The sequence below is a fragment of the Chondrus crispus genome, genomic scaffold (genome assembly GCF_000350225.1).
Source record: "Chondrus crispus Stackhouse genomic scaffold, scaffold_83, whole genome shotgun sequence".
Classification (NCBI taxonomy): domain Eukaryota; phylum Rhodophyta; class Florideophyceae; order Gigartinales; family Gigartinaceae; genus Chondrus; species Chondrus crispus.
In genome coordinates, this window is record NW_005178753.1 from 130,242 (window position 1) to 199,215 (window position 68,974).

Below are 68,974 nucleotides of genomic sequence, written 5' to 3' on the forward strand. Positions count from 1 at the left end.
ACTCTTGCACCATATTTAGTGCTTGTAACTTAGTGGCTAGGAACTTCAAAATGTGCTCCGGAGCTTGTTGAAAGTAAGGACATCCTCTCGGAGGCTTCCAATCTGAGCCCTTCTCAGCGGCCCTTGTAAATGCCGGATTATGAGCCAACAATAGCTCTGCTGCGGATTCCAACTGTGGTATGTTGATGTCAGAAGATGGGTTCAGAACACTCTGAGCAAAGACCAGCTCCAAGTTTTCTGTCGCAGCAAGCCAGGCAACCGGGTCCCGTTCACACCCCACAAATCTCCGATGCTTTTTGAGCGAAAGACAAGCCACTCCAGTTGAAAAGGTTCCACTGAACATATCAACAACGTAATCACCCGGTTGAGTCAAGCGAGAAATGATTTCCATGAGAAGACGTAGAGGTTTCTGCTCCGGTCGCAACGGGACGAACTTTGACTTCGGGGCGTCGGGGTGCTTAAGCCTCTCTCCCTCTTCTAATCTCGGAACGTTGTCGATAATGTTAGTCCAAGCCGGATGGCGGGAAGAGACGAAGTTGAGGTTATCGTAGTTAACCAGGGCGAAAGCGTCCTTCGAATTGAGTCCTTTCTTAGTGACATGTACAGCCATCTCGGAAATTCGTCTGAAAGCCGTCGTCTTGATGGCAGCATTCGTGTAATAATGACCCGGCATGCTGTTCATAAGCACTGGTGAGGGATTTACACTGAAAATTCGGAGACGCTCCGCAGGGAGATTCACTTCTAGGAGGTCTTCGGTTCCTGACCGCCCTTCCTCATCGCCTTGATTTGATTCTTCCTCATCTTGTTCATCTTCATTATCAGAACTGACTGCAACTGTACACGATGCGAAGGCGTCATACCAGAGTTTGAATTGCAATGCAGAGCAGAACACAAACGCATGTCCACCCTCACGGAGCATCTGACTGATCTCACGAACACAATCAGGCATGTCACTTTTGCTGAGGTTGTCATGGGTTGAATTCGGAAGATTGTTCTCTCTTCGGTAGTTGTAAGGTGGGTCACAAAGCACCAGCTGTACTCCTTCCAATATTTGTTCGGAACATGATGAGATATCCTCCTGCGATAGCTCTGGGAATGTACAGCTATACGTCCTTGCGTACTTGTTCATTGCCCTGCAGACATTCTTTAAAGCTTCTCGACACTCACAGCCTTCACCTTTACACTCCTGCGTGACTGACAGAGTCCGTGATTGTGCAGGCCAGCGTCCTGCCCGGGACTCTGACCTGTCTGGAGCACTACTCACCGATTCACTTTCCCGCACCGCCTGTACAGAGTCGGTGTGTGAGACGGACTTAGAAGCAGTCCTGCGCCTGGCGACAACTGCGAGGCTCCTTGCAAGGATGTTTTCTTGTCGCGCCTGTTCAGTGGAGTTTACAGAAGAAACCATCTCTATGTCTTGTTGTGGGAGGGAATTCTTCACGTGATTGACCATTTCGTGATAACCATCGATGATGGGAGGGATCGTTTCCTGAACTTTCTTGAACCTGTCCAAAGCCATCCAATTCGCCATGGAAGGCATTTCATACAAGTAATCCGATGTCACGAGCAAGCGGATATTACTCAGAACAAGTTTTGCTGCCTCGCGGAGAGCATTATCCATGACTGGAACGCGGCCAAATGCTTGTGGGGAACATTCATCGGGGAAACAGAATGCCCCGGCGTTGACTGTGATTGTATCCTTCTGTTTTTTGTGGGCGAAGCCTGAACTCAACACAGTAAAGCACAACTCACGGTCGTCACTTGTCAAGGTGATGTAAGGATATATCATTTCTTCGCAGTTCTTGAATCCCATATATCTGGCCTTGCAATCCCATGCTCGAATAAATTGCTGAACAGCAAAGCCAATACGCTGTGACGTCTCCCTATTGACCTTGAAGTACTGCAATACCTTCTTTCTCTTGGCACATGGTGATCCTTGTTTCCTGGTGTGACAGTTCATAACTACTCCCACATAGATTAGGAACATCATTGCCTCGAAGGAAGTTGCGGGTGAAGTAAGGAATCGTAGCTCTTTCACAGTATTCCTTTTGGAACTCCTTTTGCTAAAAAACGTACACTGGAGACCTCTAGCATTGAAGCTGTCGCCGTTAATGTCGCTTATGATTTCGAAGATTTGCCAGGGTCTAGTATCATTGCCTCTCCCGCAACCAAGAAGCGCCTGCACGATTGCATAGACTTGTGCGACTTGACGTTGATTCATTTTTGATTTGCAAACCTCTGCCTCGGATACATTTTCGGCTCCCAAAGATTGTAAGTAGTTCTTCGCAGCATCGGTCTCAAGGTTATTCTCAACCCAATCCGCGATATCTCCAAGTTTCGGTACCACGTTCCCAGTTTGCTGGATTACGGCTGCTCGCACTACCTGTATGGCTTTGAGGCGCTTCCCGAAGGAAGACGTTTGCGCTTGAGTAGGCATGTTTATCACGTGTGATACTTAGATGGGGACAGGAATGAATAGCAGTAAGAGGAGCGGAACAAAAGTGCAGGCTTATGTGGAGAACGAAAAGACGTTGTGCGCGATAGTCGATGAGGTGTCTTAAACGGACGGCAAGAGAAGGAGTAATCCAGTAAAGCAACCGCTTAGGTCTTCTAGGTTTCCACTTGAGGTTTCCACGCAATATTTCCACTTGAAGGGTACTCCAACCCACGGTGACGCGTCCCCTACGCGCGGAGGGGGCCAATTTCAGCACTCTTCCACCACCCAGACCCTTGGGTGATGGTGACAAGATCCGTTCGGGGTACCCCTGCAGCCAACTATTGTTGACTATCGGCGCAGTCCTCCCCCTATGAGAAAATGTCAATGTTCGAGTTTAGCGGCTAAAGCAACTGAATAGAAGACGACCTAGTAGAAGTAGTGGTCGATAAGAAGGAACAGGCGCAGCGCAAAACGCAGCGCGAGCGGTCTGAAAGGTACAAGGTGACACCACGGCCAGCATGAGCCTGCAGGCACCTTGGTGGACGCGCGTCCCTGACACCTGATATGCACATCGACACTCGATGTGCAAGTAAAATCGGCCAAAAAATTGCCCAAAAAAATCATCTGATTTGCACATCGACACTCGATGTGGAAATCAAATCGTCCAAAAAATTGCGCAAAAAAAGGATTTGATTTTCACATCGACTATCGATGTGCCCATCCGGTGCCTGGGTCGAGCGTCCGAAAAAACTTGACTGTTTTTTTGGCCGCACACCATCCCAGCGCTCCACTGGGGATGTCCAGGCATGTCATCTGTCATGGGGCATCCCGGGCCATTGATTTTGGGTCTGTAGAGCGTCTCTCCATAGCTTAATCGCCCCTGTGTAGACGCATTTCTGTCCAAAAATCGTCCTGCTCCTCTTACCCCTTTGACCTCACTCGACCCTTTTCCTCTCTAGCACCTTTCTTCTTCGCACCCTACCGGCGCGCCTATACCGAGTACTTGCATTGCGTCTGCTCTCCCTTTCCGACCACAGTTACAGTCTCTCTTGCTTCCAGGTCCCGAACGCGTCGCAAACCCGTCTATCGTTTCTCGCGCTGCGTTTTGCGCTGCGCCTGTTCCTTCTTATCGACCACTACTTCTACTAGGTCGTCTTCTATTCAGTTGCTTTAGCCGCTAAACTCGAACATTGACATTTTCTCATAGGGGGAGGACTGCGCCGATAGTCAACAATAGTTGGCTGCAGGGGTACCCCGAACGGATCTTGTCACCATCACCCAAGGGTCTGGGTGGTGGAAGAGTGCTGAAATTGGCCCCCTCCGCGCGTAGGGGACGCGTCACCGTGGGTTGGAGTACCCTTCAAGTGGAAATATTGCGTGGAAACCTCAAGTGGAAACCTAGAAGACCTAAGCGGTTGCTTTACTGGATTACTCCTTCTCTTGCCGTCCGTTTAAGACACCTCATCGACTATCGCGCACAACGTCTTTTCGTTCTCTACATAAGCCTGCACTTTTGTTCCGCTCCTCTTACTGCTATTCATTCCTGTCCCCATCGAAGTATCACAAGTGATAAATCAAGGTTTTTACCATGCCTACACCCAAGCGCGGAATTAGAAAGGAACGAAGAGGTCGTGGTCGTGGGCGTGGGCGTGTGCGTGGTTCTAGCAGTTCAACTGGGAAAAAGGTTCGCTCCCTTGAAGAACTCCAGTCCAAGGGACTTGTAGCCGATGCAGAAGTGACCCTCTTTGCCCATGACTTCAAAATCAAACGAGGTCACGCAACGCCGGAGGGGCATGAAGAGTTCGGTGCTCTAGTTCGACTGGGAACTGCGCATATCACCCTCGGTGCCGAGGGCCAGATGCCGCCCCGAACTTTCGACCTTGCGGACATCGGGGACTGGGAGAAAGGTTCGCAATACCTCGTTCTGGTTTACAAAGTCCATATAGACGACAACCGTAAGGACATTCCCTATCCGTACCCTTTCCCGGCCAATGAGGAGCAACACTGTCCCAAGACACTTGGAGAGATTGTCGACATATGGGCGCGATACCCTTGGGACAGTTTCATGATGGCCAAGGGGGTTGTGTCGGAAATGGAGGGAACGGTCTCCACTCCCACTACCAAGAAAACCTCTAATGTTGAAAAGACTGCTCAGACCCCTATGTCCGTTCGAAAGAGATTAAGTTTATTCAAAGGTGAAGAGCAACAATCGGACACGGCGAAACACATCGTTTCAGCGGTCGTTTCAGATGCATGTGGAAAAATCAGAATGGAAGCAGATGCACCGAAATCACCTCGTGCGGATTCTTCTAGACGAGACTCTGACAACAGCAGTTCGCCAATGGACGTTGTTAATGTTGATGATGACATCCGGTTTGTGAAGGAAACGAGAGTTGCTACACTCGACAACGGCATCGAAATAGACGAGTCTTTTGCCCCAGATATCCCTGAAGTGGATGTGAGCAACTACGAGCAGCATCACGTCCGGGTCTTAGTCAGTAACATCAGAATCATGGAAGAAACTCCTCGGGAGGTTGATGAAAGACATGTTGAATCAATTACCGAGAGCCTTCTCAAAAACGGGCTGCTGAAAGCGGCTGGAGCAATCTCTGTGGCCATGCCAGAAGACATGGTCTTCGACCGCTCTACGATGTTGAGGCAGAGAGACGATGGGTTAGATGAGCTGATGATGGAACCCCTAATTTGCGACGGTCAGCATCGTGTCACCGGCATGAATAAGGCCAAGGCTACTGACTTGCAAAAGGAAAAGGAGTTCGAATGGATCGATGCACAGGTGTGGTACAGGAAGGATGGTAAACCCGTTTCAGACTTGGAAAAACTAGGCATCGGTGCTCTACTCAACGACACCTCGTCGAAGATCCGGTTCTCAAACTTCACAGATTCCATTCACGCAACTATAGCGGCTGTTCGAATGATGAAGAACCGGTTGGATATGCAGAATCAGCGTACTGTGATGACTGTCGCAGGTGTCACAGGCGCGCTAATGAAGCGTAAAGTACTTGGTCCGCTGGGGGCTAAGCAGTACTCTCGATATGCGCACTTGGCACTACGACTTGTGGAGTACGATATCGACTACGACACCATCAAATGCCTCTGCGATACGACCAGGACTATCGGTATCACGCACCTTAGCAACCGTTGGCTTCTCACCCTGCATAGGTCTGGAATCCTTCTTGGTATTTCATGTGTCGTTGTCTTCTTGCGCGAGGTGGAGACGGACAAACCGATGAACTTCAAGCGTCAGAAGAAAAGGAGAAAGAAGCGCGGTGCTTTCACTGAGTACGAGAATGCTTTCTTTGAAGCCTTTGCTGAAATTTATGAGGAGCTTTGCCGCATTGCCAACACGTACGGGAAGGAGTTGAAAAGCGTCTTGGAAATGGAGATTGAGGTCGGCAGAAACATCAAGATGCGGATTGATGACTTTGTGGCAAGGCAGATGAAGAGTTTCAGGAGTGGAGTTAATGAAGCTGGGCAGCGTTTTGACCAAGACAAGCGTCTCAATATGCTCCGCAAAAAGCTCGTGAAAGCTCTAGCTCCACCTAAGGAGCTTTCTAAGCGAGCTGACGCGCCTATCTCTCAAGGTACTTCACGCCAAGTACCTCAAACGACTACGTCTCAAGTTGATACGTCTCAGCCGCCTCGTCACGCGCAAGGGCCTGGGTCCTCCTCACAGGCCTCACCCGTAACAGTTCGGAGAGGGATTCGCCAAAGGATTAAAACTAATCCATTGACGATTTCCCTGCACGTACCTTTGAAGAAAACAGGAAAGAGAAAACGAGGGGAAGATGCTATCCAGTCAACCAAGAACATCCGTGCCCTCAACACTGCCTTTGAAGAGAAGGAAGAGGAATTGAGGATACCGGCTTTACCGCCCGCTGTCGAAAGTGATGTGGCAAGGGAAGATGACGTCGGGGAGTTCGACGACATTCTTCCAGATCTACTCCCGATCGGGGCACACGAATCTGCCGTATGGAATGTTTCGAAGAACCCGGATTGGGTTAACTACGCCTTACTTCCGCCGAGTCAGTGGCCGAAAGGGAATCCGATAACGCATCAAACTCCTTGGCTTCGTTCTTTGTGCATACCGGTTAGTCACCGAGCGAATTGCCTGGTCGAAAGGATGGACTTGGTGCGAATTCATCATGCCGTGTACTATCACGCCGCGGCTATGCGACACAAGGAACTCGGGTCGACGAAGTCCAACGTGTTCATGAAAGCGCTGCCGTCCACGGGTCCGAGTCCAAATACGGCCCTGAAGTACAAGGAGGAACAGGCTCTTTGGGCCGCAGCCATGGAATTAGACAACGTCGCTAATGAATACTTCCTGGCCAAGGCGACTGAGCTGCGGGAGAAGGGCTTCGTCATTCTTGAAGGTTTCGGAAGTGACAGTGGTGTGCCATCCAACCTCGCTTTCGAAGCCCCTCTCCGTGGAGGGGACGTCATCGAAGAGATGATAGAATACTACGAAGAAATATTCCCTGGCGAAGATGCGATGAAGGATGAAGCAAATCGCAAAGTGTGGAGCCCCATCTTCAACGTCGATCCCGAGACAGATAGAAAACACCGAAATAAGGGCATCGGACGCTACATCACCGCGCTAGCAGGTGTTTCGTCCGAGGTCGAACAGAATGCCGATACAGTGTGGGTGGCAAGGAAGCGCGCTATGATGGACGTCCGTCTGGCGCAAATTGCTGCTGCACTTTGACTCGTGGACCCTGAAAAGGGCACTTCGGAGATGGCTGTTCCGAAGTCTGGGGGTCGCTTCTTGCTGACGGGGAAAGGTTGTCCTCGGCAGTCCCTCCATACAGACTTTGGCGTTGGAAAATCTAAGAATGGAAACCTGGAATACGCAAGGAATCCTGGATACTTCTTTATTTGTTCTGGTGAAAATGGATTCCCCCTTTGGGTTTGTCCGTTCTCTCATCACTTCACAGTGAAGGATTCAATAGACCAGAGACACATTTCCATGGGTGTGTAGGTGAAGAAGGTCCACGTTCCACCGAACTCTGTCTTCATTGGAAGAGGAGATCTCTCACATGCTGGTGCTTCGTACGAGGATAGCATATCACCCGGTGCGACGTCTCAGATTGGACTTGGCTCTGCAAAGAAGGATGGTCACGTGGTTCGCTATCATCTATATTTCGTTCCTAGAGGACAGAAGCTGTTGGATTCAGTTCACAGGAATCCGTCCTTTACCCCTCACTTTCAAGACCGGCTCTCCGCGGAGAGCATTTCTCCGCAGACTGGCCCGCACGGTAACTCGGAGCCTCCGAAGGAGAATTCGGTCTCGAGCTCTTCTTCTGATTACCACTCAAGTGATTCTAGTGGCGACAGTGATTCGTAGGTGAAGGGTACTAAGGAGGACGACATCCAAGCATAGGTACTACGTAGTTCATACTTTCAATAGCGAGAACAGTGTCATCATCACTCTGTGGTGACACTTCTTTCTTCATTGCACAAGTGAATCATCTTGTATCCTTGATTAATCCATTCCCAATATGAGATGTTGTAGTAGACCACCTTGTACTCTAGCGTACACGTACACAGATGCCACGAAGTAAAGCTTCACTCGAACCGCTAAAGGGATTTCTGCGCTGGTTTTGCTCCCTTTTTCAATAACAATATGTCTATAGAGCATAAAGCAGCTTCAAACCCCTCTTGAAAGGGAACAACTGGCTTATTTCCCTTTAAATATTGTCCAGGGGAGATAGAAGAGGTAGGGGAATGAATACATCCACATCGTCTCAGTCACCAATCCAGAACTGCTCACTGATGTACAAAGGAGTCTCCAAGAACGACCACGTTTACTCAGATAGATAGTGACTCCTTTCTACATCAGTGAAAAGCTTAAAGTAACGGTAACACTAAGTAGCTTAAGATCAATTGGTGGGATTGCAATGCGAAACGCGGATACGGGTCCAATTAGATTGTTCATGTTGGGGTCTCCGTCCTGGGACCCACGCGTTTTCTCCTATTTCATTTATAAAGGGGGGGAGCGTTGGAGGTCATTTTACCATAGGCCTGTTGCACTTACCAGTGTGGCAACAATGATTAAAAGAACAGTCATTCAATGAGACATGAGTTACAGTCAAAGCCTTCCGGACTGTGGCAACTGTGATTAAAATAACAGTCATTCCATGACACCTGAGTTACTGTCAAAGCCTTCCGGACTGTGGCAACTATGATTAAAAGGACAGTCATTCAATGACACAAGACTGACTGGCAAAGCATTCTGGACTGGAAGATGTAGGTAGATTTGTAGCCCATGCCCTACTGGAAAAGTGCACGTGCAAGTCCCATGGGACTTAGACTCTGAGCAGAGCTGTGATCCATAAATGTGACCGTTACGAAAATGGTGATTTCACATTAATGATATATATATGTATATACTGACTACGTTCGAATGGTTACCCCAACTCTTTAGTCTTCGGTATATATTTCAAACAAATTTCTCAAGTATCACTTTCCAAGGGAAATTAACAGAGGACGATACCATCCACCAGTTGATAATGGTATCAGATCTTTTCAATGGCCTCCAATTCGGGAGTGATATAGAGGTCTACTATACCTTGGAGAATGAAGAAGAAAGTAAGGCATGGTTCCCAGCAACAGCCATTAGTCTCAACTACCTTCATGACGATCGAGGAGAGGTGCTCAAGGGGACTATTCAATACAAGGCTGCGTTTGGATTCAGGGCATGTAAAAGCAAGGTGACTTTCAACGAGGGTAACGAGTTTGTACAAGATGGACAAAAGTTTAGCTGGAGACTCAAAGATACATCCGTGCGATTGGATATCACCGCAAACTCAGGCATGGCAAGCGGAGCGATGGATGTAGATGATATCGACTATGCTCCAGGTAGTTCCATGGTAGAAAAATGCAGGAAGCTCAACCATACGACGAATGTGTCACTTGACCAGAAGAGAATCAAAGATACACGCGAGCTAAATGCCCTTTCCAGACGCCTTCAGTACCTTGAGGAAGTAGTGAAAGGACAGCAATCCTCTATTACGACTGCGCTATGGACTCAGAACCCCCTCCTCGCTTCTGCTGGGGGCTCCAATATTCCTCTTAAGTTTATTTTGTTGCGTCTAGAGCACTGGTTACTCAAGACGCCGACACGTCCTACCCCGGGTGAAATGACTCGTGGAACAAAATGGTTTGTGCAAGATTCATTAAAGGCGCGAGCAGACTGCACATTGCTCCAGTTTGATTCCATATCCGAAAGAGTCAAAGCTCAGCTACGAACAAAGGTTTCTATTCTTCCGGAAGATTATATGTGCCGGAAATCAGCTGTGAAGGAGACGAGTATATACTTTAGGAGCTTCCTAGACTTGTCAGAAGCACTCGGACCAGCATCACCGCAAGTTGTCAGAGACGTGATCATCGCAAAAAGGCTGGAAAAAGGTACCGACAATTATGTATCTGCCAGAGTGATAGGCTGTATGGCCGGTCCCAACACCGAATCTCTTTCTGACCCGTGCTATATGACAATTGGAGATTCTCTTGCTGTTATAAGGGATGACGAGGATGAACAACGGCACGTTGTATTTCGTCGGGATTGCACTTGGGATTCCATAGAGAAGACCTACTCCCATCCACTGGAAGCCATAAGACTATCTGAGCTCCACTTCCAAGAACGCATTTCCAAGGTAATGGGTGCCGAAAACGTGGTCAGCGGACCATCCGACCGGAAGCAGTCGTTCTACCTGCGATGGAATCTTCAATCCAGTCCTTGTCAATCTATATTTGCTGATGTAAATCGCAGCGACGTACTAGGAGTACTTCAAGTGCACATCCCTTTCCTCTCTATCAAAGGCTCTGCGCATGTGAAGCAATTCATCAATGTTGCCAAACTTCTGGACCTCTTTAAGTAAACTCAATTCATTCATGCTACAGTAGTCTCCCGCTTTACTCATTTACCACTTCGATGAACTAAAAAGTATCACAATCAAATGAAATACGACCCCCTATAAATCGAAGTCTTGGACTATGAATACATCGTCATCGTCTTCGACTTGATTCGTCTGGATTTCATCGTCACCGTCCACCACGCTCAGATCATCATTATCCTTGTGATGTGAACCTGATTGGACCGGGGGATCGTGTACGGAGTTGTACATATCCACGGACATCACCAGCTTCTCCTTCAAAATACTGGAGAGTTGCTGTGGAAGCTCACCCCGGCTTTCTCTCTGTCCTTCCGTCAAAAGTTCTGAATAGAGTGATCTCAGTCGCGACCGCCGTGAATCAATATGCTGATCCTGGCTATCCGCTTCATGCAACATCTGCTCGTTTCCAGAAAATGCACCCCTCGACTCAATCACCTCCATCAGCATGACCTCCCGGAACAGGACAGCAGTCATGTAAATCACACGAAAGGATTCCTTGGATATTGAATGCAGGTCTTGATCACTGCCGCACCTGGTAAAAGCAACCAAGAACTTCAAGGCGACGTGCATGGCATTGAGTCGGATAACAATTTCTCGAATCTCCTTCCTTCCATCCTTGTCTTTCGTCTCAACATCATACGTAGCGATGAATACGAAGGGTTCACTTTCAGAAAGCAGCTTCTTCCACGCTATCCCATTCATGGGGTTCACCTCAACGACCGACTTCACAGCAGTACGACAGGTTCCGTCTGGGATATCTTGGAGGTTCATGTGCGGGCGGGGTGGATTCTCATACTGGAATGAGACTCCCACTTCACTTTGGAAAACATATGAGAAGTTTTGAAAGAATGATTTCCGCCCAAGCTCCCTGGACTTGTTCAGAAACTGATTACCCATCTTGAAAACGCGGCGATCGATCTCAACCCTAATGTCTTCGTCCTTGATGAATCCAATTGGCTCATCTTCCACCATCTTATCGCTTCGACGCCGAGCCACACGCCAGGCCTTCTTGATGGCCGTTGAAGCAAATTCTTCGTTGAAGAAAGACTCGACTGTGATCATTCTTATGTAGCCCGGCCTCAGCCAAAAAGGTTTCTCAGCGGTCTTCAGCTTCCCGGGGATGTTCGGATGTACCATTTCGAGTGACTTCGTCCCAATACTCGGGTTGTTCATTGCATTTGCAATCAAGCTCTTTCCCCAAGCCTTTCGCAGGACCAGATACTGACGGGCTTGCTTCGTACCCAGCAGCTCCTCGGTTTTCTCCTCGCTTGGGTCCCTTTTCCACAAAAGGACCTCGACAAGTAAAAGCCCGAACCCCAACACTTCGGAACTATTGACGTCCAAGCGAAGCTTCTCAGATTGTGAGTCACGACTCCCACCTTCAAAAGATTCCTTCGCTTCCTTTCTCTGAGGAAGAACTCTCATGGTGCAATTTATCAGCGCTCTTGTAAAGATAATGCACATGAATTTCCCTCCAAATATGTCCTCCATAGGCCTGAGGAGGTCGATCAAAGAGGCCTTCTCGGCTGCTTTTCCCGTCTTCGGCAGTGCGGAATTCAGAAGAACGATGTTGACGGCGTCCTGGCAGCGTGATAACGTCCTCTCTAAAGTGGAGACACGAGAAGATACAGCCTTGATTGCACCAAGAATTTCCCTCTTTTCAATGGCAAGCTGCTTCTCCAAACGAGCATGCAGTTCCCGCATGACTCGAAGTACTCCGTGGTTAGAGTCTTCCTCAAATTCTCGAGAGAAATTGGAGCCCCGTGGCTGACTCGGCAAGGAACCTGCCACGGACTCACGACGCGTGGGAACGATGACGTCTTTCACAACTGGAGTTTGGGCGACTTCGTACATCTCTGCTGCACTAGCCTGCACAATGTCGTCGACGTCCTCCTCTGGCTCGCGTCCATGGAGCTCGAACAACCGACGCTTCGCCCGTTTGCGTTCTGGGTGTTCATCTTCCTCGCCTTGATCTCCATCCCCGAACAAAAGGGAAAAGTCTTCACTCGGAGACGAGCCGATGCCGCGCTTGCGCTTGCCCGAACGCGAATGTGCTGCATCGGACGGGCCGCTCCCCTGACTTCGAACGGGAAGCGAGCACGTGTCAGATGGCGGACTGCCTCGGGGCGTCCTGACCGTATTACTTGAAACCCTACGGGTTTCCTGTCTAGCTGCCGCGGGAGTAGCTTTGGCCGCAACACGAGGGGATGACCGGCGTTCCGCGGGAACCTGGGCTCCAGGCGCTCGGCTGTTAGACTTTCCAGATGAGCGGCCTCGCTGATTGCCTGACGCAGCGGGTTTCTTCCCAGACCTTCTTCGCGGGGTCATGGCGCCTCAGTAGGAACACAGGATGAGCAAAGTTGGGAAGGAAAGGGAAACGGAGGGGGAGAGAGGATTCGATGGATTGGGAAAACGTGAAAGGGTCCAAGCACGCGTCTGGTACTAGCGCAGGAAAGCATGAGCTTATTCTGGTTTGATCACGTGAAGGTTAAAGATATCACGGCCAAGCGCTGCGTTTTTAGGCAGCGAAATGGCACATCACTTTGCTACATCGACGTATCAAAAAAACATTTCCGTTACAACTCTGGCACTCCAGCAAAACATTCTGGTTCAGTCACTGCCCGGAACCAGACACGCCCCTCATCCCCGTGCTGAATGAGAACGGTTTAAAATTTGGCAAAAGATTGCTGCTCGCGAACCAATGAAGCACGGACCACCGTTCATTGCTGGCAAAAATCCAGCATTTTTTGGCCCCAAAAATAACCACATCATTGCTTTTATTAAATTTATCATAAATTTGACCTTCCTGTGCATGGTTTTTAAGAACAAGGGACGCAATTACCCGATTAAGGGTACACCTGATGATGTTGCTGGTGTTGCGTATCGCACAGGGCCGAAGGCGTGGATTGATACAACAGTGTTGCCTCAGTGGCTCCCAGAACAGAAGGTGGTGTGGCCGCTTCCACATCAGAGGCAGCGCACGGTGTTCCTGGACAATTGCAGTGGCCATAATCAGACGAACGCACAATTAGAAACTTTGAGAGAGATTAACACGGAACTGCGCTATTTCCCACCGAACGCAACGCACCTGTTGCAACCATGCGACTCGTTTATTATCCAAAAAATCAAAGTTGAATGGCAGTCGCTCTGGGAGGAGTACAAGATGAATCAAATCATGAACAACCAGTGGACGGATGCATAGGGGAGGATCAAGAACCCAGGAAAGCATTTTTTCCTGGAGCTGGCCAAGAAGGCTACGGATCGTTTCAACAGGCAACGCGATGAGAACGGGATATCGTACGCTCGAAAGGCCATGATTATGTGTGGCCTGGCCCTCAACACAAACGGACAGTGGGAAGAGAAGCAGTTAACCCCTAAACTGCAAAACATTATACGAAAACATCGTCGTTACTTCGACGGGGAGGCAGTCCACCCCGATCAGGAAGACGCTGTGACCTCCTCCAATTTTGATTAATACACGTGTACCTTTAGAATTGTGACACTAAAAGCGTGCAAAACAATAGTGTCAGTGACAGTATTTACAGTTTCCCCTAAATTAGTGCGACTACGGTTATAGTGTCACTGACAGTATTTGTTGTGCCAGCAGATTAGAATACATCACTGAATTAGTGTCAGTGACACCAATTACGGTAGCTGGGTGTACAGTAAAGAGGATCAGGTGATCGAACACTATATCTGGTAGGATCCTTGACGGTTCCCATCTAGTTCGCTAAGTCTGGTACCTGCACCCTTCGTCGTCATCCTTTTTCTTGTTTTTCCTTTACTTTTCAGCCAATTTTCTACGTTTCTACGCTACGCTTCTTCATCCTTCTTCCTTCTTTTTCCTTGTTTCGTTCTTCTTCGACGCTGTCGATAGCGGTCCGCGATACAGCTGCGACACACACACACTCCTTCTAGTTACTCGATCTCGAGTACCCCTTCACGCGCTGACCGCGACTCTACCCGCGATTCTGGCGTTTTCCCTGAGCTACCACGGACAGAGGGTCCCGAACACCGTTGTGGTGATTGGACATAACGCTTTAACTAGAGCGAGATATGCGCCCTCGTCGGCGAGTGTGTCCACTGCGCTGCAAGCGACGTAAATGGGATGCGTGATGCGGACAGAGTGAGATACGCTCGAAAGGCTATGATCCGCACCGGGATTGCTTGCAATATCAACGGGCAATGGGAGGAAGCCGAGCTGTTTCCAAAATAGTAAGGGATATTGCAGAAATATAGGAATCATTTTGATGGCGCTCCCGTTGTTGATGGTGATGATGAGTAGAAATGTGCTGATCTGGTCACATGGACGGGATCTGGTTGGGCAATAGCTTGTTTTGAAAATAGTGTAGTCTTCACTAATATGTTCATTGACAATTAGTCTGGTATATTATGGGTTATGTTGTGATGCATATAGTGCGGATAATGTATTAGTACAGTCTGCATTATTATATGTGAGGATGAAAATATATCTGAGACAATTTACAGTGAGGCCTAGACTAATTGCGATGTTTGGGTGTAGCTAGCACGCGTGTACAGTAGCGTACGTGTCTTCCGTGCGGTAGGTCGTAGCTACTACGTGTGATATATATAATATATATATATATTATATATAGTATAGTAGCGCACACGTGTAACGGCCGGGCCCGTACGGGGGTTAGTAATTGTGGCGCTAGTATTCTAATTGTGTCCAGTACCTGGCATACACTAAGCGGCAAGTACAATACTGGGACAGTTGTGCGAGGCGTATTCTCTGTGGGGTTAAGACCTGACACCCGTCCCTCACAGTAAACTGGGACAAACACGCCCCCGTCCCTTTTGCGCCTATCTACGACCGTTCGGTTAGTTCATTCGCGCGGGCTTCTAACCCGGTACCGGTTCCCTCCGTACACGCGGGATGGAGCGACTGCGCGTAACCGGCCACGTGTACCACTCTCTTTTCGCGAGCTGGTCCGTATCGGTCTATTCGCGCGACACGCGTCCGCGTCCCGTGCTCCCTCGGCGAAAACCTCCGCCTCTCACTCAAACGAGGGACGAGAGGAGTAATCGCACACCGCGCACGCCGACCTGCCCCTGTGCAAGGGCCAGTGGGTCCTCGTGCGCGCGCCGCCCCAGACCTTCCACCTCATCCCCCGATCCCTGTCTCCGGCCGGCAGCACGCACCACCTCACCGACCGTTACCCCGCTCACTCGGCCCACAAATTCCGCGTGTGGGCCAGCATCGACCGCGCCAGCCGCCTTCTTGCCAAGCCCGTCGCGCTGCACGCATCTCGCCCAGCGTTAGGTAACTAGCCGCTCGGGATCGCTTGCATGCACGTATCCGTGCTGCACGAGACCGACACCGCCTTCGTTTGCATCACCGCTATGAACGCTACGGCCAACACCTTGCTCTTCATCGTCCCGCCGTACATCAATTTCAACCTTTCAAAATATCTGAGAAGCTAGTGGGAGCCTCTCAGATATTTTGAAACAGCAAATGATGAGTTTCGACGCTCAGATTTGGCATGTACGTATTGTGTATCTGGTTGATGCCCACCAACCTGGTTCTCAAATTGAAGAGCACAATGGCAAGACGAAGAATGATCTTCCCCTCGCTACGCTCCTCGTAGAAATACCGATCCTTCAATCTCGGAAAAGAGCTTTGGAATGCTCATCCTCCACTCCGATGCTTGCCTGGCAGACGTTATTTGCCGGGCCCTCTGATGAACACTGATGACGAACACTACGGTCACCGCTCATTGGTATATCTGGTGTAGATTTAATAAAGAAAGGTTAGTCTCTCTTACTAAATCCAAAATCTCCAACACACGTAGCCCCATGATTTTGGAAAGTTTCCTCAAGTTTATGATACATGTTGCGCCACTCCGCAATTACCGAGTCATGTAGATTACCGGGAGAATTATACGCTGCCGTGATCACTACGCCAGAAAGCACAAAAACGAGTTCGTTTCCGACGCAGTGATCATGTTGCCACCTGTTGTAAAGCATGTTCTGAATAACAGCGCTCCTGTTCTCGTGCAGATAAAGCTTCAGAACATCCGCCACAGCGAAAAAATGTAATGGTAGGTTCGGAGGGGCAAGGGAAAGAAGGAAGGCAGGTTGATGTGTGTGAGTGAAGGAGTTGGTGCCGAGGTTTACTTTGAAGCCGTTTTCCTGCAATACTTATACACTTGGAGTGCTACACTATCGCTCTACTCCGACCCCCAGTAAACCATACTCTACTGTGCGCGACCAAGCGCGGTCCTCTTGTGGCCCGACCATACTGTTCGATTTCCACCTTACGAATCGATTCGTAACTATTAGCTCACAACTATTTCTACACATTCCAAATGACTGTAAACCATGGCCCTATGCATGCAACTGTTTCACACCTTACTAATCTGCATCCAGTTATGCCAGACTTCATTGTTGTGCAACGAACAACTTGGCACTTGTCTATTTCCAACAACGCAAACGTCTTTCATATCACAATCGCCATACGTATCCTTGTTTCTCACCTTACTAATTTCGCCAAGCACTGTCAGATAATTATGGCAAGTTATAACAATGTGCATCCAGACTTTCTACACAACTCACATGAGAATACATGTAAATCACACGAGTACTGTCATGAACTTGCATCCAACGGCGCACCATGACGAGAGCACAGTGCAACGGCGCGTGCTCACGCAAGACTCGCATACAGCGTGACGCGTACACGGAATAATCGCACAACTGTATTCCTCTCGCGAGAAGTACTTGTTGTACTTTTTGATTCACATGTACTGTACTCGGACACGCGCAGGATCGCAAACAGTCTGACACTGTAAAACTGTAAACCCTCATGTGCATACACCTGGATGCGTGTACATGTGTACGTACACGAATCCACCTGGCGACGTGTACATGTGTACACGGCATACATGTGTCCCGCCCGGGGGCCCCATGCAATTACCCATTACAACCATGGCAAACCACTTGGAACCCCCAAAACAACGTAATTATGGCTTATACAGGCCATTTAAAGTACATCACAAGGCCAATGACGCACACGTGGACAACGCTCGACCAATACATTTGCAGCATTAGACCTGAGGGCCAATAGAATTGCAGTATTTCCTGTGTAGTCTATAGTGCTACGGGCCAAGGTTCCACTTGGCAAAACTATGCAAATTTGCATGACCCTCCGAGAGGCCACTTTCGTCCCCGGAACCCCAAAATCTGGGATTTTACACGTGTCATGTCGTGATATGGGTAAGAGCGCCCGGACCGTGCAGTCATGTACACGTGTCACTCAATTTTGACCTTTTCAGATAACAGCATGTGGTCGCACATTTTCAATAGATATGGGGTGAGGGTCCGGACCGTCGAGTCATGTACACGTGTCGCTCGATTCTGCACTCTCCAGATAACAGCATGTGGTCGCACATTTTCAATAAAATGTTGGAGAAGAAAGTACTTTGCAGAAATGGCTCCTTTAAAATGCCGAATTTATTGGGCCGTGGGAATTATAGTGGTAGCTTTAGGATTGGAATTGAGCACGAGCCTCAAAAATCGGCAAACAAATCGTTAATATATATTGAGCAGAAAGATGCAGTTATGCATGACAGCATTGAAAAGACCATACTCGATCCCCTTGTTCTGTGCCACAAAGCGTGAAAGCTAGCCATTGTACAGCCGATGTCTAAAGTGGTCTTCATCTTCGCGTGCGCAATCGTGATATGACGCGAATAAATCCATCCGAGATGTACAGTGTGAAGCGTAGATATAGGGGTTCAAACAGGGGAAGAAGATAGCGAAAGGAAGAATGATCGAATCTGCAAAATGTGATTAGCGATTGATCACATTCTCAACCAAAAAGAACGGCAAAAAGAGATGTGGAGGGGCGTTGCAATGCACTTCTATTAATTCGCCTGTCTCGGCGTCTTCTCCCTTCGGGATTGAGTTGGACTCGAAAAGTGATGGTGCGTTGCCGTTTTGCGTGTTGGAACAGCACAATAAGGAGGAGAATTTTCATTTGGGTAGCATAGGATAGGGCGGTGAAGGACGTAATGCCATCCATCCGCCGAGGTGGTGAGACCTCACTGAGAGCATCTCCACCGCGCAGGCAAATTGTTTCTATATTCGGACACTTGTCAGGATCCTACGTGGGCATTGGTTTTTGGCAATCCGTTCGCAAAAGTTCCACAAATCGTCATGTACAAATCGCGTCGCGGTCTCCACCGCGCGCACTGCGCAACTCAACCATTTACGAATTTTAATGGAGGCTGTCAACGAGCTGGAGCCGCTCGAGCAAGTCGAGGGCGGTGATGAAGCCCATGACAATAGCATGGGTGAGCAACTTGCGGACAGCGACGACGACGAGCTGCCCTTCCTACTCCACGACGAGGATATGGACAAGGAGTGTGGCTATGGATTTGAAGACATGTTGCATGATGGATCTACTGCGGGCAAGTCCTGTAATAAAGCACGCAATTTCGATACCGCCATGACGCGAATGAGGAAATTGTACTTTGGATACGCGGTGAGGCCTCCAGTTTACAACGAGACTGATTTTTCCAGGAGATTTGGCGTTGCTCGCGTCGTTTTCAACCTCGTATACTCCGAGCTTGAGAATCGAGCGAATTATTTTCACAAGGTTGACGCGTTGGGCAGAGGCACAGTCCACCCACTGCAGCGTATTATTGGCGCATTTGGCATCCTTCGATAAGAAATTGCGTACGATGCCGTTGACGAACTCGTTGATGTTTCAGAGTAGACGATGGAGAAGACTGTGACTGACTTCTGTACAGCTATCGTAGATTTCTTTGGGACAGAATATCTACATGAACTTACGGAGGACGGTATGAGAAGAATACTTGCCGTGAATGAATCGCGGGGGTTTCCGGGATGCCTTTGCAGAATTGACTGCCAACATTGGCCTTGGAAGAGCTGACTTGTGGATGGGCTAGGCAGTTCAAGGGAAGAGAAAAGAAGCCTACGGTAGTCATGGAGGCTATTGGTGACGGGGAGCTGCGCTTCTGGCATACATCTGTTGGTCATCCAGGATGCATGAACGATCTGAACGTTGCCGACAAATCACAAACAATGCAGAGAATTCTCTCTGGGGAGTTTCCACCACGAATTCTATATATTATTACTGGAAATGTGCGGGACGCCCCACTATCTAGCGGATGGCATATATCCGCCATGGGCTCTCTTCGTAAAGAGTTCCAAAAACGCAACAGATCGTCAGGTGACAACATTTTCAAGACAGCAAGAGGCTGTCCGAAAGGATTTGGAGCGTGTGTTCGGTGTGCTTATGTCCAATTGGCATGTTCTCGAAAGACCTTGCAGAATGTGGTACAATAAGAATGCAATGACTATGTTGCAGGCTTCTATTGTTTTACATAATATGAACCGAGAAGCGCGTCTTGATGGATACGACGTACCTTTAGATGAGTGGGCTGTGTCCAGAGGGGATCTGCACAAGGCTATTCAATTCTCTCGTAACAAAAGGGGGCACTTCAAGTGCGAAACGAGCTGGACGGCAGCTCCAGGTACTTGGGCAGCTCTTGCGTCTCAACGTCAAATGGAGTCAGAAGATGGTACTAAGTATGACCAGCCTAGATAATATCTCATTCAACACATTTGGCTGTGGCGGAAGGCAAAACTTGCTGTGACATCGCTTGAATAAACGAATTTTTCTTTTTATTGCTTCCAACCTATTGTTGCTGCCATCATGATGGATGCAACCAGATCAGTACAATTCGCACTGAACTTCTTCTAGCAAGAGATATTTAACGTGTTCATCTGCAGATTGAAGGGGTGACCCCACAGCTACGAACAGCCCGCATGCAGCACTATTTCTGTCTTCACCGTTCCACTTCACGCTGCTAAGGGTTAGAAAATTGATCAGGTGCAGGACGGCCGGAGGCCAAGTTGTTGGAGTGGAAGAAAAATCTCAGGCAGTTGATCTAGGTTATAGCTTCGAACGGCGTGTCGAGCGAATGTCTAGAGGGGCCCGAATAGTCAGCCTTCGAGTGCAGGACTCCATGACGCAACAAGTGCTGCGACTAAAAGACCTATGCAGTTGCACGCGAGTGGTTCTAGTCGCCGGAACCGGGGATAAAGTGCTAGACATCATGGCACATGCATAGGCTGTGAAGAGTGGCTTGTCACAGTCAAACCATATTATTTTACCCTACATTCTGAGTCCAACAAACGCCTCGGAGGGGTGAATGAGGTCGTAGAGAATGCCACTGTATGCACAAGACGAATGGAACAAGTGGTTTGATAGCGAGCGTCATGTGGTAGGGGTCGTTTGGGGGCAACGGCGGAGGACGTGCTCGGGTTGATTGTTAGGCTTGATGACAAAGTAGGCACACGTTCTGCAGGAACACCGGCTTGGCAGAATCTAATCGTAGAGATCACGAAGATGCCCGCAAGAGACCAATACGGAAAACCGTAAGGGCCTTCTATGTTCAGATGTAAGTTACATCTGAACATAGAAGGCCCTTACGGATTTCATTGAATGTATACAAAGGGACGTATGAAGCAAAGCTGTCGTTCTTTTGCGGTTCCTTTACAAACCCATATGCAAACAAATTTAATGGAGGTGCGTATCGGAGAGAGGCTGCAAAAGAGCTGAGCTGCAGCGGGATTTAAAGTACAATGTAGGGGCGTGAAGCTGAAAGCATGGACCGCATTGCACGGTATTGGACTGATCGGTCGTCATGCCTAGGGATGCAACAAAAAAAATCATGTTTCAGGCCGTGACTTCAAGAAGGGAAAAGGGTATCCAGGAACACCACACAGAGCAGTTTAACATCATAATCTATGATTTACAGGTAGTTAATTACTTGACTTGGACCTCCGCATCGAGATGCTATTACTGTGTCCCGAATCGGAGTCTGTAAAAAGAGTACAGTGCAATTCAAGTTGTAATTATAATCATGTTTATGAAGTGAACCATTCTGTGAGGTGGTGCGAAGCATCTATTTACTTGTGTCTGCTAATCCAAACCCTCCTTACCACTAAAGTAGTAGCGGATGTCCTGTAAAATCACGCAAATTTGTTGTTATGCTCAACATTGTACGCGTTCTCCTCGTCATGCGTGCTTGAAAGGTTATGCCGTGAGCTTTCAGTCTCAGTTGCAGGAACTATTCCGGAAGTTCTCGGACAAGCAGAACCAAAATGGTCCGCGGCGTTGCGCGCAGCATCAGCAATCAGCTTGTGCTTCTGGCAAATGCGGCGAAGAAATGAATCTTCGACAATGGCGTCCTCAGCCGTATCATTTCCTAGACGCATTCCGAAGGACTTAAGCGCGTTGGACTCCTCCATTGCAGAGCTCTTCTTCATGCTCTCTCCGATGGACTGTAACGTCATTTGCCTCTTTTTCTCACGTAAGGCCCGCTCGACCCGATCTTTGGCAGCCTTCCTTCCCCTATGACCCCCCGTTGCTGCACGCAAACGGGGGGCTATACTCGGTACCGGCTCGTCTGTGATATTATCATCATTTTACAGGTCTCCTTCTAAAACTTCTGCGATGACCCGTAAATTATGACCTTTATTGATAGCCACTGATTCTGGTGCAATGCGCCGGGTAGGCAGTGGACATGGTCGAAGATTTTCACGGCCCGAAAGCAAACAACCAAACGAAACGACCAAAGCAGCCGGCGGCGCAATGCCACGGAGTGCTCGGAGCTCCCTTTCTCTTTATGCGGGCTTGCGATCCGCCGTAGCTCGAATCCCTAAAAGGGGGGGCAAAGGAAGAAAAGCCCGGCCCGCGATTATAGGTGTGGTAAAGACTTGAAAAGGCAAATGCTCGACGAGTGCGGGGGCGTCTAGGCAGACCGAACCGGCTGGGTCGTAAATCCCATGCTCGTGGAGCGCCTTGATACCTCATACCCTTGATAAGGTCTTCGACAGGGACGTCGCAACGTAGCCCGTCGGGAAAGGAGAAAATGTAGCAGCGCTACACCGTCGTACTGCCCGATGGCAAAGTACCAACAACGGATCGGTCGGAACCAGATTCCGATAGAACCAACTCTGAGGAAAGCACCACTGGTGCACCAACACAGAAGCCTGATGGCTAATGACGTCACGTTGCGGATCGCAATCGTACAAGGTGGGACCAACTCAAGATTAAGGGAAATTAGGATAGAGAAGTAAAGGATAGGGAAATAAAGGAAAAAGGAAGGGGACGCCGGAGCGCTGAAGGATGCCGTAGGGTTAGGTAAAAGGGAGCGTCCTGGTAGAGACGGACTTCGACCAAGGCGACATTGAACTCCGGCAACTCGGGTTACCTTTACTGACTTGGTGGCCAGTGGGCTAAGGTATGTATCGCCCCGCCGGAGCCACTGGTAACTCCCGGGGCTAGATCCTAGATCTAATCTAGTGTCAGCCAAATTAATACTGACTAATTTACTAAATAAAATTAATAATTAAAATATAAACTGTGAAAATATTCACACGTGTGTCCCCCAATCCCGGACTACAGGATTCACATTCCAACTTAGGTTCTTTTCCCTTCACCGCCTTGTAGAGCCCCATATTACACTACACTGATGCATGGTTGTAAATATTTAAACAAAACTTCCGCGTCTTCCTTCTGTAATGTTTTGCAGACCACAGAGTACTGGCACTTGGTTGTATCGAATTCCTTGAAGTTATGCATGTCGTTTTCGCCGAAGTCGGGAGAGGTCGGCTTGAGCTTCTTGAGACGTAGTGCCAGTGCCATGCAGAACATATTTTCCTCGTCCACACCGGTCGGACGGAATCCGTAAATTGTGTGTATGCTTTTTCCGACCTTTGGTACATCCCTCGCCATCTCATCCAAGCGCGACCTCAAGCGCTTCAGGTCGCGGTCTTCATAAAGACTGTTGAAAGCAACAAAAGACTTTTGAAGCGCAGTGCGAAAGCGCTCACTCGTCTCGTGGATTCCGGTAACGGAATTCTCAGATGTCGCCACCCACGCCTGTGCCAGATGGTCGAGTTCAGTCAGCCCCCATCCACGCCCGCGAACTACCATAACAAATGAGTACTAAATCGCGTACAATGTTTACGGATAGGTGAATGCGGGTATGTGTGGTGCGATCGTAGACTCTCCACTGCTCATTTCGGATGCTCAGACGTTTTGGCGGGCCAAGTGTACCCATAGCTTCCCACCTTCTTTCAGTTTCGGTGTCTAAAAGTAACAAAAAATCAGCCCGTTCAAGCTGAATAATGTTGCCAAAAAATGGGATTTGTGACGTGAAGCGCAACATAATCAAAAATTATGTGTGCCCTCACGACACAAATTCTATTTATCATAGGATTTGTGAAACATATTTGTGCACAGATTTGTACGGTGGAGACCAAAATCAAGCGTCGGTTGCCATATTTTAGAAATGGCCACAATTTGCCTGCGCGGTGGAGATGCTCTCAGGGTGTATAGGCATTACGCATGTCTTACACAAATATTTGAGGCACACGCATTTCCATGCCAGTTCACAAAAATATGATACACATACAGAAAGGAATTTGGTTAGCGGTGCGCAGGGTTAATAAAATGGACAGAGTGACCTACTTGTGTTGAATGGGTTTTGCAAAGCGGGTCTTAAGTTGGACACAATTGGGGTTGCAGGTTGGGTGGCTCTCATCGTTAGTGAGTGGTTGTGCCTGCCCCCTTTTGCTTTCCCCGTCCGAACTCCGCGCCTTTTATAGAAATCGTAGCTGAAACTTAGAACAATACTGTTGCGCTTCAGTACACGTGTCGGAAGCTCTCTGAAAGGGCGGCAATGCCTGCGAAAGGAAATAAGCGTGGTCACGGACGAGCACCGGCCAACGGGGGAATTGCGCCTGGAAGTAGGGAGCGGAGCCGCGGGGAGGACGCGAAGAGAAAGGGCGGGGACTGTGCGAAGGGGAAAAGGGGCGCAGGGGGGTCACGTGTGGGGCCAGGGGGTCGCGGGGGATGGGAGACGGAGCGGGGGGGACAGCGTTCCGAGCGCTTGAGGTGGCGAGAGGGCGCAGAGTTGGTAGCATAAAAGGAACCCGTGGCGGCAGGGGGGACGAGAAAAAGGAAAAGGGCATCAAGTGAATTGGAGAGGCCGAGATCAGGTGGATTCCTGAGAAGTCGAGTGGATTCTCGACGAGCGGAGGCTTGCACCGGGTGGATTCCCGCCAACGGCCTCTGGCCACCAAATAAAACTTGATTTAACGGTGCCCAAGGGACCGGGCACAAAAATACAGTACATGCTAGACTACAATAAACTATGCATTCATTCTATTACTTGTCTCCATAAAATCGCTTACGTCCTTCGCTTTCAGTCTCCCCGACCATCCTCTTTATTACTACTGGATACTGTACTCCTCCTTCGACATGTCTTTTAGGTATGGCATAGAAATTATAGAGTAGTTCTATGCCATCCTTTTAAAGAATGGAGGAGTCAGTCCATTCGGGAAGGACACGCCCAGTATGTTTAAACAAAGTAAAATTAGAAAGATATACATACTGTGCTTGTCCTTCAACCGTTACAACTCCTCCCCCCTTAAGATAGTAATTCGTCCTCGAATAAACTTGGCGGTGGATAGTATGTGATGGAGTCGAAGTAACGTTGAGTAGAAGGCTTGTGGCTTGGAAGGTCTTGTTCATCAATCAATTTGTCTTGAAGTATGTTTCCTGATTTTTCTGATACTAGGAATTCGATAGAGTCTTGAGTGCTGCGGTGGGAAATGATGTCAATTGTAGTAGGGGTATTGTCTCCGGTCTGAAATGTAGACTCGCGTCCGATGGTTCTTCTGTTTTGATTCTCGTAATATGGTTTGAGAAGAGATATGTGGAATGTAGGATGAAGATTTTGATATTTCTGTGGTAGTTTCAACTTGTATGCGTTTCCGGGCGCTAGGATGTCGATGACTTTGAATGGTCCAATGTACTTTGGTGATGACGTTTTGCTTCTTCCTGTCTTGAGTGGTAAGTTCTTCGTCGAGAGCATGACTTGGTCTCCTAGGAGAAATGAATGATATCCTCTATGTTTGTTGACTTGCTCGGCGTTTCGTTCGTTCGAAGCTGTGATGGACAGCTTTGCCAATTCATTGGCTCTTCTTATGTTCTCCAAAAACCTTTGTGTGGTCACAGTAAGAGTTTCTGACCCATCAGAGTGGAGGACGTCAGAAACAGAGAGTGGGTGCTGACCATACTCTAGGAAAAAAGGAGTTTGTTTAGTTGTGTCACTTATGTGATTGTTGTACGCAAACTCAAGTCCTGGTAGGTGCTTGCTCCAGTGTCTTTGCGTATAGCTTACAAAGCAACGTAGCATTTCTCGCAATGTTCTGAATGCCCTTTCTGATTGTCCATCAGTTTGGGGATGGAAGGCGGTTGATAAGTTTAACTTGACTCGTAGTACCTTCATGAATTCCTTCCATAAAGTACTTGTGAATCTTGTGTCACGGTCTGATATTATCTTTCTTGGAAGACCGTGATGTTTGTATATCTCGTTGTAGAACACCTCTGCTGTATCTTTGGCAGTGTGGTTTGATTCAATTGGAATAAAATGCGTGTGTTTCGAGAGTTTGTCCACAACAACAAGTATAGCAGTTTTGTTCGTATTCGTCCTCGGGAGATCGAATATGAAGTCCATAGATATCTGTTCCCATTTCTTTAGTGGTGGCGGAAATGGTCTGAATTTTCCCAGTTTATTCTGGGTTAGACTTTTGGCTTCTTGACACTTTGGGCATGTCTTGATGTATTCATGTAGTTCTTTGTTCATGCTAGGCCAATAGAAATGTCTCCTGACATATTGTAAGGTCTTTTTGAATCCTCGATGTGCACCAAAGAGAGATTCGTGAATATCGTGCAACACGATTTCTCTCATCTTTCCTTTGGGAATACAGAGCCTATTCTCAAAGTAGAGGCGGTTTTTGTTCTTACTGAACGGAGCAGTTGGGTTTTCAAACGCATTGTGGAAATCTGGGTCCTTTCTGTACTCTCGTTCAAGGCTTTTGAGAATATTTTCATCCACCTTCACAAGTGTAAATGCCATCAATGTAGTGCAATGCGCCTGTTAGGCAGAGACCAAGGTCCGACGGTCCAACACAAACAACAGCAACAAAAACAACAACTGCCAACGGCACAGCGCTACGGAGTGTTCGAAGCTCCCTGTCCTCTTTAAGCGGGTTTGCGGCCCGCAGTAGCTCGGATCCCTGATAGGGGGGGGGGCAAAGAGAAGGGCCCAGTCCGGGATCGGTAAATTGTGGTAGAGACTTGTAAAGGCAACTGCTCGACGAGTTCGGAGGGGTGTTTAGGTAAACCTGGTCCGATGGGTCGTAAATCCAATGCTCGAAGAGCTCCTTGTACACCTTATACTCTTGATAAGGTCTTCGACGGGGACGTCGCAACGTAGCCCGTCGGGAAAGAAGAAAACGTAGCAGCGCTACACCGTCGTACTGCCCGATGGCAAAGTACCAACAACGGATCGGTCGCAACCAGATTCCGATAGAACCAACACTGAGAAAAGCACCACTGGTGCACCAACACGAAAGCCCGATGGCAAATGACGTCACGTTGCGGATCGCAATCCTACAAGGTGGGACCAACTCAAGATTAAGGGAAACTAGGATAGGGAAATAAAGGAAAATTGATAAGGAAAAAGGGGACCCCCGAGCGCAAAGGATAAAGTAATCTGTGGTAAAAGGGAGCGTCTTGGGAAAGACGGACTTCAACCAAGGCGATATCAGACTCTGGCAACTCGGGTTACCTTTACTGACTTGGTCGTCAGAGGGCTAAGGTATATATCGCCCCGCCGGAGCCACTACAGTAGCTCTCGGCGCTAGATCCTAGATCTAATCTAATGTTAAATAACTAATATGCAACTAATTAAAATTAATAATTAAAATAATAAAGTGAAATGATTTCCACTTTTGCTTGTCATACCCCATCATTTTCATTTCTTTTCACCCCCCTTTTCAGGTGCGTATTGCACTACAATCAACTGTTTCACAACACTGGCCGATTTCTGATGCAACTCCTGATACTGCCTCGATAATGCCTCAGCTACGGTATTATGCTTTCCTTTGATGTAATCAATGTGGTAGTCAAACTCTTGCATGAATTCATCCCATCGGGCTTGTTTTCGAGGTAAGGTTCGTTGTGAATCCAAGTATTTTAATGGATGATGGTCAATCAGTATCTTAAATTTTGAGCCGTGTAGGTATGGTCTCCAAGTTTGTAAAGAGTACGCAATAGCAAGAAGTTCTCTTTCATGTGTACTGTATCCTTGTTCTGCAATATTCAGTTTCCGTGAAGCGTATGCAACTGGACGGCATCCAGTTTCGTCAGTTTGCGTCAAGACAGCACCAACACCTGTTTGAGATGCGCCAGAAGCTACTTCATACGGTAAACTGGGGTCTGCGTATCGAAGTACGGGAGGCTCTATTAGTTTGCTCTTCAGTTCTTCAAATGCTCCTTTTTGTGATGGCCCCCACTGAAAAGGTGTACCTTTTCTTGTTAGATTAGATAAAGGAGTTGCTATCGTCGCGAAGTCCTTTACAAATCTCGGGTAGTAGTTACAAATACCAAGAATGCTTTGAATTTGCTTTACATTGAGAGGAGCTTCACATGTTTGAACAGCTTCAATCTTCTTTGGGTTCACTTGAATACCATTCTCACTTATTATGTGGCCCAGGTACTCAAGATTATGAGAAAGGAATTTACACTTTGAAAGCTTTCCGTATAGTTGATGCTCCTTCAAAATTTGCAGTATTGTCCTAAGATGGTTCAGATGATCCTCTTTCGTTTTAATGTAGATAAGGATGTCGTCTAAGTAGACAAGGACAAACTTATCTAAGTGTGGTCTGAAGATATTGTTCATGAGGGTTTGGAAGCATCCTGGGGCCCTGTTAATCCAAAGGGCGTTACTAGGTACTCGTATTGACCATATCTAGTCCGGAATGCCGTCCTTTGAATATCAGCATCCCTCAACCTTATTTGATGATACCCAGATCTTAGATCAATGGTGGAGAAGCATTTCGATCCTCCTACCTGATCCCATACTTCATCGATTCTCGGTAAAGGTACTTGGTTCTTAATAGTCTGTTTGTTGAGTGCTCGATAATCGATACACATTCTTAGGCCATCGTCTTTCTTTGGAGTGAACAAGGCAAGGCTACCCCAAGGACTTTATACTTAGGCGTATGAATCCATTTTCAAGGGCTTCTTCTAGTTGGTTCTTCATTTCTTCAAGCTCTTTTCTTGAAAGTTTATAGATGGGACCCATTTTGGGCCTTGCTTCCTTTTCTAAGTCTATTATCATTTCAACGGATCTTTTTAGGAGCAATCCTTTAGGCAGATCTTGTGGGAATACGCATTTGTATTCTCCCAGGAGTCTGTCTAACTGTTTCATGTAGTCGTCCTTTTCACTAGTCTCTATTGTATTTTCTCCTTCCTCTTGAAAAGGTTTCAATACGACATGATATATGGTGCTTTTCTGCTTTTTCGCTAACCTCACGAACTATTTACTCGCAAGCATGTATGTCTGGCGGGCTTCCCCATGCTTATGAGCCTCTGCGTCCAGACTTATTAACCCTTCCTCCTGTTTAAGGAGTATACGGTTCATTTCCAAACTATTAGAGGGTTGGCTTCGGATAACCACGGCTTGCCTAGGATTAAGACGTAAGCAATACAGTCCACCACGTATGGCCGTACGGTAATGGTAGCGTCCCCAATCCGTATGATAAGGTTCTCGCAACACCGTTCCATAGGAAAAAGTGTTCGGTCCCATAGTTATGCACTCAGGTTAGTATTCTCCTTTCTCAACTTCAATTTCTCTGCATATCTTTTGATATTAGTATTAGTATTTCTTCGCACCCACTGTCTACCAGAATAGTGCAACGGGAATTGTCGGCTGCATCTTGCACCTCCCCGTTGAATACTAGTAGAGCTTGCCTCTTTGTATTTCTTCTCTTCTTGCATGGTGAGAATGCACATACTTTGACGGACTCTTTACCGTTGTTCTCTTTTGAACACTGCTTGTTTTTGTCTTTTTGTCTTTTATCATTTTTTGTGTTTTTGTAGTTTGTCTTCGGCTATAGTACATTTATCCGCTAATGTGCCGACTTCATTTAACCGATCAACTAGTTTTTCTTTTGGGTAAACGCGTCAGGTCTAGGCCTCTGGTTGTTGTAGTGATTTCTGGCTATGCCGTTTCGTTTACCACAGACGAAGCATAACCTATGCTCAATTCTTCGCGATTTTTCTGCTGGGGACAGTTTCGTACTTCTGCGCGGTTGCATGTTCCCAATTTGCATTGGTGTAGGCGCAGAGGAGAAACTAGGCGTTGATCTTGCGAATCCAAAGTAGTTTGACCACTATTGAAAAGACTATCAAGTCTACCGGCAATTTTCATAGCGTCTTGTAATGATTGTGGTTCCACCCGCTCGACCTCGATTCTCGCACGGGTCTTAAGCCCCTGGCTGTAGTAGAATATCTGTTCGGCAGATGTTATACCTGGGATCCGCAAGAGCAATCGTGAGAACTCTCCATTATATTCCCGGACTAGGGTTAACTCGCCCATTTGTTTTAGATCACTCAACATTTTTCTTGCGGTCACCTCTCTGTTCACAGGTTCAAAATAGTTTAATAGTTCTTTTTGAAACTCATCATATGATTTTATAGCATTGTCACTTAGGTTTGCTATCTCCCACCATTGCAGTCCCGCACCCGTCATACAGATTACGGCATAGTTGGTTTTTGTATTGTCGTCGATTGTATTGCTGTACGCTGCAGAAATATTTGCTATATTTTTCAACCAGCTTCGGGCACTTTCTCCAATGAACTTTTCAGGTTTGCCAGTTTTTAACAAAAGGCAATTGCTATTGCTGTTCGTGGTATTTACGTTACAAATAGATTGGGTGGCGATGGCAACAGCTTGATTCGCATGAGCTATTTACTCCTGTAATGACTGAATAGCTTGAGCTACTTGCTGGCGAAGAGAGCTGATCTCATTTTGCATTCGGATTATTGAATCTGGCGCCATAGTGTACAGTAAACAATTTTGAAATTTTCAAACAAGGCAATTTTTAATGCACAATTTCTACTGTAGTCGATACTTCTAAATTGAACGTTTGGAGTATTTCTTGAAGTCCCCCAAGGTCTTCGATAGAACACCGGGGTTCGTTTTCCTCGGTTTGGTAACCTTCGTCCAACGTCCAATCACGCCCTTGCTCGATGCCAAGTGTACTATTAGGTGTAGGTCCTTAACACGGCGGCGGTGCTCGTCTTCAACCTTACGCGCGTTGAACAATAAAGCGTTCCTGTAGTTCGTATGACATAAATCGCACTTTATTGTAAGGATATTAAAGTGCTCGCAATTAAGGGTTTCCACAGCACGGCCTAATCCACGGCTTAAAATGAGGTGCCTTACATGGGACTCAGACCGGTTGTGCTCCGGCCACGATTGGTTGTACGGCTTGTTAAGTTGACAGGTGGGGCACTTCTCTCCAGTGCGTCCTTGGTTAGCCGAAGGTAGCTCGAAGGCAGCCACACGGTCGACTTCAACCATTTCCAGAGCAATATTAAAACGTAACTCTTTTTCAGCCGGCAGCGGTTGAACACTCTTGTTAGCCGGGGTAGATTGGCTCTGAGGCTGAACTTCGCCTTGTTTTTCGACGATAATGGGCTCCGGCTCGCTATTGGTGCTGCTGATGCCACGTTTGGAATATGTGCTTTTGGTGTTGAATTTCGCACACTGCGAAAATTTTGCTAAAATAAAGGTTGGACCGATTTGGCGATGCTACCACTTTTAGATGTGTAAACGGTTAATAAAATGGACAGAGTGACTTACTTGTGTTGAATGGGTTTTGCAAAGCGGGTCTTAAGTTGGACACAATTGGGGTTTCAGGTTGGGTGGCTCTCATCGTTAGTGAGTGGTTGTGCCTGCCCCCTTTTGCTTTCTCCGTCCGAACTCCGCGTCTTTTGTAAAAATCGTATCTGAACCTTAGAACAATACAGTACATGCTAGACTACAATAAACTATGCATTCATTCTATTACTTGTCTCCATACAATCGCTTGCGTCCTTCGCTTTCAGTCTCCCCGACCATCCTCTTTATTACTACTGGATACTGTACTCCTCCTTCGACAAGTCTTTTAGGTATGGTATAGAAATTATAGAGTAGTTCCATGCCATCCTTTTAAAGAATGGAGGAGTCAGTCCATTCGGGAAGGACAAGCACAGTATGTTTAAACAAAGTAAAATTTGAAAGAGTGCTTGTCCTTCAACCGTTACAATTTGTGTGTACAAAATTTATGTTTTTTGGAGTCGCCCATTGTCCTCAGATGAGGACATTTATGCTCATATGAGGGCAGTATTCGACTTATTTTATTCTGGACTTCCGCTTCCTCAAAAAGAAAGAAACGGATTCCCCCGCAACCGTACTTGACTTCTGACTTGGGACCATAAAGAATTTTATGAGAATTGCATGTTCTTCATGGGCGTTTTTAGATGTGTCTGGAAAAGATGCTTTTTTAAACCACCATAAAACCGCATGTAAAATAACTTTGAAACCAAAAACGTCGTTTAAAAAGGGAATTATGTCCTCAATCTGCATTACAGTCTGAACCTTGCTGCGTATTCAAAGCTGCTATTCCGGTGTTCTGCAAGATGTTATTTGCGAAAACAAGTGCGTTAAGGAAATAGTGTCTAAGGAAGCTTTTTATCTATATTTTGCAAAAAAGGGCTGTCCTCTAGTACACTGTATGAGGACAAGGGCCGGTCGGATGGATCTATCCGACCGGCCCACCAGTGATCTGGGACTGTACCAAGGCGAGTTCGACGATTTCGAAATATTTGGTAAAAGACGTCAAATTTCAAGTCTAAATTTTTGCCCACCAATTTTTGTCACCGTACTGTGGCCCCGTACTGTAACCCTTTCCCTCACACTTCAATAATTGATGAATCACTTACAGCATCACTTACAGTATTGACGGTGAGAGAAAGAAATACCCTGCATGATAGAGTCACCAGCTCAAATACGTAATTCTTGATTTAGGAAGGGAAATTTCGAAGCGCATTGTCATGGTGTGCAACCAAGTGGGACCCCGGGAGGCCCCGAGAACATTGCGAAACAGCGGCTTGGCTGCCCAGAAGAGAGCAGGGAAGCAAACGAAAACATAACCGCTTGACTCCGAGAACCGACATACCGTACTTGTCAGCACCGTAGCCATCTGCCCCCGTCAAGCGACAATCGTCGATCAAGCGCTCTGAGCTTAACCTCGCCCAAAAGCAATAAATATGTGCAGAGTTCCAACGGCGCAAAAAGAGCAAGGAGCAGACGTCACAAAGCGCCCTAGCGAAGTGGGCCTCAGTACAGTTTTCCCTTTCCAAACCTCCTGCTCAAGCTGTTATGTCCCGCATCATCAACGGAAAGTATGGTTTTCGTCCCGATATCTCTGCGTACCAAGAAGGGGAATTGCACAGTCCAGACGACGATAAATACATTTTTTAAGCAAAGCACAGACATTCTGAGAGATGCAGGTCACCGTGACACCGTTATGATACGGTCTCCGGATGTGAATAACCTCCGCAAATGGATACGGATTACGTCCACGGAGCGTATCCATATCGAGAGGGTTCACTGTAGTACCTCATGATCTTGGATGCAAGCGGCAAGCGGCAAGCGGCAGACAGAAACTGATTCGTTTCGCCGCCCACCATCAGCATGGACGTCCAATCCTCGTTTTTACCTGCTCTGTACTTCACAACCTTCTTGGAAGCAACTGCTCTGTACTTCACAACCTTCTTGGAAGCAATCGTGCACCACTTCTGACGCTTCCCTTCCCTCACAAGCGAACGATCCCATCAACTCCTTCTCAGATATGGATGTGACAGTGCCCGCAACTGAGAGCGTGCAGCTCAACCGCGATGCAATCATCTCCGCTGCAAACGTCCTCATGGTCGCGTTGCTCAAAATGAACCGCGTTTTAATACCCGCACTTCTCAAATGGAAGCGCGCCAGTCGTGCCGCATGGATAGACGCAGCAGATGATGACATGCGCCGTCCCAGGAGGACAAGGAAATTGATGACTAAGCCTGGCCCTAACTCGTCTGACGATGACGTCAGCGAGCATGACGAAGACAAGCACATTCACAACGTGGACAGAGAAAAATTTCGTCGTGGAGCTGCCCCGAACTTGCTCGTCTACACTTCCTTCGCCACTGTCTTCTTCACCATACTCACAATTTTTCTCTATTCCGCGATCATCATCACCCTTGTTTTGTCTCTCTTTCCTTTCGGCCCTGCAGAGGGAATCATCTTCTCGTTCTCATTAATCGCCACCGCCACCATTTCAGAAGCCGAAACGCTCTTGCAAAAAGGAAAGACTCGCACTCAACAGTCTCGCCCATTAAGTGGCGCTGCCCCGGGTGTTCACGATGAAGAAAACGGATTGCTCGCCAATGCGAACAATCAGCGATATGGCGCCATGCCTGCATTTCAAGCCGACGGTGACAGCTTTAGCGATCTTGAGTGAAGGAGACGAAATTCAGACACGCTCATATTTTTTGCAGCACCCATTCGTGGACCGTAGTGTCTCCGCCTCCTTGTCTTCCAAATCGTGCAAATATATTTGATGGCGGCAAGGTCAACGGCTCTCCGTATGGAATCGCTGCAGTTGCACGTTGAGATATGAGAGCGGGACACAACCCACAAGACACGAGATTTTGGTGCGCATGCTGTTGTCGCGCCCAGCGCGGTTTTCTTGTAGTAGTAATCATGAGAGGCACTCAACGTGGTTCCTGCTACGAATGACCAGGTTGCAAACGAGATAGAAATAAACAGCGCTTCTAGAATCGATGGCACACTATGGTGGCATTGTCGGTCCAACGTTCCCAGTTTCTCCTCCGTCAGGGCGATAAATGATCATAGTTCCACACTACATGCAGTCGCCACACGTAACGAATGGACATGGTGTTACTTCCAGCCACTTGAATCAATCAAGATCGCTAAAGTCTTCTACGTCATCCGCTTCGTGATCGGCATTTTCCATAGCCTCCAGATTATTCGCACCGCCTTTCGGGGCCTTAGATTTGTATCGAAAGTTTTTCAGGTCCTTCATTTTTGATTCCTTTTCCTTCTTCTTCTCTTCTTCAGTCTTTCCTTTTCGAAGAACTTCAGACTCTGACACCAGAGCTGTTGCAACTAGCGAGAATGAGAAGATCACAGCCTGCCCTCTCTCAAAAGGGAACAGGGCAAGAACAAGCGATATTATCACCGTGCTGTAGATAACGATACTGGCGAACGTCACAAAAGTAGTCCCCACAGACGTGTACACTCCCATGTACACGTCCTGCGCCCGTTCCAGTTGGAGCTGTTGTACGCGTCTCTCGAAGACGTCGATTGTATTGCCTCCTTCGGAATCACCCTGTTGAGCTGATGAGCTGCGTGATGCGCTGCGTGATGAGCTGCCTCGTGAGAAAAAGGATTCTGCTGCAGCCTGAATTTCGTCCAACCCTTCCTCGTCCTCATTTCCAGCGTCAGCGTGAGCAGGTTCGCCGCTTGCGCTGCCTTCAGCCCTATCATCACGAGATTGACGTCGAGCGCGGCGCTCCTGCCGCTGTGCTGGTCGTGATGGCCGCGACTGGGCTGGAGTGCCAGATCCAATTCCGCCGGCGCTGTTTCGCAGCGGCAAGTGTGGCTCATGCGTACCATTGCTCGGCAGCAACGGTTCCTGCGTTGTGTACGGTTCCTTCGTGCCCGTACCCACCACGCGTGAGATCCTCTCGAGAATGCCCACTCCATTCTTCGCACGGTGCATCTGTATCTCCTCCCTCGCCAAAGCCCTTCGCTCCTTTTCCTTCTCCCTCTCGAGGTCCTGTCGGGCATTTTGGATCTGTCGCCACCGCACAGCGCGCCTCCATCGCAGAAACGCGGGGACGAAGAGCCGATTCATTTTCAGAAGCGCGACCATGAGCACATTTGCGGCGGAGACGACGGCATCGCGCACCGAAAGTGTTCCCATTCCCATGCATACCTCCTCACATTCTTCTAGGGTTAGCATAGTACCTTGAGCGTGGGGGGTACGCGCTTTTCCGCAGGGGTAGGTCTCGTTAGCTTCAGGATGCGTGATGCATCAAGTTTGGCAGAGGACGTCCGTTGTGGACGTTGTGGGAGGAATGTTCCATTCGGTGGTGCACAATCAGGGCGGCACATGGTGTGGGCTGCTTGCTAAACGCTTAAACATGGGATGCGGCGGACATGAAACACGTGGTATGGCGTTACCCAGTGGCGCCTGACCTCATCTGACCTCATGCAGTAAGATGTCAAATGACCTCACGTAACGGCACTTCTCGGTTGACAATTGTACTGTAATTCAAAGAATTTCCTTTCCGATTACAGTATCCGACTTTATTTTCCACATTTATATAAATTATATTTTTTTGGAAGCTGTCACAGCAGAAAGCCTGGATTCATTTTCATTTTTTTTTTCATTCAATTTGACCGAAGGTTTCAAGATCGTTGTCACTTTTTTCCTCTGTTTTACATTTTCCAAGCTGCAGAAAGCCTTCACTTCTTTAAAAAGAAAAAGTATAGGATCTGAGATAATTCATATCTGCTACACATCGAGATCACTGAAATCTTCCATGTCTTCTCGTTTGACCTCTCTTGATCTACTTGAGCGTTCGGTTGTTGATGTTTTAGTCATCTCCGCATTCGTTTTGTATCTATTCCTGCTCAAGTCGTTTGGATCCTTCTCCCCTTTCTTTTTTCTTTGTAATAAGACTTCCGACTCTGATATTAATGCCGTCGCAACGAGAGAGAATGAAAAAATAATCGACTGCCCTCGCCGGAAAGGAAAGAGGCCAAGAACCAGAGCGATTATGATCCCACCATAGACAACAATACTCACAATGGTGATTACGATAGTCACGAAGGAAGTGTACACAAATAAATGGACCTCCTCAGCTCTTTGCTGCTGAAGTGACTCAACATGTCGAGTATGATATTCATTCTCATTCGCAGCGCTTCTTTCTACCATGCCTTGCTCGCTGCGAATGTTCACCGGTTGGATTTCGTCACTACGACTGGTATCGCTTTCACCGGCCCCACCAGAAGATGTTTTAGGGGCGATGTGTTCATCGTCTGCACCACTTCTTGGCATCTGCGCACCCCTTTGCGTATTCAGATTATGTGCGAGTTGCGAGTCTTCTTTACTGATGGTGCTTCCACCAGTCTGGTACCCGGCTCTTTGATTTTCTGTCATCGTGTTTTGTCGTAGATTCATGGCTTGCATCTTTTTGTCCCCTGCTGCCATTCTCTGGATATCCCTGTCGGCTTTTTGAATACCTCGGAGACGAGCCGCTCTCCTCCATTTCAGAAAAGCTGGAATAATGACTCGATTCATCTTCAGCAGCGCCACCATCAAGACATTTGCAGCCGAAATAACTGCATCACGTTCTGCAATTTCATCCATGGCGACGGACTTATTTTGGCTCCTAAATCGACCTGAACCCGTGCTTTCTGATTGCGATGTGGAAAATATCCGATAAGTCAGGCGTCACAGTTTGACACGGTTCAAACCCTGACTCTGTCACTTACCGCAAAGTAAGTAATAAATAGTTATCACTTGCATCGGTTTCATGAAAAATCAGTTCTGCTTGTGGCACCCAGGCTGCTCTACTGGTATTCATAGGTGCAGTTTCGAGCCAAAGCAATGCTGCTACTTACCGGCTGAGAAAACGTCCTCGAGAAGGCGCGTGGACATGTACTGAATGTCAAGAAAGCTTGAGCTTGTCATATGAGATGCTGAAGCGGTCAAAACTGCAATCCTGTTGCGGGAGACGCACGCTTTGCTTGGTGTTCAGCTGCACAAAATTCCATGCAGCTTGAAAGGATTCATCGCCAGGGGCTCCATTTTCGCTTAGCCTTGCCCAATGGGGGCATGGGCAATGACCATACTGTAGAAGGGACCCCGCGTTTTCGTTTCGAAATGTGGCCCACAGGAGACTCAAAATTTTCACCTGCTTCGCACAAGGACTACGAAAGGGAGACGCTCTAATCTTAACTTCCGGTCACCATAAATTACATTCTTTCTCGAATTCCTAGAATCCAGGAGGAAGCAATCATTCGTTTTGTTCCACCGCAAGTACAATACTATATTTCTATGAGTATGGTTTTTGCAGAGCCCTTATTGCTTAAAACTGCGTTGAGTAGGCCAGCAAGCGTTAAGTAGTGTCCTTAGTTGCATTTCTTCGAAGAACAAAGACACGAGGGCATGCTCCTTATGTGGCACTATTTCAGGTGATAGAAAATTGAAGGAGAAAGTCCGGCTGAACTTTTCACTAATTACTACAGGATTTTGATAAAGCTGAGAATTAGGCTCGAAGCAGAGTACTGCCATTTTTCTCTTTGTCTCCTCTTCATTTTCTTGTCCTGCTAGGAATTTGAATAACTTTTGCAGAAAGAACAGACTGATTCTGGACATTGGATGCTTGTGCCAATTTCCTCTCCCCTCCACAGAGCTGAGATTTCTCATGTTTTACAGCATATCTACAGAAAAGAACATGTTACTGCAGACGGAAGTCTGCTCACACTTTCGCTCATTTGGATAAATGCAGAGTCCGTGTTGGAAAATTTCCAGTGTTCAAATGAAACTTCCGGAGAAGCTTCAGCGGAAGCCATTGCCTCCCCTATGCTTCCATCTTCCTCAAATTCCGTTTGTTCTGCACAACCAAGCAGCACAATTCTCCTGTGTGGTCCGCCAGAGAAGCATTTCACTGCGATCTCGTTTGTGTCGTCCACAACTCTCGTCGCTTGGAGCTTATCCTCTTCCTCGGTGTAGCTTCCACACGAAAACTGCAACATGCCTAGCATTTCGTCCGGGGACATTAGGAAGAACTTTTCGCATGTTTGCTTGACTTGAGCCGCATCCTGGACTACGATCGTTTTAGAGAGTACTGCGTAGCAAAAGCATGAAGCAGCAGGAAAGTAGTCCATCCGAGAACATTTTGCGATGCTCTGCCGGTTGAAAGATGGGCTTCTTTCTCGGAAAGTGGACAGTACCTGGTGTGGCCGGAAAGTGGCTGCGGACAAGGCAGGTTGAAACGCGCAGAATGCGAGAAAAAGGAGAAGCAATCCCAGCATCATCGTAGCCATGGCTTTGAAGTTATCCGATAACAAGGTAAAGGTGGTACGATGCTGGATTGAAACATTTACTACCATACATTTGACTGACCCGAGTGAACAGGATCCCATGGATAGCGTTCACACAGAATATACAAGTAAAATAGCATGGTGTCCAGATGGGTTGCCCGTTTCCTTCCCTGCAATTGATTTTCTTAGGAGTTTTGTTGGCCAAGATCTCAATATGCAGATCTAGGTAGGTTTTTGCCCATTCATGATATGTCGATGACCTAGAGATTGCAGAAAAGGTTTACGTGCCCTGTCGTCAGGTCGTGTGTGAAAGAACTGAGGCCCTCTCATGTCATTCAAATCTACAGGGTCAATTTTTCCATCCCTACAAAACAAAACAAAAAAAAACCGAGGTTCGCTTTACAAGTATCGCTGGAGAACGTTTCTATTTGTTTTGGCCCGAGATGATGCATCATGATTTGAAGGCCCAAAATTTAATTTGAAAAGGGATGGGTTTCTGCGCATGGAAGCTAGTGTCTATTAGACCGTTAGTCATCATATGAGGACAAAACTTATTTTATTTTTTGTAGACAACCCAACTCCCGATTTCACTCTGTTTTTTGAAACCAGAAGGCCATCAACGCAGGTAAAGAAATTGCTTGTCGATTCTAGCGAAAACCAACTTGTTGATGCGTGTAAAGGTGTACAAACGAAGATGTTGGCTTAGAGTAAGCAATTTTCTTTAAGCCAATTTTATACCAGTAGCAAAAAAACATGGGCTTGAGTGCTTCTTATTCGGTTGTAACCTCAGAAAAGTTTTTGAACCAGTTATCTACCAAAGAAGAATAGAAACCATGGGCATCAAGGTTAAAAAGAAATAAAATTCGCGGATTTTTATGTTCTGATAACGCTGGGTCGGATAGACACCAGAGATAGTAGAAGGAGTAATTCGAAACTTGAATTCACTTCTTTATATCCACCAATATTTTGTACTCTTTATTCGCGAGAACCTCGGAGCCTTAATGAAACGCGACTGCAAACAGAGTTGTAGCTCTGGATGTCCTTCTACTGGTGACTGCCCTTCGACGGAATACAGCTCTTTAGATATGTACCACATCACTTCTCTACGATTGTATTCCATGCAACCACGTTTATAGATCGTGAATATCCCTAGTACGATTAGGTGAATACCGTACCATAGCTCTATGAGGGAGTAAGAATGCAACGGGCTCGGACTCAATACTGTACGCCACAATAAAACCAGTCTCCACATTTCCCATCCGGAAGCGTCACTTAAATTATAAATAAAGCATACTGATCACAGTATTTAACCTAGACACACAAAATAGTATGGATTCAAAATTAATCTGGTCCAGATTAATTGTTGTGACCAGCCCTCCTCCTCCGCCTATCATATTGCCGGCTAACACAGTATTACGGATGATTCGAACCGGTTTGGCCCTCAATTAAAACGGTTTGTGGGAGGAAAAGCAGGTGTCCCATGAGCTACAGGCCATTAGGGAGTTTTATTGCGGAACATCGCAATAATTTTGATGGTGCTCCAATCGAATGAAGAGTCGTGGCAATGCGTATGATGACTGCGTCCAGGTTAAATATATCACCAAAAAATAAAATTGTCCAGATTATTTTGGAATTCCACAGGAATTAGCCTGGATTCAAAATTAACATGGTCCACATTATTTGATGAGTGCATCTGGAAATATGAGCTTCAAAATTAACCTGGCCCAGGTTAAATACTGTGATCAGGTGTCTGCAGGACAACTACAGTCGTACAGTACACCCGAAATACGACACGTGTGATACGATAGGTACCTGCTTTGTTTTCGTGGGAAAACGGAACAGCTGTGCCCCTCAAAGGGCAGTAGCCCCTTTGTTGCCCCCTTCCCTTCCCTTGCGTCATGCGCGTCAACTCAGAACTCAGCTCTGTACCTCCGACCACATCATCTTCGTTGCCCGACGGCGAAGAGCTGACGCTGACAACCCTCCCACACCATGCCAACCTGACCTCTCCCATGCATATCACCCCTCCACAATGAGCGCCGTTGCACCCAACCCTCTGCCCGTGGGCCCAGCGCGCGCGAGCTCCGCCCGGCTCCTCGTGCTCGAGGCTGTCCCGCATCCCGACTCCAAAGTCCTGCGCACGGTGGACACGATTACGGGCAAGCAGTTATCCGTCGCCCTGTGCGATGAATGGATGCACTCCAACGTTAACCAGAACGATATCGTTCGCGTCCTCCTTACACGCCCAGACGGCTCCTATCTTCCCTGGGACAGCGCCCCCGTCGACGAGCAGCACCCCGTCTTCGTAACTCGCGACAACCACCTCTTCGTTCACCACCCGGACACCCTAGTGTCCGGCACCTCCATCGCCGACTCGTTCCTGTGCCTCCGTAAGTCGCTGCTCACGGCTCGCGTCCCGCCGCGCAGCATTCTCCAATCCACAGGGGGCGAAGCCGCGCTTTTCGGTTCTATGATTCATGATTTGTTTCAGAATCTTTTGGCGATTGTTTATGCCCATAAGCCTGCGCCGGGGCATGTAGGAGAGCGCACTTTAGATGCGCTAGATGTGTACGAGTCCGTGGAGATCATTCTGCAGCAGCATTTGGAAGATCTTTATGCCGCTAAAATTTCAGATGCTGATGCGAGGCTCGTGCTGCATAACGTGATCCCGTCCATCATGGAATGGTTCAAAGGGTTTGCGAGGCTTGATGGTGGCGAGAATTCTGCAGGCGTTAAGGTCACGGGCGGGAAACAGACGTACAGTATGGGTATCGGCGACGTTTATGATATAGAAGAGCTCGTCTGGAGCCCAATATTCGGACTTAAGGGCAAGATCGACGCTTCCGTCATCCTGTGTAGCAACGACGAGGCTGGTGGCATTGGCGTCGTGGAATTGAAGACCGGCTCATCAGTTGGCTATGCATCTGTATCGCACTCGGCACAAGTGAATTTGTATAATTTGCTCATGTCTGATCGCTATAGCAAGCATGTATCGCTTGGATTATTAAGCTATATTCGATATCAAGAGGCCTTGAAGGCTGTCAAGCAAGCACAGGCCGGGGATGAGGGAAACAGCGAAATCTCGCTCATTGAGACCAAAGGCAACTTCACGAGGCACCCAAATAACAAAGCCGTGTCGTACGTCAGAGGTGAAGTTGTCGGGCTTCTCATGCAGCGTAACGAATTTGCGTCATACGCGAGGTTTGATTCGGATTTCAGGAGACTGCCACCCTTGCTGCAGGGTCGGGAAGATCTTTGCGCGAAATGCTTTGCGAACGACACTTGTATGATTCAGCACAAGCTTCTGGAGAACGGAAGTAGCGAGACTGTCAAAGGCGGACCGGGACCAGGTCTTTTTCGGGAAAAGGCCATGCACCTGACTGACGAACATGCTGCGTATTATATGTTTTGGAGACGTGTTCTAGCGGATGAGGAAGCACATGCTGCAAGGCCACAAAATGAAGTGTGGAACATGCGCGGCTCGCAGAGAGAGGCCCTTGGAAGGTGCCTGTCAAATCTTCGTATGGTGGAGGATTCCGCCGGGAGCCAGGACGGCCGAGTCAATTATCTCCTACCCCCAGGGCAGCGAATGACTGTAACATTCCAAAGGCATCATGGCGATGCGTTACAGGCCCCTCTGAACGACGCTGCGCTTGCCGAAAATGATTTTGTCCTTGTATCAGCAGAATCGTTGAACACATCCGCTGGAAGCTCTCAGCAGTCCATATTTACATGGCAAAGCGCGCTTACAAATGGATTCATTCAGTCTACCTCTCCTTCGTCAGTGGCTGTTGTTATCGATCGAAGCTTGTTCGCATGGGCTCGCAACCAGGCAGTCAATGTTAACGATATTATATGGCGCATCGACAGTGTAGAAATACATTCGTCTCATAACACTGCGAAGAGGACCTTAGAGAATCTCTTCTGCTGTGATGAGACAACTGATTTAGGACGCCTGAGAGGCCTAGTAGTGGATGGCACCCGTCCCAGATTGACTGAGTTTATCATTGGAAGCCAGTCGACAACTGTTTTAAAGAAGGAATTCAATGTGACTCTCAACGATGATCAGGATCGAGCTTTGCAGATGGCCTTGCGAACAAGAGACTATCTACTCGTTCTCGGGATGCCTGGAACTGGGAAGACAACAACTTTGGCTGCAATTGTTCTCGCATATGCTTCACAAGGAAAGTCGGTCCTCCTTTGTTCTCACACAAACTCAGCCGTTGATAATCTTCTTCAAAGATTATTGGCGGCTGGATTCCGAGACTTTGTTCGCCTTGGAAGGAATAAGAGGGTAATTAGCAAAGCGATCCATCCATACCACATTTCCACGCTGACGGCCGATGCGTCAACGACAAAACACCTCGAGACTGTACTTGAACAGCCTAAGGTTGTAGCGACAACTTGTTTGGGCATTAATCATCCTCTCCTTCTTCGCAGAGGACGCTTTGATCTTGTTGTTGTGGATGAGGCATCGCAGGTGTTGCAGCCCATATGTCTCGGGCCATTGCAATTCGCTGCCGGTCCCTTCATCTTGGTCGGAGATCACTACCAACTGCCTCCACTTTTGAGAGCGCAGCAAGCGAACGAAAGTATTGTGGTGGTAAGGAATGCCATGGACGCCAGCCAAGCCTGTAATGGTACCCCAGCCATCAGATTAAACCCAGAAAATCAAAGGAATGAGTCTCTATTTCGAAGGCTCTGTGAATTTCATCCAGAGGCGATGATCAGTCTATCGCAACAGTATCGCATGTCATCGGAAATCATGAGGCTGAGCAATGAACTGGTGTACAGTGGAAGTCTTTCCTGCGGGTCAGAGGAGATTGCCAACCAACGTCTTGTGACTTCCCTTGCAGCCATGGAAGGGAAGGCCTCGTGGCTGCAAGCCATTCTGGATCAATCCAGGGCTGTTATCTTCCTTGACATGCCAGAGGACTGCACCGAAGACAAGGAGCCTACCAAGAATCCAGAAAAACTCGAGAAACTTGAAGCCTCACGAAGAAACAATTTGCGAGAAGCAGGCGTGGTATGTAAATGTGTTTCAGCGCTGGAGCAGGGAAATGTGAAGCCTGAAGACATCACAGTTTTATCTCCTTTTCGTGCTCAAGTGAGCCTAATTCATGGCCTGCTGCAAGAGAGGCGGACGGCGAGCGACAAGGGCATGTTGGATACGAATGTGTACACTATTGACCAATACCAGGGAAGAGACAGCGATTGCGTGATCGTATCTTTTGTGCGATGCTCTGGTTCTGTTGGTCCGTTGCTTAAAGATTGGCGACGAGTTAACGTTGCGCTCACGCGGGCGAAGCAGAAACTAATTCTCGTGGGTTGCTCCAAAACTTTGGCGAAAGGCAGTCACTTTCTACGGGGCATGATCACGCTTCTTGAAAACACACAGAGCGTTGTCCCTGTATCGTGAATGTGCCCGTCTTCATGCCTTTGGTGGCATTATTTATTGCGAACTACTCTAAACTCTTCCAATATATTTATGTTTGTACAGAGCGATCAAAGGTGCAGCCTTTTTTTGAGCGAGGGCAAGCGGTAGGAGTTGTCTTTGTAATCGCTTTGTTCCTTATCACAGATGTGTTGGTGTGCGCGTTTTCAAAACTGATGGTGATACATCGCTCGAACTGTGAAAATATGACGAATGATGCAACAAACGTTTTCGACATCCATGGTCGGTTATGCCTCAGACTGCGTACATATAGAATCTTACGGGGTATTCCACTGCGTAGCGTCAGACCGTCTTCTTCCGAGGACACGAACCAGTTGCGAATAGTGCCGCGAGCCTGACCGTCGTCATCGCATGATCCTCTTCCACAGCCGCCTGCTTGCATAAGACTGCAGCTCGATAACAGTCCCTCGCTTCACCTTCGCCGTCTGCTTGTTCCAGTGTTGCACGTCTACATATTGCGTCCGATCCCCACGTGCATCAGTAATTCAGAGGCCCAAAATAGTATCTTACGCATTTCTCGCCAAGGTCCACCATGCAATTCCGATGGCCCCTTAACAGACACCCCCGCAAATACCTCGCAAGGCGCATCCATCCGCCCTACGCAGGCTTCGCCACAACGTGAGCTTTCTTCGCTCAGGTAGCTCCAGGCGTGCACTAGAGCTCGCACGCACGGCACTTCGTAAGCACTGCAAGGCAGGTTTCACCCTCACGCCTTTTGATGACGGAATTTGGGTCCTTTTTATGATACGTGAAGCATCGCTGAAACGCGTGGCAGCGAAACAACGACAGCACCAACGCTTCAACTAAGTTTCTACCCATTAAAGTTATCATAAACGAGAAAATGTACCTTTTGGTTCTTTCCGTGAACGCGAGCTCCACATTTTGAAGCTCTCAAGTTTACTTTTGACCATCGAATACAGGACCATCGAGTGCAGTTCGAAGGAGCCGAGGAAGCTAATGACGGTATGTTTATGAAATTTCTAGCTCCAATATTGCAGCAGGGCCGGCCTACTGGTAGATGCTACCGAATACACACTGTGGCATCTCATAAGTTATGCATTCATCCAACGCAAGTGCGAGAATTGAAAAAAGAAAAACTTGGTGGCCTAGATGTGTGCTCACATCTCGCGAAAGGTACCCAGTGAATTTATATTCTCTTGTGAAACGACGCCTTCGCTTGTTTTAAGGAGGCATGTTTTTCACATGAATTCATTCCATATGCAAGCACAAGAAGGATAGTTGCGATATGGGCCATATCTGTAAGATGCGACAGCCTTTCGGTGCTCTATATTGGCGCATAGGTTTCACTCAGATGCAGTACCCTTGGGTACTACTTATCATTGCTCATCATCCAGTTGATTGCAAGAGCCGTGCGTCCCTCTTTGTACTACAGTAGATCTCTACAGAAGCATGAAGATTGTGGCAAACTATCGTGTGGTGTCTCATCGCAGACGCAATGAGCATCACACTGGGAATGATGTGGACAAATTTTGCTGGTAGCCGCACGTGAGCAGTTTCAGAGACAGTGGCAAAGTATGTTAGTGTGAGAGCGGCGAAGGGAACCGCATTTGTGACTTGCTGTAACTGTTGGTTAAGAAGTACAGTGGGGAACCCAGCATTCGAATGGAATTCGATTCTATGGCGAGTGGAATAACAGTCTGACGACAGCTGGAGAAGACGGTGGAAGACGCGAAGCAAACAAGTTGTAAGGCAGGCATTTCTGATTGACGCATGGTCAGGGAATGATGCTAAAGCTTAGTCCACTCATTACAGGGTGCAAAGCGTAGTTGTGATAGAGTAATGAACTGTATTGCTTACAGGTTTCATGGCAATTTAATCATTTCAAATGTGATAAGCGTAAATTATGCTCCACAGCATCAGTTTAACACCCGTCACTGTCTAGCTTACGTGTCGTAATATGTGCCATCCAGTTTTCCTCCAACTGCGTCCCGATACTTGTTTCTCCCATCGTGGCACCCGAGCAAGAGCTATTGATAGAGAGTTTACAGAGATTTTGTCCATTACCGAAGACAACATCAACAGGCAAGTGCTACGTTCTTGCATGCGCATTCAACACGTTACAGTCACACTTGCCATCACACTCGCCCACCGCCACTCCTAACAGTCTGAAAAGTGGCGGTGGGCGAATGTAATGGGTCTTGTCATGGAATTACTGAATCTAAATTAGTCTGAAGTTTAGACGCACCACATTCATGACAAACCCTTCCTTCACTACTGTGCTGCAGCCCGTGATATACATTCTCGTCATCAAATAAAACATCGCGGAATCTACAGTTCCGCGGACTTCAAATAGCGCCACAGCTTCTCAGTACCTACAGTATGTCTGGATACAGTTCAGGGGGTTTAATTGTAGCCTGAAAACTTGAAATCAGCACCTTCCCCGCCTACATGCATCTACCCCCATTCTGGGACATAGGTATGACATGCGTATTGGATTGGAGAGTGCCTTCGTAAATCTTCGTCCTGGAATTCACGAATGGGGGGCAGTGGCATGATAACTCTTCAAGCTACTGTACCTTAGCATGCCCGAGTGTGGATAGAAGGCCTTATGGCACATTGTGAAGCACCTCCATTTTGCGTTATGTAATGCCACAACGGCGACGTTTACAGACATATCACAACGTTACATAAATATCCTTGGGTGCCACGAGATACTTCGCTTCATTCCACTATCCTTATCATCATCCTCATCATCCTCATCATCCTCACTGTCCAACCCAATTTTCTGATCATGCCGTGGTATGTCCCAAATGTAAATCACACTGGTCTACAACGCGACTGCCTGTCTCAGCTTCTTTGCCGTAAGAATGGTGGAAGGAAACCGTATATCCATGCTATTCCTTCTGTTTGGCGTTAGGAGAATGGCTTCCGGGAATGATCCAAACATGCTTCCTTTGTAAGGGGGCCAGTTTGCTCTTCGTATCGACCAATTTGAAGTGTGAAATCAAAATCTCTTACTGTAAACGTTAACCACCATCCAGAGGGTGTCCACTCTCTTTGTTAACAATCAGTCAACGGACAACGACCTTTCATCCCCGCCAACCGGGACCCAGAAACTTGACCTGTGCCTACATAAGCAATACCATGCCCAGACCAAGCCCCTTTCCCTCACCGTGCTCAGTTCTCCCTTCATCCGATCTCTGAACGACTCTCATACCTTCCTCTTCAATGGCTCGCCTCTTCATCACCAGTGCCGTGGCGCTATTCGCCCTTTCTGTAACCGTGCAGGCTATTGCGACTGCCACTGAAACCGACATGCAAGTGACTGCCCGTCACGAGGGAAGCGATGACTCCATGCCCACGAAGGTTGTGTTCGCATGCAGCAAGCTAACGTCAAAGTCGCGTTTCTTGAAGTGCACAAGCTGCACGACACTGTGTGGGAAGAGATTTGGAGTCAAGGGTACCATGATAAGGCATGTGGTCGGTCACGATAGTGATGGGGACGGTGATGACGACACAGACAAGATCATGCGCCTCATCTACTTGTGCAATCGCAATGAGAGATGCTTGAAGTGCCGCGCCGGCTGCAGACGTCGATTTGGGCTGAAGAAAACCATCATGCCGGGTGGCGCGGGGGAGGAGAGCGCAAGGCGGTAAGGCTTTGGGGACAGGAGATGGCACTGTTGTGTGTCGAAAAAATGAAGTCGAGCACCTTCGTCGCGACTATGGGTGAGGGCATGTGGCGTCGTCTTCCTGTCTCTTCACGTACAGTTCGCATTGTAGGGAGAGTTCTGTTGAGGTTGTGCATTTATTTTGTTAGAGTTGCCGCACAAGAACCGCTTTTACACTGCATTGCACGTGCAGATGCGGTTTCAGTGCGTTGTAGCTTGTGTGAAGTAGTCAAGCTCAATTCTGATGGGTTGAGGGAATCAATACTGCAGCATGATAGACACGGGCCATCAACTATGGGTCTGATCATACCGAAATTACTCTGCCCCTCGACTCTCCGTCTTTCAGGATTGATTAGCTGCTCGTACTTGTTATGGCTCTACAGAAAAGCATTCGAATCCTTTGATCCATAGGGCCAAAGTACCGAAGCCTGGTTAGGGGCGTATAAAGCAACCGAAAATTATTCTATTCTCGCCACAAGTTCAAGCCGATAGGGTAGCCCCAATCTGCGACGGATCTCATGCAGTGCAAGGTCAGTAGCCTGTTCAGATTCTGGCACCAAAGCAGAGGGTAGGACTTTCCTGAGGGCTTGCTCGGTTCAGCAATAGCAGTGTCACTCCTAACGACCAAGCGTCTTATGAGGGCAAAGACTGCATGTGTATCCTTCCCTGCTGCTCTAGTACTTACAAGAAAACATGTACTTGATGAGATTGGGCATGCAGAAACTGCTAAATGTCAGGAACAGTATCAATTCATTAAAAGATTTCCAAACATATCCCAAAACGATTCTTTATGCAGGAACTACTTCGATATACAACAGGTTAAGTTGTTGCAAGGCATGCCTAGTTAGCGAAGAACGTTCTAGAGGGAAGCTCGCCATTCGTGATACCAGTATGACGAAGAAGAAGAGCTCGCATCGTGTCCTGCCCATTGAAGATGGCACGGAGCCTGGGCACATTGGCAAGCACCTCAGGATCATACTGGCTCATGTTCTCATAATAGAAGCTGTCTCCATCTCGGATCCTAATGAACTCGCGCACCCAAATTGCAAGCATAGTCGGACCCATTGAACTGACTCGCGGTTTATCCTCAGCCATAAGCCCAATCCACGCTTCAACGTTATCCACGGAGCCGTATGCAGTTTGCAGAGCAGACTGTACGTTCGTGTTTCTGGTAATGTCTGCAAAAGTTCTCGCTCTGTTTCCCCTTCTGAACCGCGCACGAACGTCATTGTAGAAGGGCACGCCATGGTCGCGCGATCGCTGAAGGTTCAATGCAATAAGGTCCAGACCATCTGCACCATTGACGTTCGTGAAAAGGAAGTTGCGCAGCGCATCCACAACCATCAAGTCAACTTCTTGTGCCCTTGTGTTTGCAGCACCACGAAGGAAAGAGTCTATTCCGGTGTTCAGGATAAGATTGACGTTTGAGAAGAAAGTATCCTGTAGAGTCAAGGGGCGCATGTTGCGGTTGCCACTGCGTTGACGGGACACCACGTTGTTCACGAGCGTGTGTCCGATACGGAATGCGGCCGTACTGAACAGGACGCTAACTGCGGGGTCGACGTTAGCTTGGAACCTCCTCCATAGAGGAAGACGGCGGCCTGTGATTGCGGGGTACCATTCGTCGAAGACAATCTTCTGGAACTGTGCGATGTTGATCTGGCGGGCAGTCTGGTACAGCCTTTCATCGTTGAAATCCGGAAAAGTGGTCTGGAGTTCAGTGGCAATGTCATTGTGTTCGCGAAGGAATATAGTGTGGATCGATGTGAGCATCGGGTGTTCATTTGACCGGAGATCGCCAGCGACGAAGAACTTTCTGTCAAGGCGAGGCTCATTCGACAAACGCATGCTGTTCTGAGGGAGCAAGTTATTCCGGCCCACTCTCATAAGACCGCCGCTATTCGTTCGCAGAAATCCGGCTCGTTCCTCACTTGCTCCATACACCGAGTCGAGATCCAACAACGATGTGAGCGAGTTGATGGGGCGAACCTCAGTACTCCTTTCCTCAACAGTGGCACGTCTGGAGCGGAAGAAGCGAAGCTGTCCTCCCGTTATGTTAGCTAACATAGGATCGTCCTCTGGGACATCAATGAAAAACGGCTCTCTCGGAACCGTCTCTCCATCCTCCGATGCCCCGTTGTTCACGGGAGTAGCCACAAGAGTATGATCGATGAACTGCCCAAAGAATGTGACGAGCTCATTCAAGCCGCGCCTCTCGCGAACATCCATAGTCTGCTTCGCTACAATGTTTGAAATGAGGCGAGGGGATGGGAGCGAACGAACATTATCTCTAATTCGGTCAGAGCTACGGCGGCCGAAGTAACTGAATTGAGGAAGCCTTGTGGAACCGAACAGCTGCCGTAAAGGAGTAGCCCTGTTGGTGCATGCACCATCAAAGCGACGGAACTCTTCCTCAGCGCAGTTCAAGCCCATACGTCCATCGAAGACCGCCGTACCAGCATCCACGGGGCCCTGATCCTCGCCGTCACGACCATTCCCTGCTGGCGGCTGAGCTTGAGACAATGCGATCAAAAGCAAAATGAGGGCAATGAAACTTAGAATAGAGGAGTGGGCCATGGCAGACTTCGGAGGTTGGGCAGCTGCGAGTTCTCACTGAGAGTTGAGGGCTGGGCAATTAGATACCCCTTCTCAAGAGGAATGTTATATACCCATAAGTGCTTGTATTAAGCGTTCCTAGAGATCTATGACGGGAGCATTCATTATTGGTCTATCTAGTGTGCGTAAAACCTCTTTGCATGGTCATAATTCAGTACAGCGCTGTAGTCGCAAAAAAAAAACATGGAATGCAATACTGTACCCTCTCCCGTTTCACATCGAGTTGGTACTCGCAGTGATGGAGCGCACCCAGGCCGAATGAAGTCCCGAGTGCATATGGTTTTACGGTCTGGAAGAGAACTCTCCTTTTGTGGTGTACTGCATATCACAAGAGGTAGCCAGGCGGAGCGTGTTAGGGTGTATAGAGTCATCCACTCAAATTAATGTTGTCTTGAAACACGCATTTCATGCAAAATTGGGCCCGACTGCAGAGATTAATTTGGAGGCAAGAATCCACCACCACTTCTCGCGGCACACTTTGATGGGGGTTAGAGTAGCAACAGATAGGCTGTTGTTGAAGTTACGTTAGTACTAAGGGGGCAACGTTGATGACGTTGATGATGGTGAGCTACTCTGCGGGGGGAGAAATCAGTGATTTCAGAGTTTCTTTGGTCACCTAGCGGGTGTGCTGCTATTATGTTCTGAGTCATTATGATGCTACCTGGGTCATGTTGTCAGAGTTTAAACAAGACGGGATGACTACATGCACATTCACAAGGTGCGTGGTGAGTATCGCAGAGAGATTGGACATAGATGGAAGATGTTGATGCGTTGAGGAGAGCAGAGAGAGATGGGACATTGATGGAAGAAGTAGATGCGTTGAGGAGAACAAATATCAGCTAGCTGGCATGGAAATTAGTTCTTATGGTGCTTTGGAGGGGAATTGACAACATTGAAAAGCATCGCTGGCAGCCCGGAAATCCGCGTGATCAGAATATTCCCCTCGTGAGTTGTTTTACGCACTAAGATTGTACGCCCCAAACACACTTATGGAAGCTTATCGCTGGTGCACGGGGTGATCTGCACCACGTGTTCTGCCCGCAGTGCAATGCTGTATTGTACGCAACGCTCGACTAGACTTTCGCAGCCACGAACATGTTCTCACGGATACGTTCCTGGAGTGGTAAGGGATTCGGATCTCCTGTCTTCGAGCGGTCGCGTGAGTGAGCTAGCGTCAGCCGAGGGTCGCCTCTCCTTCGGAGGAAACTGTGTCCTTCCTTACTCATTTCTGGCCTCTCAACAAACCTGCTGCCCTGCGCGCGTATACTTTGTAATTTCTCGTCATGGCGCTGCCCCCTTAGATGTGTAGTACTGTAGCGTATTCCTACTCTAGTAGGCCACCATGGTATGCTGCCGTCTCATTGCCTGCTATGCATTTTTACTTCAGTCATGCGCTCACGTAAAATGGTTAGCTCTATAACTTTTTGACGACATGCATGTGAGATCAGTTTTTGACTTTCTCCCATACTGTACAACAATGTTCTTCCAGTGGCGTACTCGCCCGCAAGGTTTGCAGAGCGCATTTTTAGTGAAACTCAATAGTTTTCGAACATTTCCGTGTCTTTGTATGTCTCGGCCCTTCCTTCCACGTCAAGCCACTCATCCATGGCAGCAACGTAGCAAGCATGCGCCCCCTCTCCGCGGCCCCCTCTCCGCCCGACTGCCTTGACATCGACAGCGCCCCCTCCACCCGCGGGCGTTGCGACGCCCGCACGGGAACACGGCCGCTTTACGGTACACGGCCCCGCAGTGTCTTCCGCCCGCTTGCGGGGCACCCGAGCACCCCGCCATCGTTGCCGCTCTGTACAGCATCAAGTTTGGGGAACTCGGTACAAGGCAGAAGATGTCTTTTGATAAAAATACAAAATTCTTCGATACAGTATAAGCAATGTGGCGGTGGAAGGCGATGACTTTCTTTTATCGAAGAAAGTTATTAACCGAGGATGTATGACAAATTGTACTTATAAAGAGGTACTGTAGTGAAGTACCCTTCGTACCCTTCGAATCGTTACAGTATCGGGCCAACTGTTGACTGTAACCCAGAAAACCAGACGACGACGCAAAAGCTCATCTGAGCTTTTTCTCTGAAGAGCAAGGCAATTTACCCTTCGAAGGGTAGTGCGCTAATTTAAAGCGCACATTTTTAGCCATGCAGCGCTCTAAACAGTGCGCAACACAACCAGTGCGTCGCTAATATAGCGATATTACAGTATGTGACGCCCGGCAAGGGGCCGACTATTAGCTTTTCTTGTCGTACTGCACGAGGGCCATCCACTTGGAGATAGTCTCAGAAATAATCAAAAATGTTACCTTGTTCCTAGATCATGCTCCCCAGCAAACGTGCCAGACACATGTAGGCGCGCTCTCCAGCGCGCGCGTGCAAATCCAAAAATTTGCCAAAAATTTAAATCCAGCGATGCATCAAACCATTCTCATTTTGAGTTTCGAGTCGCTTTTTTCAGGTACTACTGTACTTAAAATTCATAATATTTGGGAGTTTACGCTGGTTCGAACCCGCGATTACAGGTAGTTTTTTCATTTTTGCTTTTTGCTTGTTTATTCATGCAGAAACTGAGAAACTTCATGATTCTTCATGAAGAAACTACTTTAGACAACGGTAGCCACGACTTACACGTTGCCAACTTGTGCGTCGTGGTAATGCGCACGTGTGCCGTTGTAAAAGCTGTCACGTTCAACATAGGGTACTTTCGAGGCTCCTGGGAAAAGCAGCGATGTCAATCAGATGGAGGATAGACTCTATCTCGGGGCTGCGCGAGAGCACTGAACAAGGTTACTGTGATATCCTCAGGCTCTGGATCTGGACCTCTTGCCTCACATGAGGCAAGAGGGCCAGTGGCACTGGTCCAGGGCCCGGACCAACTTCCGCTTCCGCCCCAGACTAGGAAGGACGAGAAGGCAAGGGAAAGGTGATTTCTTCAGTTATGAAGGTCTATCTACAGCGGCTGAAGGCACATCCCTAAACAATGATAGCGACGAGGACGATGACATATTTTCGATGCCGCCTCACGACAAGCCTCCGACTCATTGGCTGCAGACGAAAATAACGATGTATCCATGGTTCCTGAATTCGCCGACAACTAACTAGCTCACTAACTCTAACTTAAGACATACAAAGATGTCCAGAATAGGCACGAAACCCACGGTTACGTTTCGAAATTAAACGAGATGTGGTCGCACGCGGGTTGCTGGTCCAAAAGAGTGTACTACACAGCCTGCTATGACGCCTGATATCAGGCAAATGGACTGTCTCGACTTTTGGAGAGTGTGCCCTTCTATGATAGAAATCCTCCTACACAAAGCATGCCAGTCCCGATTGCAGGCTCTCCCTCAGTCTTCTGCCCCAATATCGGCAAGCCCACCTCGCCATCCGCGTTTGCTCCTCCCACCGGTTATGCACCGGCCATGTTCAAGCTCAAACAATCTCGCTCCTCATCCGCCGCAACACCCCCGCCTCAAGCCTCTCAGCATCTCATCATATCCTCGAGGTTCAATCCAATCATCAACGTCACCGCCGCTCCCCCTGCGCAATCTTCTAACCCGAATCTCGCATCAAACTTGGCAAGCCTCGATTCTTTGCCCTTAGCTTCCGCAGAGCAGCCATCCTCTCCGACAACTCCATCCTTCGCACATTCAGCCCCGGTGCAGATTCCACGTCCCTCCGCTTCCCGCATCCCTGGAGATTCTCGTCCCCCCATCGACCCTTCCTTGGGTGCGTCCACTGCACTTGGTTCCCACATCATCTCGTTTTCACCCACTGCAGCCATCCCCCAGTCCATGCCGAACCTCACGCCCAGCTTTCCCGCAACCTTGTTTGGAGGCGTTTCGGCCGAGGACGAGCATGTAACTGTCTGGGAACCCCAGACTGGAAAGACTGTCGCAGGAAACGCTGCTCCCTACAGGCGTAATCTTGCCACCTGGTTGCAAGGACATCCCGGTTGGGAGGAAAAAGCCGATGAGCTCAAGTCATCGAAGAGGCGCTCAGCAGCACGTAGATCGAAGAGCGCTGCAGATTCTTTCGCGGCCCTCTGCTGTTATCCCGTTGCCAGCTTTCTCGCGAGCGATGGAGCGAGATGCTTGGAAGCACTCGGCGATGAAGATTTCTGCACCGAGGAGGCCATGATGACTTGGACGGCCGACGATTTTGTTCGACTTCAGGAAGCGCTGTTCCGTCTTGGACAAGAATGTCATGCGCAACAGTGCAACCCAGCGGAACTCGATGACAATCGCTGGGCCGATGTGGCTAGCCAGATAGGGGGTGCAAAGTTGCAGGGCACGATAGTTTCGTGTGCGCATCACATGTTGACGCGTGGAATCGCGAAGAGTAAGCGGGAACTGGCAGGCAACACAAGCATGCCAGGCTCATTTAGTTCCGTTTCGTTTGGCGGCGTGGACTACTCAGGGGTGGATGCGCCTGCATCGGTGGGCTCATATGAGAATGACGGGGCCGGGTTTGAGGCCTTTGCTCCCAATTCTTTGCCTTCTTTCCGTGGGAACTTGGGTGCCTCATTTCTCGAAAAATCATTTCGCGCACCTCGTGAACCTCGTGTGACGGTGTGGAATCCCAGCAATGGCCGGACGATCTCCGGAATTGCGGCTCCGTATCGCAGAAATCTTGAAGCTTGGATGCTCCAACACCCGGGGTGGTGCCCAAAAGAAGAGGGTCAGTTGAGCTCTTCCCGCAGAAATCGCAGTCGAAAAGTGCGACCATCAAGCATCCCGACTGCTAGTGAAGGGGAAATGGAGCACGAGGCACTGGAGGGGTTGCTATTCCTTGCGAGGAGCCCGTCTGCCGATATGTCAAGTGGCACGGCAGCAGCCCAGCTTGGAAAGCAAATGGGAAAGGTCCGAGGGGGAAGGAATGGGGCTCAGGCGATAGACGTCAATTCGGATAGGAAGAAGCTCGGTAACACGTCAAGCATATCGAGTTCCTCGGCCGAGTATGGCTCTGACAACATTACCGATGAGGAGGACGAGGAAGACGCAGAAGAAGATTGCCGAATGGAAATGTAGTTTCGTTTCACATCGAGACTTTGCAAACACGCTGGAACAGAATTCCCCACAGGAGGGTAACGGGAAGAGCGGGAATGCCACCTACGTTATACGGTATGACGTAGCGCGGCGCAACGCGGGCGAGATACAGTGATGGAGGACTGTATTGCGGGTGGGCGAGGGGCGTGTCTTCGCCGCGGGCGAGCAAGGTCGCGCAGGCGCGGCGAATGTGCGAAATACAGCGGTGTAGCGCGACTCTCTCTTTCCCTCGCCCTCGCGGCGGCGGCGGCGGCTCAAAGATGCGACGCGGCCGCGGTTACAGTTGCGCCGCGGCGGCGCGCAGGGGGCTGCCCCGCGCCCCGTGCCCCGGTGCTCCTCTCTTCCGCGCGCGCAAGTGTAAGCACGGAAGCGACCGGCTTTCACGCGTGCGCGGCGGCGGCGAGTCGCGAGTCGTGACGTCAAACGCCTCGGGTGGACATGCGTTTCATTCATGACGTCACCTGCGTCTTCGCGGGGCGGGCGGGAGGGAGGGAGGGAGGGAGGGGGAAGCGGGCGTGGGAGGGGGGGGGGCGGGACGGAGAAACCCGCCGAACAAAACCCGCCGAACAAAACCCGCCGAACAAAACCCACCGAACAAAACCCACCGAACAGGGGGGGCGGGACGGAGAAACCCGCCGAACAAAACCCGCCGAACAAGCCCCGCGCGCCCGACGCCCCCCGCGCCGACGCCGTTCCATTCGCCAGTTATTTCGCAGACAGTGAAATCAAATCAATCTCCGGTCATAAACTGGCGAATGAATGGTCGTAATGCATTATCGCGCACACTTGTCAAACATTTATTCCTCATCATGCTAAGCAAGTGAACTGGCGGCAGCCTGAAACCGCCTCCCACAAGTCTCCAAGATCGAGAACCCGAAAAGTCTCTCGCGCTTTGCGTGGCAAAAATAATATCACCCTGCCATGCTCCTCTTGCGCGACAGGACTACGCATCACAGCCTCGTCGCAACCGCCGCTTTCTGGCTCGCCACAACCGCCCCCCGCACGCACCCGCCACCGCCGCCACCGCCACAACTGCTACAACCTCCACGCAATCTCCCTCTCTGCGACCGCGACACCCACCGCTACGCCTTCGGTTTAATCGCCTTGCGTTTGATAAGAGCCGAAACGGATATATATTGTAGTTTGTGCGAAGAGGACGACGGTTTGTCGGACTCGATGTCGTCCACCTGTCACGCAGCAGATAGGCGAAGTGGACAAGCTGGTGAGCCGTCGAGCAACAGTCCGGAGGCACCCTCAGTTTTAGAGGAAGAAGAAGAAATAACGCCGGTATACTCCAACGCGCTTTCGCCGCCGAAATTCCCTCCTCCAGTCCCCTCCCAGAGCGAGGCCCGCTCGCTCCGCCATCAGAGTGTACCTTTATTGGTTGCACCGGCAGGAACACGTACCTCAGCCGCCGGTCGCAGGAGTTCTGGTGGATCAAGCGGGGGACGAAAGCAATACTACGTCAAGGAGCAATGCTTCGATAAAATTATGGAAGACGGTGAGGTCATTGGCTCGTGTTGTAAGGGATGTGGGAAGGAAATAAGGGACAAGCAGCGAAGATCTCTCAACATGGGGAAGCATGTTTTACAGTGCCCTGTATATACTCAAGTAGTGAAGGATCGCGTCCTTTCAGAATCTAGTGCACTACAGAAGGAGAGGGGAATGTACCACAGTAATATTGAGATAAGTTCGAAGAGAAAAGGATCCTTCTCGGCAGATTCCCCGACGGGGAAGAAACGCCGCATGAAAGAAAGTCCAGAGCGTGCAAAAGCCCTGACGTCTGCACTTCTTGAGGTTTTTGTCGAGCAAGCGTGGTCGTTCACGGCCCTGGACACTACCGCCGCTCGACCCAACGCTTTTATGAGGTTTCTGCAAATGGCAATGCCATGGTACGCTAGAGATTATTTCCCCACCCGGTTCTTGATGACAGGACGCAAGTTGAATGAGCTGTATGACTCCGTATTAGATAGAGTGTGTCAAAGAATATCCAGCGCCTTGGCAACTGGTTTCGGAACAATAATCTTTGACGGGTGGGGAGACGCAACCTCAGCTTCGGTCGTGAACGTTTTGCTGCGAACGGAAGCGACTGGATTGAGATTTGGGCGTCGGACGTTCTTCCTCGAGTCGGTCTACACGTCGCACGAGCGGGTGGGCGCTTCTGGATATATACAGATTCTGGAGTCTGTGTTGCAAAAGTATGGTGGGATGGATCGTATTTGCGCTGTAACGAGCGATAGTGCACAATGCTGTGTGAACGCTCGAAATTTGCTAACGGAACGGTACCCGAAACTCGTCGGGGTACAAGACCAGGCCCATGTGGCGAACTTAGCAATGCAAGATATTGGCAAGTTGCCGTGGGTCAAAGAAGTTCTAGACCAAGTTGCTTGGGTTACGTCTGAAACGAGAGTGAAGATCAAATTGCGCGCGCGAATTAAGGAGGCCATCGAGAATTCAACAAAGTTGTTGGCTCCCAGGTGAACACTCAGGCACAAGCGCCATTGGATACGGGCGAGGCACCTCTTGGAGGTGATGCTAGTATTCGCGGGCTGCACGGGAGCCCTCTTTTTCCTCCCCTACGGCTCAGGGCGGTCATGTTGCGGAAGCCCGCCAAGACGCGTTTCGCCTCTATCGAAAGTACGCTTGAGGCGTACTTACGAAGTCGTGGTGTGCTTTTGGAGGTTGTGCAAGCCCCTGACTTTTACAGCAACCTGTGGCCCATTACCAACCCGACAGAAAGGCGAAAGCGGGCGAACTTCATATCTGCGATTGAGTCACGTGAGTTTTTGGACAAAGTCAAAGAAATTCACAGAATCTTTAGATTGTTGCGGCGATATCTGCGTGTATTCGATTCAGATGACGCCAAGATATCGGATGTCGTTCCGAAGACGATTGCAGTCGGCCTGGAATTGCAAAGGGTGCCGTTGACAGCATTCTTCACATCGGAGAGAAAGAATCAAGTAATAGGAAAGTTTACACGAAGGCAGAATGGGCCTTTAGATGCGTCCATCAAGGTGCGTTTGCTTGAAGACATTCACTTCGCAGCGCACCTTTTTGATCCCCACCGCTGTCCAAGGGATGTTAGCCCGTTCTTGCATCGGTTTCGATCGTACCTCATGCGGTACTGTGCAGGCGCAGTGGAACTGGTAGACGAGACATCGGATGGCGAGGGAAACTCGCGGTCTCGGGCTCTGCGATCGCAAGACCTACGTGGGATCATCCTGGAGCAGTACATGCAGATATCAGGAGAGTGGAATGACGAGAAAGATGACGCTGGGAATGATGAAGTTTTCAAAGAGTTTAGGAAAATGCCGCTGGTATATTGGAAGTCCCTTGCCTTCCGCCGTGAGTTGGACGAACTCCGAGAATTTGCAATCAGAACACTTTCTGTATCGCCTTCCTCTTGCGCTGCAGAACGGAGCTTCAGCATGCAGGGACGTATTAGAACGAAAGCGAGAAATCGCCTCGACACTGATAAGGTCAAAAAGTTAGCATTCTCGCACTGGAACATGAAGCTACTGGGTGACGTGCAGCTTCAGCAGGCTGACTTTTGGCGTTCTGTAGAGGAAAGTAACGATGGGGAAAGTGAGGATTCAGACGACACGGAAGACGAGCAGCAATAGGACACAGAATCAGGGGCTGCAACACGCAGTGTGTTTGAAGACGAGGATGATCCGGACTCGGATCGAATCGGACTTAGGGAAAGAAATCTACATGCCAAGATGACGAATACTTCCCTCATAAACAGCCTCCAAAGCAGTTCACGCTGCGATGCCGTATGACGAGCGTGGTCCCGTGCGACAAGCAGCCCAGAATCTGACCCACCCCCGTGTCGAAGGCGATGCTGAGAATCTGACCCACGCCCACGCCGTGGGCCATGCCGAGGTCCATGGGGGAGGTGAGGAGAATGTTGGAGAAGTTAGCGTGCGTGAATTGCACGCCCTTGGGGGCACCGGTTGTGCCAGAGGTGAAAATGATGTAGCACCGGGGCGAGGGACGCACTGGGGGCGACAGCGGGGGCTCTGCAGTTGGGAGTGTTGCGTCACGCATGACGCTGCCGATAGGGATGACGGAGACGTGCGGAGGGAATTCGGGCAGCTTTTCCGGGAGCTCATCCATGTTGAGAACGACCCTAGCGCTTGTTGCGTCAGCAACTTTGAAGAGCTAGGTGTATGAGGCGCTCTAATCCAAGCGGCACTTTGAGAGCAGCACAAGGGGCGCGATCAGCAGTCGAAAAACTCATGACGGCTGCTCATATCGGCAAAAGTGGACAGGGCGGAACCCTTATTGTTTGTCCTACCTCCTTAGTCACCCAATGGATGAACGAATTGCACCATCATGTAGCCCTCAACTTTCTCCGAGCCGTCACGCTGCCAAGGTCTCGAACGGTAGACCGGGGCGAGTGGAGCTAGCTGCAGAGGCGGATAGAGACGGAGGCGACGGATGGGGAGATCGGGGCCAGGTCATGTGATAAATAGTGGCTCGAAGGTGAGTGTGGAGAAGAGGGCGACATAGCCCGTGGCGGAACCGATTCATACGTACGTAGTTGGGGCGTCAGATTCTGCTAGACAAAGAGAAAAGAAGTAGACCGAGGTAGCAATGGCAGGATTTATGTCGACGGATAAAAACAGCGGAACACACGAAGGGCGCGTGTTGAGGGAAACAAGAGCGCTGCAGCCTTCATCGCGTGGCACGAAGGCAATGTGTGAAGCATCGTCTGACACGGACACGACGCGCACTGCAGAGACAAACGACGCGCACTGCGGAGACCCAGGGCGGAGGCGGAGCCTCGTTGATGGAGGTGGATGGGGGCACTTGTGAGGTAAGCCGCCAGGTACAGGTCTACTTTGGTGCGGCAGAGGCGCTGGGGATGCGCAGTTGAAGCACTTGCGAGACCGTGGAGGTGGAGAAGGAGGCGCGGTGGCGGAGACGGAAAGTCATGACGCGGAGCGGAGTGACGTGTGCCGGTGAAAGAGGGAGGGAGGGACTCCCTCCTTATTGCCGTGATTCGATCTTCGAATTTCGAAGTCCGACTCGAGATTCAGGTTTGGATCAGAGGTTGCGCTGCGGCGGCACCGAGTTGCGCAGCGTCGGGATGTAGAACTGCATGAGCAGGACGTACTGCACGGCCGCGCACGCGCACGCCTGCAGCGAGTGCCACGCGACGTACATCTTGCGGATCTGGGTCGTGCGCGGGTAGGACGTCTCGTACACAAACGTCGGTGCGACGACAAAGTAGAGGTAGTTGCCCACGGTGACGTTGCGCGGGTACACGACGGGCTTGTAGATGACGTTGGACAGGAAGCCGGACGACATTTTGCGCACGATGGGGGGGGCGTTTGCGTCGGTAGGCGGCGCGTCCGGGCCCGGCGAGCCGTTGCTGTCGGACGCGGCGGTGGTCGGCGGGGCGGGCGACGAGGCAGCGTCCGCGCTCGAGAGCGAGGCGGTGCTGCTGTTGCGGTTGGTTTGGGCAAAGTGGTAGGTCTTGACGCGGGCCAGACGCTTGTTCCGGGTCTCCTCCCACAGCAGCAGGTTGGTCAGGACGTAGCTGTGCTGCTTGAGGGCGATGGCGACGTAGATGCAGCCGTGGAACAGGCCGGTGAGGGGGTTGAGGTGGGTGCGAAACTGGACGGCGGTAGTGACGACGCCGAGGACGATGAGGGAAAGCCAGTGGAGTGCGAGCGTGGTCCACTTGGACACGCGGCCCCGCGAGTGGGCGTAGACGAGCGAGGAGGGGGCGAGGAAGGCGAGGAGCACGGGCAGCAGGGTGAGTTTTCTTCTGCATGAAGCTGGCCCTGCCGTCCTTCATCATGTGGCTGCTCTTCTTCTGGGGCTTCTTCCACTGCGGGCTCAACGTCATTGCCGAGCTCACGCGCTTCGCCGACCGCGAGTTCTACCGCGAGTGGTGGAACTCTACCACGCTCAACCACTTCTGGCGCACCTGGAACGTCCTCGTGCACGAGTGGTGCGTGCGCCACCTGTACATCGAGTCGCGCAGGCACAACGTCAAGCCCAGCACGGCTGCCTTCGGCACCTTCTTCATGTCGGCCGTCCTGCACGAGTACGTCTGCATGATCGGCTTCCGCATGCTCCGCCCGTACATGTTCCTCCGCATGATGCTGCAGGTCCCGCTCATGAAGTTGTCCAACAGCTGGGCCGGCACCCGCAAGGGCAACATGCTCATGTGGCTCATGCTCTTCGTCGGACAGCCCGTCGTCGTGCTGATGTATGCCAGGGAAAATGTCGCAAAGTGGGGCTCGCTCATGTGCAATGAGACGTGACGGTGGTGAGGGAGGGAGGGGGGGGGAAGGGTTGAGTGAAAGGAAATGGGATACAGAAAACAGGTTGGGAACAGGTAAGATAAGGAAGGGAGGGCTGGGAGGAAGGGGAAAGGGAGGGGGGAGGGCGGTCGGTGTACAGACTGGACCACCGGCAGTGCCGGTCCGGCAGGACCATCTCACTGGGGCTGCCTTTCGGACATATGGGATTTAGTGAAATTCCGCTGGGTCCGGTATCCGTATATATGAATATCCGTGTCGCAGAGACTCAGAGCGCTTAACACCTTGCATGCATCTTTTCAAGCATGCCATGAAGAAGCTTCGAGGCTAATGGACAAGGAGACACTGCATGGAGATGGGCTACAGGGACCCTAGGAAGGCATGGGGGATCTCGATTTCGATGGTTGATCGCGATTAATCGTGGGTCGCCTGAAGAAGGCCGAAGTGGTGATTTTTTCATTTTGCAGCATTAACTGGCAGTTTTTGCGCGCAATTGCGCGCAAAAACATGATTTAATGAAATCGCGGGTTCGAACCCCTTTTTATGGTACCGTTGGTACAGTATTCGAAACTCGGATTCGTTTTCCATTCTTCAATGCGAAGACATCTCTGTGGTCTCCAGGAGAATTGTGAATATTTCAAAAATTCAGCACAACGACAACGACGCGAGTGTAGAGAAACACATGCGCTTGTCAGTCGTCAACACTCGTGTGTACTCACAACGGACACACGTGTGCGAGATGGGATACGTTGACACAGATAACACGTGTAGAAGCTCGTTGCTGATAATGTGGAAGAAGCAGACAGCATTTCGGAGAGCTGACAGAAAATAATGCAGACAGCGAGCGCAACTCTTAGAGATGCGGCGTTCTCGTTACTGACAAATATATGTACCCTACCGCTTTGTAGAGCGAGGAAAAGAAGAAGAAAGGGCACGTAATAAATCACCAACTGTGAGTATTCACGATATTCTTTGGCAAGAATTTGCTACCGCGTTCGTACGCGAGACCCCGTGCGCTTCTGCGCGAGACGACCATCCTTTGGATATTGTCACACACACTGGAAGAATACTTTTGTATCTTCCCCCCCTGGATTTCACAACACTTGCAAGTTTATACGAAATCTAGTTTAATTGATCGTTATGTGTAGCATAAACACCCCCAACGGAGAGGGGTGTATGCACAGCTCGACGTAGACCCCGTCCGAACGGGAAGACGGGGGTGAAGCGGGACACCAGCTAGCGGCACCGGGCAGCGGGCCCGGGTAGCGTGGTAGAGCGGGAACGGGGAGGACGCCGGTACGCGCGAGCGGTTCGACGCCTCGACGCCCCGGCGCGGTACTGGGTGACGATCCAGTACCGACGGGCGGAGGCGGAGCCGGCTCGTGGGCGTACCGCGCGCGTCCTCAACCCGCGCTCGGTGCCGCTCTAAGGTAGTTAGCGAACGCTACCTTAGAATAAGCGGGAAGTCGGACCTTGACGGTCGGTGGGTGACAAGTCCTTGCTTGTCTTCCTCCACCGCCGCCGGTCCGCTCCATATTTAATGTACGTGATAACCTATCATAATAGTACAGTACCGATGTACTGTAGCGACGTACTGTAGCGGTCGGTCAACACTGTAATACTGTCAGCCATCGGGGCTGACAGTACACGTGTGTGTGCGCGCTCTTCGGTCCCGCGCGTACACGTGTACACGTGCGCCCCCTGTACTCGGGGTTACACGTGGTGGTACTGTAGAGCATCGAGCTCTACAGTAACCGATCCGATTCTGAGTTGATCTAATCTAAAATAAAGCCCCAGGGGGGGGGTTATACTACACGGCCCCCCCCTTAAGCGGGGACGTCCGCGTCCACGGGTGCTTGCAGAGAGGGGACAACATGTCCGGCCACGCCGTCTATACGGTCGATTCCGCTCTCCCTGTCGACTCTGCTCCCTGCTCGCTATCCTCCGTGTTCCGTCTCGCACCCCCCTACGCGCGCGCAGGTCATTCCCCCTCCCCTTCTGGGGACGACGAATTCGTCGTCACTCCGTCACCCCTGCCCCCTTTCCGGCGCGCGATCCTGCGTGTGCCCTCCGGGCTGGTCCTCGTCATCACCCTACTACCCCCGTCGTGGGAGTCCGCCCTCGTTCATCCGGCCTCAGCTCGGTCGGCTCCCTCTCCCGTCCTTCCTCACGGGTTCGTCACCTCTGTCGGTCGCGTACTCGGTTCGCGCGTCCCGTGTCTCCCTATGTCGCCCCTCATCCCTTCTCGGGGCGGTCCCTCGCTCCCTCTGCCCCCGCCTGGCAGTGGATCGAGCACGCCGGTTGTCTGCCCCTTGACCACTGAGGCCCCCACCTCCGCCGAGAAGGAAGGTACCGATTCGTCGGCTCCCCCGCCATGGTGGCCTCCGCGTCCCTTCCGGAAGTCCCGAGGGGGTCGCGCCTCTACCGTGTCCGACGAGTTATGCCCCCCGCCTTCCATCATCCCGCTGCCAGAGGCTCGTCCGGTGACTGGGGCCTCGGTGCCGCTTCGACCTGAGCGTGTTGACGACGCGGTCGGCCCATCCGGTGGAGACCTCATGACGGGGCCCCGCGGTGGCCCGTACGACCCCGGGGAGGGCTCGCCTGGGGCCTTTGGCAGCTGCCGGCATCCCGGTGCGCCGCGCGCTGCCCCCCGCCTCGACGAGGGCGGAGAGAGGGAGGCGTCCAACACCTCCACGAGGTGGCTGGGGGTGCCCTTGGAGCGGTCAATCCCGCTACCGCTCGGTCGCTTGACATACGCGTGGCGACGCCATGCGCGGGCGGGCGTCACCGTGGGCGAGCTGCTGTCAAGGGAGTCCCTACGTCCTGACCTTCTACGAATTCGGTCCATATACGAAGGAGGGCTGACCGAAGAGGCCTCCTTGGCGCTGGGTCGCCTCCTCGCCGAGGGCGGGGGCGCTCCTTACCAACTACCCGACGAGATTCCTAGCGATAGGACTTTCGCTTTTTGCGTGGAAGAGGTCGAGTATGTCGACCAGATGTCGGCGTACCTCTTCCACCGGGGCCCCCGTGGTCCCCCTCGCTTCATTCTCCCGGAGGTCACCGGGCTCTACGTCGGCCCCCGTCCGCGCACTTGCTCTAAGGCGCGAGCGGCCCTCCAGAAGTCCGCATGTTCCCTCATGCGGATTCACTACATTGCCCTGGCGCCCAACGATTGGGCGACTTACCGGCACCGCGGGGAAGAGGACGGGCGCGTGTTCCCGTCCGCCTCGTTCTCCCCGGGCTTGTCGAGAAGCGATTTCCCTGAGCTTCCGCCGGTCGTAGGGGAGTCGCTCCCCTCGTTGGGAGTTCACCCGTTACTCCCCTACATCTTGAAGCACTTCGGCTTCGCCTGCGGTGACCCAAAGCACCCGGCTTTCGATTCCCTCGCGTACAACGTAGAGCGAGAATGGGCGTGGTGTCTCGGTAACGCCTTCATGAATGAGGTCTCTCTCCACGGGCGTGCTTTCGTGCAACCCGTGGGGGTACTCTCCTTCCTTGGGCGAGTGGCGCTATCCCTTCCGGACGTTGTTATGCATCCTCTCGAGCGTGGCTCACCGTGTGTGGCCTGGTCGTACTCCTCTGTACTAGACCTGATGCACCGCGCCGGTGCGGTGCCCGAACGTAATCGTCGTCCTTGGACGGACTACACGACAGGGACTCGGAGCCTCTTTCTCGCGTATGACCATCGGAGCGACTCCTTCGTGGCCCGTCCAAGCGTCCCCACCTCAGGCCCGTCCCGAGGCAAGGGAGGCGTCGGGTCTACGGTGCGCGAGGCGCGTCGGAAGCGGTATCGTGACCTGGACGGCGAGCTTCCCGCAATCGCGTTGGCCAGGGTGGGCGTGCCGTCGGTGCTTCCCAAGGCGGGTCACGATACTGCGTTGGGGTCCCCGTTGCCCCCTCTGCCTTCCCTTGGCTCCGTCGGTTGCCTCGGTGCCCAACGGAACACCGCGTTGACCCTTGACCTAGCTCGCGACGAGCTCACCGCAATCCCCAGGTTGTCTCGCGCCCTGGGGAGTCTGGTCGATAGGGCTTGGACTGTAGAGGGACTACTCCGTACCCTCACGAGCTGGTATGTCGAACGTAGCAGCGAAGCGCGCCGTCTCGGGGCGGAACGACAGGCGTTTGCCGCAGAGCGTGACTCCCTCGCGGAGCAGCTCCGCGGCTCTCAGGATGAGCTGAAGGTTCTACGAGAGTCGTCCTCCCTACAGGCGAGTGGTCTCCGGCGCGCGGCGTCCGATCGCGATAGATACCGCGGCGAGCGGGACGCCCTCAGGGCCGAACGCGCCGCCCCGTCGGCCGTGAGCCTTCCTGGCCCGGTACCACGTCAGGGCCTTCGAGACCCTTACCAGAGTCGCGAGCTCGGCTCTTCGATGGCCGACGAACCCGCGACTTCGGTCACCCCAGCTCGCGGGTGGACGACGCATGGCGTAGTCGCCCTTCCACCGCTTCACGAGACGGAGGCGGACGTGCCTTCGCACCCCAGCTATTGTCCTCCGACGGGGCGTGCTTCCGGTTCGTCGGCCCCCTCGAACGGTACGATCCGTTGAACGCTCGGGTCTACCGACGATTACGCGGCACCCCTTGACAGCTCCCTCTGGTAAAAGCCCCTAAGGCATTTTCTTGTCCTTTGCTCCCCGACGTGCGTTATCGATTTCTCCCCTCGGCCTACACCGCGGCCTTGCTTGTAGCACGACCCTCCCCGATGGGCTGTGCTCAACGCGGTCCCCTCGTCCGTATAAGCTAGCGACGTACACACGGGAGTCGCTGAGGGGGCAACCGGTCGCCTTGCTCTCTCGTGGGTTAGATGAGCTGCGGCGTACGGTGGTTAGAGCCCCGTCTCCGGCACTTCCCCTTCTCGGCTTCTACGCGTCACCCTCGTACGACGTGAGGGCGCTGCGTGATGTGCCCTGTCTCGTGAGGCGTCTTTGGCCGCGTGCGCGGCGGCAACGTCGACGGTCGAGCGTACTGCGCCGTTTCGCGTGGCCTCCCTTTCTCTGTCCGCCTCCCTCTCCGTCCTCCGCCTGCCGGCGACCTCTCCGTTCGGTCCCAAAGGGCACGGCGTGTCCGAAGGAGGGGCGCGGAGACCGAGAGACTCAGGGAGCTCGGACGTGAGGGTGGTCAAGCCCGAGCGGAATTAACGAGCTCCCATTGGTCGGTCTGCTCTTACGCAGTTGAGGAGCGCACATGGGCGATTTCTGAGGTACCCAATTTAACGATGTCCCATTGGCCGGTCGATCGCCGACTCCTTCTGCCCCACGTGAGGTGTGTGCGGAGCGCAGTTACTTCTCCTCCTCGCCCCCCTCCCTTTGCGCGCAGTCGGTGCCTTTCCCGAGTGGGAGGCGAGTAGAGGGGGGGGGTGCCACGCCGTGCAGCTGAGCGGCCGAGCGTGGCCGCGTGGCCGAAGCCGTCTTTCTAGCATGCGCGTGCGGATAGGTTCCCCCGCTCCAGCACCGAAGTCAACGGTTCCCATCCCTCGGCTACGGCGTATAAGATGATAGGTAGAAAGAGCCAGAAGTCGGGGAATGGCCCGCCCTCGAACGCTCCGTATGTCTTTGCTGTACCGTGTTCCGCCACAGCTCTTCGACAGCGTTTGTGTAGCGAGCTGGTCCGCGTGGTGAAGCTAGTGATGGGTTGCCGAAGGAGAGTGTAAGGCGGGAACACTCAGAATGATGCACGAGAAGAGGCGTCGTCCTCGTCGACCACCACGCGCTTCCCCACGATGGTCTCCTGACGCAAGCCCACCGTCAGGTTCTCAGCGTCCTTGCTTTCCATCTGCACATACATCTATCCTGCATCTGAGCATGCCAACCGCGTTGACGTTCGCGACCCGCGCTCCGGTTCTCAAATTCACGGCTAGCGGCAAGGCGAGGGCCTGACGTTTCTGCTCGTCGCAGTGGCGTCGCTAGCCAACTGACTCGCGGGGTACGGTCGCGCGGGTTATTCTTCTCGCCGTCGCTGTGCGCTGGCGCCGCTTTCTTGCGTTTCTTCCCTCTTCTGCGGGGGCGGCGTCTTCTTGCTGCGCCGAGGCCAGGGTAAGCGTCTTAGTCTGCTCCTCTCTGAGCGTCGTAGTTGGGGTTGCGGGTTCGCCGGGTGTTCGTCGTCGGTACCCGTCCCTCCTTTCGGCCATAGGCCGCCTGTTCGCAACCGCGGTTCGCGATCCGCACAGAGATGAGAGGTCAGTGACGTAGGGTCCCCTGGGGGAGGCGGCTTCCAGCGCCGTTCGCCGTTGGTGGCGGATGTTCGAGTGCGCGGAAGCTCTCCCCCCCGCGCTCGTCTTCTCCTCAACGGTAGTCCGCCGCTCCCCCGTTGGTCGAGGGGGCACGGCTCGGGTTCGAAGCTCGACCTGTGCTCGGTCGGCAGTGCGCGCTAGGAAGGTTAGAGGAAAAAGAACCAGTCTGGCGGCTCGCCGCACGTCAGTATTTCGAGGCACCCGCTCGATGCGAGCGTGGGATTCAACCTCGCGCGTGCTTCCCTGCTCGGTCAGGGGGCGGACGTGTGTACCTTCCGGTGGTACCTGTTGTACCCTAGCTCAGCGCCGTCCGCCTTCTCCTTGCTTTTCGTATGGCGTACAGTGCCCCAGGACGCGGCGCACGTGCCGGTGTAATTTATCCCCCCCTTAATTTTTCCGTTATTTTCGGGGTACTGTGGCGGCAGTGATTTGGTGATGACGCGATCGGTGTTGGTGCATGGCGCGCATCTGGCGCCGCTCACGTGTAACGTTCTCATCTCCCCGTATCATTACGGGGCATGTCTCGGCGGCGGTTTTGAAATGTCTCTCGTCCGTGCGCACATATTGGTGCCCCTCCGACTGAGTTGCTCTCGCTTCCTCGCTCTTATTGAACGGCCCTAGCGCGCGTTCTCCTGACGCCGCTCCCCTCGCCTGGGCGTCTGCCTGCGCGTTTCGTGCGTCTTCTCGCGCACGACCCACACCGGGAGGGTCATGATCCGGTCTTCTGCCGGGCTGTATAACCCGGATGCTGATTGATGGCTCGCCGTGAGCCTCCACCTTCTCGGATATTCCGAGACACAAGCGACGGGCATTCTTGTCGTTAGCTCCGCCCACCGAGGGCTCTCGTGATCCCACCGCTGATCGTGTCGTTCGTCGGGCGCCCCTCCTCGCCGTGGTTGCTGGACTTAACGGATCGTCCGGCAATCCTGTTCGGGGGGGGGTCGTTCGATTTTTCCGATCTGAACGGGGTTTTGCGGTCCTCGTAATGTCGGTCATTACGAGGGCTCAACATTCTTTTTTTTTAGGCAGTTCGTACTGTCCTGTTCTTCTGTCTCGCGTCCTTGACGTCCGAGAAGTCAAGACGATTTGACTTGAACGCGTCGCAGGCTGTGACCCTCCGATAGGGTCCGCCGACCTCCTTCGCTCCCCCTTTTAGTCGGTTCGTGCAGGCTGGGGTTAATCCGCGAAGGAGCGGTTGAGGGCCCCCCCCTTAAGCGTGAACGTCCGCGTTCACGGTTTGGGTGAGGTCTCTGCCGGTACGTCTCCGGAGGCGTTGGGCG

General features: G+C 50.5%; 11 protein-coding genes; 6 read left to right on the forward strand and 5 right to left on the reverse strand.

The window, feature by feature from the left end:
- Positions 1-24,839: 24,839 nt before the first annotated feature.
- On the reverse strand, positions 24,840-28,414 carry CHC_T00007747001 (hypothetical protein). The gene is made up of 5 exons (XM_005711450.1): positions 28,225-28,414; positions 27,276-28,078; positions 26,854-27,030; positions 26,020-26,312; positions 24,840-25,905 (listed from the first exon to the last, which is right to left on the reverse strand). The coding sequence occupies exons 1-5, from the start codon at positions 28,412-28,414 to the stop codon at positions 24,840-24,842; spliced, it is 2,529 nt and encodes an 842-aa protein (XP_005711507.1).
- Positions 28,415-32,715: 4,301 nt separating this feature from the next.
- Positions 32,716-32,937, forward strand: CHC_T00007748001 (hypothetical protein). The gene has a single exon (XM_005711451.1). The coding sequence runs from the start codon at positions 32,716-32,718 to the stop codon at positions 32,935-32,937; it is 222 nt and encodes a 73-aa protein (XP_005711508.1).
- A 6-nt stretch (positions 32,938-32,943) lies between these two features.
- On the forward strand, positions 32,944-33,816 carry CHC_T00007749001 (hypothetical protein). The gene has a single exon (XM_005711452.1). The coding sequence runs from the start codon at positions 32,944-32,946 to the stop codon at positions 33,814-33,816; it is 873 nt and encodes a 290-aa protein (XP_005711509.1).
- A 22-nt stretch (positions 33,817-33,838) lies between these two features.
- CHC_T00007750001 (hypothetical protein) lies at positions 33,839-34,060 on the reverse strand. Its single transcript, XM_005711453.1, has one exon. The coding sequence runs from the start codon at positions 34,058-34,060 to the stop codon at positions 33,839-33,841; it is 222 nt and encodes a 73-aa protein (XP_005711510.1).
- Positions 34,061-34,275: 215 nt separating this feature from the next.
- On the reverse strand, positions 34,276-35,343 carry CHC_T00007751001 (hypothetical protein). The gene has a single exon (XM_005711454.1). The coding sequence runs from the start codon at positions 35,341-35,343 to the stop codon at positions 34,276-34,278; it is 1,068 nt and encodes a 355-aa protein (XP_005711511.1).
- Positions 35,344-40,467: 5,124 nt separating this feature from the next.
- Positions 40,468-43,854, forward strand: CHC_T00007752001 (hypothetical protein). Its single transcript, XM_005711455.1, has 4 exons — positions 40,468-40,941; positions 40,981-41,424; positions 41,530-43,497; positions 43,594-43,854. The coding sequence occupies exons 1-4, from the start codon at positions 40,468-40,470 to the stop codon at positions 43,852-43,854; spliced, it is 3,147 nt and encodes a 1,048-aa protein (XP_005711512.1).
- Positions 43,855-47,079: 3,225 nt separating this feature from the next.
- On the forward strand, positions 47,080-47,985 carry CHC_T00007753001 (hypothetical protein). XM_005711456.1 is given in 2 exon segments: positions 47,080-47,508; positions 47,509-47,985. 1 exon segment carries the CDS (start codon positions 47,080-47,082, stop codon positions 47,506-47,508), a length of 429 nt encoding a protein of 142 aa, XP_005711513.1. The 3' UTR covers positions 47,509-47,985.
- Positions 47,986-48,362: 377 nt separating this feature from the next.
- On the reverse strand, positions 48,363-50,134 carry CHC_T00009226001 (Animal heme peroxidase homologue). XM_005711457.1 is given in 2 exon segments: positions 48,363-50,099; positions 50,100-50,134. The coding sequence occupies 1 exon segment, from the start codon at positions 50,097-50,099 to the stop codon at positions 48,363-48,365; it is 1,737 nt and encodes a 578-aa protein (XP_005711514.1). The 5' UTR covers positions 50,100-50,134.
- A 3,427-nt stretch (positions 50,135-53,561) lies between these two features.
- On the forward strand, positions 53,562-55,169 carry CHC_T00007754001 (hypothetical protein). Its single transcript, XM_005711458.1, has one exon. It carries the CDS (start codon positions 53,562-53,564, stop codon positions 55,167-55,169), a length of 1,608 nt encoding a protein of 535 aa, XP_005711515.1.
- A 5,070-nt stretch (positions 55,170-60,239) lies between these two features.
- Positions 60,240-60,503, reverse strand: CHC_T00010104001 (Acyl-CoA diacylglycerol acyltransferase). Its single transcript, XM_005711459.1, has one exon. It carries the CDS (start codon positions 60,501-60,503, stop codon positions 60,240-60,242), a length of 264 nt encoding a protein of 87 aa, XP_005711516.1.
- Positions 60,504-60,970: 467 nt separating this feature from the next.
- On the forward strand, positions 60,971-61,468 carry CHC_T00007755001 (hypothetical protein). The gene has a single exon (XM_005711460.1). The coding sequence runs from the start codon at positions 60,971-60,973 to the stop codon at positions 61,466-61,468; it is 498 nt and encodes a 165-aa protein (XP_005711517.1).
- The last annotated feature ends 7,506 nt before the right edge of the window (positions 61,469-68,974 follow it).

Excerpts from the sequence above, each read along its gene's own strand:
- CHC_T00007747001 (XM_005711450.1), bottom strand. The coding sequence starts at position 28,414 with ATGTGTATCGATTATCGAGCACTCAACAAACAGACTATTAAGAACCAA. Across the intron at positions 28,079-28,224 it reads GGCATTCCGGACTAGATATG|AGGATCATCTGAACCATCTT; the intron begins GTCAATACGAGT and ends TTAAAACGAAAG. Across the intron at positions 25,906-26,019 it reads TACATCAAGACATGCCCAAA|GACGAATACGAACAAAACTG; the intron begins GTGTCAAGAAGC and ends CGATCTCCCGAG.
- CHC_T00007748001 (XM_005711451.1), top strand. The coding sequence starts at position 32,716 with ATGGTTTTCGTCCCGATATCTCTGCGTACCAAGAAGGGGAATTGCACA.
- CHC_T00007749001 (XM_005711452.1), top strand. The coding sequence starts at position 32,944 with ATGCAAGCGGCAAGCGGCAAGCGGCAGACAGAAACTGATTCGTTTCGC.
- CHC_T00007750001 (XM_005711453.1), bottom strand. The coding sequence starts at position 34,060 with ATGATTACTACTACAAGAAAACCGCGCTGGGCGCGACAACAGCATGCG.
- CHC_T00007751001 (XM_005711454.1), bottom strand. The coding sequence starts at position 35,343 with ATGCTAACCCTAGAAGAATGTGAGGAGGTATGCATGGGAATGGGAACA.
- CHC_T00007752001 (XM_005711455.1), top strand. The coding sequence starts at position 40,468 with ATGAGCGCCGTTGCACCCAACCCTCTGCCCGTGGGCCCAGCGCGCGCG. Across the intron at positions 40,942-40,980 it reads TTCAGAATCTTTTGGCGATT|CGCACTTTAGATGCGCTAGA; the intron begins GTTTATGCCCAT and ends CATGTAGGAGAG. Across the intron at positions 41,425-41,529 it reads CTGATCGCTATAGCAAGCAT|ACCAAAGGCAACTTCACGAG; the intron begins GTATCGCTTGGA and ends TCGCTCATTGAG.
- CHC_T00007753001 (XM_005711456.1), top strand. The coding sequence starts at position 47,080 with ATGGCTCGCCTCTTCATCACCAGTGCCGTGGCGCTATTCGCCCTTTCT.
- CHC_T00009226001 (XM_005711457.1), bottom strand. The coding sequence starts at position 50,099 with ATGGCCCACTCCTCTATTCTAAGTTTCATTGCCCTCATTTTGCTTTTG.
- CHC_T00007754001 (XM_005711458.1), top strand. The coding sequence starts at position 53,562 with ATGTTCAAGCTCAAACAATCTCGCTCCTCATCCGCCGCAACACCCCCG.
- CHC_T00010104001 (XM_005711459.1), bottom strand. The coding sequence starts at position 60,503 with ATGTCGTCCGGCTTCCTGTCCAACGTCATCTACAAGCCCGTCGTGTAC.
- CHC_T00007755001 (XM_005711460.1), top strand. The coding sequence starts at position 60,971 with ATGAAGCTGGCCCTGCCGTCCTTCATCATGTGGCTGCTCTTCTTCTGG.